We start from the raw sequence: 72,089 nt of genomic DNA, 5'->3' as shown, positions 1-72,089 counted from the left end.
CAACTGTGCACAAAAGACCAAAATGACACAGACATTAACAACTATAGGTCACCGTACGGCCTTCAACAATGAGCAAATCCCATACCACATAGTCAGCTATAAAAGGCCCCGATAAGATAATGTAAAGACGTTACGCGCGATGTTCGTACATGTAAGCGTAACACAACGTCGCGAATATTTCGTAACGTTCAAACCAAAACTTCGACTGAAACGTTGTTTTTAAGCATGTGCGACATTCTTGTAAGACTCCGCAAAATCGACGGTGCTTTTTAACTTCTTATTGAAAATTGATGTATTTTAGATTTTTGAAAAATTAAGAAAAATAACATTTTAAAAAATCGTATAATTCTACCATAATAAGAGCACTGATAAGCAAACAATTGACGTAAATTTGAGTTGAATTCGTTTTTACGTCAAAAAATGGCGGTGCGACAACCTTGTAAGCCTTTGCTCATAAATTACCATATATAATTTATCAGGATATTTGTCTTTAAATTCATAAAATTAAGCAAATCAACATTGATGTAGTAAATACAAATACTAAACTTTTTCCAGTTTAGATAAATGTTTTTGGATTCTCAAATCTGGAATCCCAATTTTTTTCACGGTGGGACAGATTTTCCCTTGTAGTATTTTTTTTCCTATGACGTCATCATAATGTCATAAAAAATGCATTAAAGACTAAAGGAACCTTTCTGTTGAATAATGGAAAAAAACGTTTTTCAAAATATTAAATAGTTTAGACGAAAATCATAGTTTAGTGGTTACAACAAATGAAATATGTTACGCGGGACAGCCAAAAAATAGCCGGTTTTTTTTAAAGATGAAGCTTGTCGCCTGCAGCATAAAACATAGTTTCAACAATTATTTATTTCGTTTTTATTTTAAAAAAAACATTATTTTTTAAAATACGTACAATAGCAATGAATTTGATATAACACAATTAGATATTTTTGACTTGCATCTTGCCAACCACACCGATTTTCTAATGAGGTACGAACATCGCGCGTAACGTCAAATCAAAACAATTCAAACGAGAAAACTAACGGCCTTATTTATAAAAAATGAACGAAAAACAAATATGTAACACATAAACAAACAACAACCACTGAATTACAGGCTCCTGACTTGGGAGAGGCACATACTTAAATAGTGTGGCGGGGTTAAACATGTTAGCGGAATCCCAATCCTCCCCCTAACCTGCGACAGTGGTATAACAGTACAACATAAGAACGAACTATACAAATCAGTTGAAAAAGGCCTAACTCATCAGATGGACAAAAATACAAGTGGACGTGGCCGGGTACTTGTACATCCCGACAAAAAAAAGACACTAGGAACAGATCTGAGAGTACTCGCAGTTATCTGACTGCTAGTTCAAAGCCACTAACAACTAATAAAACAAATCATGCATCTAAGACTAAACTATCAATCCGTACACATCCAACATCCAATAGATTTAGTGTAAAGACGTCATAAACAGCCAGTGAAAAAAATGATCTTGTGCAATGTCAAGTTACAGGTATCGACAGATTGTAGATCCATGAATGTGTACATGTATATAACATACTAGTAATATTTAGTTTGCTTTTAATTTACTGATAACAAAATCAATATTTATACCAATAAAAACAATATTCAATGATCTTATTACAGTGTTGAATTGGTAACCTTTTAGAATAAAAAATGGAAAACAACACGTTTAATAACTTACTGTAAATAAGTTTATTTAAAGGAGCGATAAGTTCACATGGATCATTTCGAAATTTCCGGGCACGGTTAACAACATTTCCGTAAAAATGAGGATGTGCTATCCCGTTTGAAATTAGTTTTCTACAAGTACAACCAAACTTTAAAACTAAATCTTTATATCTATGGAAAAATTTAGTAAAGGTTTTAAACTTTTGATTTTTCTACGCTATATACTACTATTCCCCATGCTCAGTTGAAAGATGGACTTCACCATCTCATAAAACAGAGCTTTTTCTATAAAAATGGGAATCGTAGATACAAATTTCTTGTTTTGGGTTACAATAATTCATATTTTGTGAAGAATCACACTGAATCTTCCAGAAAATATACTGAAGATGATATTATCAAAATGCTGGACTTTTTGATCGGCAATATATTTGTTGAGTTTGGAGGATTAATATTTCAACAGACAATCGGTATTCCAATGGGAACTAATTGTGCACCCCTGCTGGCTGATTTGTTTTTGTACTCGTATGAAGCAGAGTTCATTCAAAACCTTCTAAAAGACAAAAAGAAAAAACACCTTGCGAAATTCTTTAATTTTACTTTCCGATATATTGATGATGTTCTATCATTGAATAACCCATACTTCAGCCAATACTTACATCTCATTTATCCCAGTGAACTTGAAATTAAGGATACTACTGATACTAGAAGGACTGCTTCATACCTTGACCTTTTCCTCAATATTGACGTAGATGGACGACTTCACAAGAAAATCTATGACAAACGGGACGATTTCAACTTCCCAATTATCAATTTCCCATTTCTCAGCAGTAACATACCATCTGCCCCTTCCGTATGGTGTTTACATATCACAATTGATACGTTATTCACGTGCTTGTTCACACTATACGGACTTCATATACAGGAGTGTGCTACTTACGCAAAAACTTCTCCAACAAAGTTATGACGAGGACAGATTAAAATTGACACTCCGTAAATTTTATGGACACCATCACGAATTGGTGGATCCATACGATGTGTGTTTAACCAAACTAGCTAAGGACATTTTTACCACATGGTAGATTGTGGTTTGTCATTATGTCGTCTAATCTTTTAATTACCAAACGTGACTTATTCCCGATTGTGACTGTTTTGCTGAGTGTGAATTCGCATTACTATAAGACGTGTTACGGTACTTGTCTATCCCAAACTCATGTATTTAGTTTAAATGTTTAATGTTATATTTGTAATTCTCATCGGATTTTGTCAAATGTGTTGACGTCTTTTCTATTATATTTATGTGTTATGGAAACAAAAATTAATCACCGCCGTCATTTATTAGATTTAATTTTGGTCAACATAATCTGTACGATAATTTAAGTTTGAAGTTGGATTCATAACAAACTGCACATATACATATTTTAGTTAATTGCTATTAATAAGTATTGCAATATGCATTGTGTTTAAATGCAATATCAGTGTTTAGTTCTATTTTAATCTTTAATCAATCCTAATTCTATCTTACTTTTGAGATATAGTTTTTCATATGTGACGTAATTTTTCTGCTGTTTCAGAAATTTCATATGTTCAAATTTTTAATGCCTTTTCACCATCGTATGTGACGTAATTTTTAATGCCTTTTCATCGTCGTATGTGACGTCATTTTCATAATTTACTGCGTTGAGGCCTGGACTGAGTCGGGTGTGTCTATTCTGTGTTGGTCATTCATTATGTTTTCGTGTTTGTTTTATGTAATGAGTTAATACTTCAGTTTCATTATGTATATCTGTTATATTCATTTGATAAAATTTACTGTTTGCAATAGCATTAATTGTTCTAAATAGTTCGGATGTTCTTATCCCAAGCATATAAACTTAGCCGTATTTGACATAACCTTTTTCAACTTTTGATCTTCAGTGCTGTACAACTTTGTACTTTTTTTCGCTTTCGATCTTTTATATCTGGGCGTCACTGGTGAGTCTTGTGTGGACGAGGCGCGTTTTTGGCGTATTAAATTTTTAAACCTGATGCTTTTTGTTATTCATTAATCATATGTTTCTTTGTCTAATGCGTTTTCCTATTTGTTTGTATTGTAGTCCTGTAATATTGTGTTGTCATTTCTATGTTATATTTAACATTGCCATTAAAGTGCGAGGTTTGGCATGCAACAAAAACAAGGTTCAACCCACCATTTTTTCCTTTAAAAATGTCCTGTACCAAGTCAAGAATATGGCCATTGTTATAGTTCGTTTCTGTGTGTGTTACAATTTAACGTTGTGTCGTTTGTTTTCTCTTATTTTTGAGTGTAAATTGACATTGCGATAAGACGTGTCACGGTACTTGTCTATCCCAAATGTATTTGGTTTTGATGTTATATTTGTTGTTCTCGTGGGATTTTATCTGATGCTTGGTCCGTTTATGTGTGTGTTAGTTACATTGTGGTGTTGTGTCGTTGTTCTCCTCTTATATTTATGCGTTTCCGTCAGTTTTAGTTTGTTACCCCGATTTTGTTTTTTGTCCATGGATTTATGAGTTTGAACAACGGTATACTACTGTTGCCTTTATTTAAGTAATTTATGGTAACGATATCCCTGGTTTAATAATTTACCAGTAATACATAGATTACGTTCGTTAAAAAAAACATCAAAAACGTCACAACAGACACGGGCATAGCGAACGAGCTGTGAAATATAAACACCGTAAGATGGTGCCAAAGGAATGCATGTTTCTTGAATATAATATTGAGGTTTATACATGTAATTGATGCCCTTTTAATGCATAATTTGATAACGTTTACACATCATCTTTATTGTATTGAATAAACTTATCATTGATACCTGAATTGAAATTTTGTACGCCAGACACGTGTTTTGTCTATAAATGACACATCAGTTACGCTCGAATCAAGTAAGGAATACCAAAAAACCAAAGAAAGTTCATCCTTCAAAACCAGTTAGAAACAGGAGTAATTGCAAGGTTTGGCCAATTACAAACCAAAGACAATGTATTGTTATGACACATTTTTATGTAGGGGTCAGCTGAGGACCGCCTCCGGATGCAGTATTTTCTCGCTGCGTTGATGACCCATTGTTGGCCTTCGACTGTTATTTACTCTATGGTCGGGTTGTTGTCTCTTTGCAAACTTCCCCGTTTCCATTCTCAATTTTATGGTTGTTCTCGTTATAACTCGTAAATATACTTATGGTGAAAATCAACGATTTTGAATTTGTTTTCGACATTACAGGTACACATCCTAAGGTACTTTGTTGTCCCGAACAGAAACAAATTTCATCATCACTTCATAAACTATAAAAACACAAAACACAAAACATAGGAAAATATAAGCACTGAACATCACAATATCCAGTTACTTTATTCATTTTTAAGAGGAATTGGTGTTAATAGATTTAATCTCTATAGGAAAATCCACATCAGATATATATATATGGTGATTAGATTCCCGTAAACTTTTTCTAATATATTTTTTTTTGTGAGGTTGGGGGGAATCTTAGAACACTCATTTACAAAAGCGTTTATATGCAGCAAAATTCCGACCAAAGCGTTATTCAATTCATTTATTATTTCATTCAGACCAAAAAGTAAAGAATAAGTTAAACCAGAACTTTTAACATTAAGCTACTTAAAATGACATGAATGTACATGTAAAAATGGCGGCGAATTTAATACACAGAAAGCTTTTGGCTTAAAATTATTTCTACCTAAAGTCACTCTAGTGACTCTCCTAGTATGGCTGCCGATTAAACATAACTTCTCTCTTTGATGATGAAGTGTGATTACTCTTGAGTAATTGGATTGACCAAAGGAGTAAATTATCATCCAAACAGAACCTTATACACAGCAAAATTTAATGAACCAACAAAAGTTTTGTTCACTCGGGTCTCTGACAAGAATAGAAAATTTGGAATACATTTTTTACATATCTTCAAGAAAAAAGTATTTATGACTACATTCTCTAGTAAATTTATTATATATATTATACATGTGTCGTGGATAATTTCTATATTCTTACAAGTCACTTGGTTAAAGTGGCTTCTGTAAAAACAAAATGAGTACTGCTATATTACCCCGAGATTGACCTTCCTGAGATCTCTGTGAGGATTTTTTCTTTCTGTATTTTCCTTAAATCAACATTCCTAATGTCTCTGTAAAAACAAACATTTTTCTGTATTTCCCTTCAATTGACACTGCTTATGTCTCTGCGGGGAGTTTTTTCTTTCTGTATTTCCATTCCATTGACACTCCTTGTGTCTCTTTGAAGATTTGTTTCCTTTCTGTATTTCCCATCAATTGACTCTCCTTATGTTTCTGCGAGGATTTTTTCCTTTCTGTATTTCCCTTCAATTGACACTCCTTGTGTCTCTTTGAGGATTTGTTTTCTTTCTGTATTTCCCTTTAATTGACACTCCTTATGTTTCTACGGGGATTTTTTTCTTTCTGTATTTCCCTTCAATTGACACTCCTTATGTCTCTGCGAAGATTTTCTTTCTTTCTGTACTTCCCTTCAATTGACTCTCCTTATGTTTATGCGAGGAATTTTTTTTCTTTCTGTGTTTCCCTTCAATTGACACTCCTTTAAGGCTCTGCGAGGATTTTTCCTTTCTGTACTTCCCTTCAATTGGCACTCCTTATATTTCTGCGAGCATTTTTTTCTTTCTATATTTCCTTTCAATTGACACTCCTAATGTCTCTACGAGGATTTTTTTTCTTTCTGTATTTTCCTTCAATTGATACTCCTAATGTCTCTGCGGGGATTTTTCCTTGCTGTGTTTCCATTCAATTGGCACTCCTTATGTTTCTGTGGGGAATTTTTTTCTTTCTGTATTTCCCTTCAATTGACACTCCTACTGTCTCTATGAGGATTTTTTCTTTCTTTATTTCCCTTCAATTGACTTTCCTTATGTTTCTGTGGGGATTTTTTTCTTTCTATATTTCCATTCAATTAATACTCCTTATGTCTCCGCGAGGATTTTTTTTTCTTTCTGTATTTCCCTTTAATTGACTCTCCTTATATTTCTGCGAGGATTTTTTTTTTCTTTCTGTATTTCCCTTTAATTGACACTCCTTATATTTCTGCGGGGATTTTTTCCTTTCTGTATTTCCCTTTAATTGACACTCCTTATGTCTCTATGAGGATTTGTTTTCTTTCCGTATTTCCCTTCAATTGACATTCCTTATGTCTCTGCGAAGATTTTCTTTCTTTCTGTATTTGCCTTAAATTAACGTTCCTTAGGCCTCTGTGATGATCTGTTTTCTTTGTGTATTTCTCTTCAATCGACACTTCTTATGTCTCTGTGAAGACTTTTTTCTGTGTAAATTACCAGAGAAACATACATGTATCTTCAATATGACACCATATTGCCCAAAGCATGATTACAATTATGTCTTTTTTTATTTCTTGATCTGTTGTTGTCTGTTCTATGGTCGGGTTGTTGTCTCTTTGACACATTCCCCATTTTCATTTTCAATTTTATGTTTTAATGTGTCTTCGTTTACTTTGACGAATCTTTTGTAAAAAAAGAAACCCACGTTTTGGGTTACACGCAAAAGCCTACTTTATGCATTACTAACCAAAGATCTTTTTTTTTCCATTATATTAAACCTGTTCATCGACTCATCGACGTATCCCCATATTATTTTTTATTCTTATAGTAATATATTTAATGTATTCCAATTATTGCTAGGTTAACGTTTTACAAAAAAAAAAAGATGTCAGATTCTGAGTTAGGTTTCAGGACTAAAAGTTATCTTCCGTGTCATCTGACGACAATTGTTTTGCACTTTTATCAGTAACTTTCAATCTCTTTTTAATATAAATAGAAAGTGGGGAAGTTTTTATCAAGTGTTCTTTTTTCCTTTAAACAGGAAGTTGTTCTCTCTTTTTCTTTATATAAATTAAAGATACTGATATCCATTGCCATTAGTGATGTCCGATAGTAAAATCCAGCGTATTTCATTAAATATATTCATCAGTAGAATTAATCAGACAAAACAAAATATTCGTTCATGATCTCAGCGGAAATAAATCATCAAAACAAATCGGGTCCTCCTTTTTGAAAATTTACTATTGGTTGTTATTCCTTTTCTTTTGTGTATGGTGTTTGTTCTAATAAAGCCAATTATCAATCTAAGTCGGGTATGGATACGTAAAACAACGTCTATGTAGCTTTCAAAATCAGGTTTTTCAATTTGCTATGGCCTTCTCACATGCTTCTATAATTCTCCTATTTTATTTATATGCATTAAAATCTCTTTTGAAATAGATGATATTGGATCCTGATAATTACGTAGCCAATGTCAACTATATTATATGTGTTAGGCCAACTAAAATCAATTAGTAGATTTTCATCCAAATTTTTGAAAAACATGGGGCTGGTGGGAGGATTTTATTTTTTAAATTTTATTTCATATGAAACCCTTGTCACAAGTTCTTCATACCGCGGGGTATATGCTAGTGGAAAACAAGCTTGTATAATGTATATACATGTTGTATAAGGAATCTGACACTTTTTTTTAAACTCTTAAATAAAAATCCCTGATTGGCAACCACTGTTATACATGTATAATTGCCACTTTAGAAACCTATTTATAGTATATATCAAAGAGAAGAGAAATGCTCTCTTCAGTTGGACTAGACCTACACCAAATTTATTTAGCTTTCTAAGCAATGGTTTGTAGTCCACATAAAATCAATAAAATGTATTGGTACAATTGTATGCAACACAAGTATTATGAGTACAAAATAAAATGTAAACTCAGTGTGGAAAGTAATTATGTGATGTAAAACATGAACTTAACCAAAAAGTAATTATTTTTTAATGACTAAATTGAGGGTATTGGGACAGTTACAGAGGATGTTTGCTGTTTGTCTACAAAAACAATGTTCAGCCATGGGTAAATATAAGGGAATTAAAATGCGTGTTTGTCAACTTTCTTTCTCAATATACGGTCATAAATCAAACAAATTCGTGCTTGTGTCAATTTCTTTAATCCAGTCATGTTTTTTGTACCAATTTGTTCTACGATTCTTGTGCTTTGGATATCATTTACAGTCCAAATTTCCTGACACAAAGTCATCGTATAAATAAAGAAAACACATGGTTTTCGATTCACTTGTGACTACCGCAATTTGCGTTAAATGACAAGGCGTTTTACTCGTTACTCGAATATTTCATGCCCTTCTCGTTATCAATCTCTATTCTCGGTAGATGTTGTCATAATAGAGCAGCAGAATATGTCGACTCAATCATATCGTTATAGGTGGCACGGTAGTATTTGCATTCCAGAATTTAGGTTGCTCTTTTGTGTACCCTACTTAGGTATATGTATCTAAACAGTGTGATTGGACAAAAAATACAGTATCAACTGAACATACTTTCCCAAACTGAGGGATGAATCAGGTGTAGAAATATAAAGGCAACAGTAGTATACCGCTGTTCAAAACTCATAAATCCATGGACAAAAAACAAAATCGAGGTAACAAACTAAAACCGAGGGAAACGCATTAAATATAAGAGGAGAACAACGACAAAACATCGAAACGTAACACACACAGAAACGGACCAAGCATCAGACAAAACACCACGAGAATAACAAATATAACATGAAAACCAAATACATGAATTTGGGATAGACAAGTACCGTGCCACGTCTTATCTCAATTTCTCAAAAATAAGAGAAAACACAAACGACTCAACGTTAAAATGCAACACACACAGAAACGAACAATAATATAACAATGGCCATCTTCCTGACTTGGTACATGACACTTTTAAAGGGGAATAAAGGTGGTGGGTTGAACCTGGTTTTGTGGCATGCCAAACCTCGCACTTTAATGGCAAAGTTAAATATAACATTGAAATGACAACATAATATTACAGAACTACAATACAAATTAATAGAACATATTAGACAAAGAAAAACATGATTAATAGATAACAAAAAGCATCAGGTTTAAAATTCAATACGCCAAAAACGCGCCTTGTCCACACAAGACTTACAAGTGACAAGTAGAAAAATATGAAATAATTTTACATACAGATGAAAATGAATTTTTGAGAATTTTTGAGAATTTTGTATTCACTGCACCATAAAATACCTAAAAGTACTAGTGGCCTTAGGTTTTTAAAAATAGCAAAAAAAGTAAACGGTCATGATACATATTCAAATTCATTTCTAAATAGTAAAATGAAAGTACTTCAGTTAATTGTGAATGTAGAATTTTTTGCAGTGTTAGAAAGGGGTGAAAATTCTAAAAAGGCTATCATTATCCCTTATGGGCCAGGAAATACTACCGTGCCACCTATAAGAATACTCGGAGAAATACAAAAACGAAATTATCGATGGTTCCCGGTAACGGACATGATAAAATCCGGAAATTGTATTTTTGTTAAATAAAAAAAATCGGGACTGGACGATTTCAGAGGGCCGGGTGGGATGAAAATCTAGCAATTAATTTTAATTGGCCTTATCTCTAGAAAATATTTGTATACATTTATGTGAAGTAGTATCAATTACTTCTTATGTCATACCAAATTCAAGAACCGCGGGAGAACTAATGCAAAATAAATTATTGATAAGAAAGAGAGGGGGAATACACACTATCAATAATAAATTCACTGTATACAAAACTTTGAATTTTGAAATACTAAGGCCTGTATATCCAAGGAATAGATTACCGTAGGTGTATTTTGCTAACTTTTTAGGAATCTAAGGTAAGATGGATGTTTGAAATCTCTGAATGAAACTGAAAGTAAGCTATATTCTATTTTGAACTCCGCCGCTGTCTCTTAGAAAAATTACTGCAAGAACTAAACGGAAGGGAGAAATACATGTAACGGGGGGATTTTTCTTAACATAAAACATGACAAAAGCACTAATGAAACGTAATGTGATGCAAATGAAATATTTCCCTGGTTTGAATGCAAAAAAAACTTTATTTTCATAGAAGTACAAAAAAAAAAGATGTATGCATCAAAAGGACAAAGATTTATACATATTTGTCATAAAAGGTCCCCAAAGGTCCCCCTCTGTTTAAAACAGCATTAACAAAATACTGAACCGAAAGGTAAATTTAGAAGAGAAGGAAATTAAGATTGCCAAAATCAAACGCTGGACTATTTCAACCAACAAAAGGAAATATATCTACTGTAATATTCTACCTTTGTATAGGCTTTTTCCGTAGAAAGATTTTAAATTTAATCAATTTAATGAAATAGTGAGCAGCAAAGTTTCCATTTTGACGTAAATGTAATTTATTGTTTACAGCAACATAAGATATTTTTCATTGCTCTAAAGGGAACGGTGCCTAAATATTTATATCCCACTAATTAAGTTCTACCTATGAATTCAGTGAAATTGAATTGAATTATTTCTTTCAGTCACTGGAAACATTGAAAGGGTTTTGCAAAATGCCTGAAATTATGTTAAAGAATAAATTTTTCAAAAAAAAAACCGTAGTGAACAACAAAGCAGTTGTATTTATAATAACTACTGAATTTTGACGCTTGAATTTTTAAGAGTTTTAATAACTAGAAATAAATTCTACTGAGTATTTTAAATTTCCACAAGCACTGAACTTGACAACTATTGGCTGTTTTATAAACATTTATGTTATATCTTTGTCCTTATTGTATTGCAAATACTTATTTTGGTGAAATCAGACCATAACACATTTACTTTGGTCAATACTTTTTCTTATAAAAAAAAACAACCTGAAAATTCGAAAACATGGTGTTTTGCAATCAGCACATACATGCATATCTTCTTTTTACATATGTTCCAAAAAGATTCACAGTAACAATATCATTAACATGGTAACTGTGAATTACTTCTTTTTTTGTGGGTACCAATTTTCGTTGATTAAAAAAACTTGCATGTCGGTGGACGTTTAATGTTGTAGTTTTGTCAAAGTCTGTGTACAAGCCTATTACATATGTGTTGTTCGTTGAACATTTAATTTCGTGGTTGACCAGTATCCACGAAATCCACGAAAATTGGTATTTAACGAATATGAATCGACAGTATTTTATCTTTTGACTTATCAGAGCATTCTACATGATGCAGAAAAATGAATACATAGCAGGAGACGCTTACCCTGTCGGAACATACGGTCTCGTTTCTTATGGATTTCAGGCAGCGATTCCCTCAGGTTTTGGTCAGTTTGTCTTGGGGCTTTGTCAGACATTACCTTTTGTTGTAAATAAACTCATCATAGATACCAGGATTAAAATATCGACGCGCGTTTCGTCTACAAAAGACTCACCAGTGACGCTCGAATGAAAAAGTTAAAATAAAGTACGAAGATAAAAAGCATTAAGGAGCAAAACTTCCTAAAAGTTTTGCCAAATACACCTGAGGTAGAAAAGCCTTAGTATTTCCTAAATTCAAAGTTTTGTAAACAGGTCATTTATAATTATGACAATATCAATGATAATTCTTTATGACCCAGTGGTTGTAAATACACTCATCATAGATACCAGGGTCGAAAGTTTGTATGCATGTTAAAGAAGGGAACCTGTTGGACTATTTGGATAATGAATTCACAGTCTTTCTAATTCGGTACATTTAATCTGATGCCCCATACTAGGAAAGATTGAGGGGACAATTTTTCTATCTGCAAGCATAACCGGAAGATCATAAATTCACTGTCTGAAATACAGAGTGAGTGCATAGCGACAAACATAAACTCATAGTTATAGACAAACACACTTTTTCGAGCTGGTATTTTAAAAACAAACTTAGCTTTAATGAACCATTAGTTATTTTTTCAAATATGTTGTGTTTTGGTTATATGTATGTCACTGATGATATTCCTTTTCTACAAATTACCCTAACTGAACAGGCAATTCGTTGAATTTTGCTTAAAAATTTCAGTCAGATGTATCTCAATGATATCTTTTTTTTTACAAATTACCTGAAACTGTAGAGGAAATTTGTTGAATTTTGTTATTTTTAGTCATTTTATATAGTGACTAGCAAGATAAGGATATTTAGAAAATGCTTAAATCAGAAAAATGTTTGTAAAATATAAGTTGGATGCTCTAACCTTTAAAGGATGTACAATCGCTGCTAGAATTTACGTCATTTGGACTGTAGGAGATAATTGTAGAATTGGCAATCATACCAAATATCCTTAGTAATACCTTAAATGTTTTACATATTAATTAAGTAAAGCCAGGACTGCCTGTAGTATTCTTGAATATTAAATAATCAGTGCAAAATGTTGACAAACAAATTATCTACAGCCAGCTGACACATTTTCAAACGGATAGAAGTATATACGCGTATATTACCATTGAACATTTTTTACCTGTTATGTCTGTTTGTTTTGTACACACGTTTTTCTCGACTTTATAATGGAGTTTAACTGTCATACAAGCAAGAGGTTTAGCTAGCTATACAACCAGGTTTTAAACACCATTTTTTACACAAGGAAATGTCTGTACAAATCAGAAATTTGACAGATATTTTCCATTCGTTTGATGTGTATGAGCTTTTGCTGTTGTATAAGGAACTTTTCGTTTTCAGTTATTCTTTCAGTTCGATATTTTTGTATTTTAATTTTTAGTATCAAATTAATATATAATTCCCACAATTTAAGATAGACAATCCATCATACTTTAACTATTTCAAAAATAATGGATGACTTTGTTTAGTTACCATGACAATGCGTTTCTTTTACATTATATACAGTATAATTAAAACAGAAATATTTGTTTTTCTATTAGGAAGATTTTAAAGATTGATGGCAGCAGAACTGTTAGGAATATGCATTCATACGCCTTAGATCTGGAATTAAGATAAATACCACCCCTCTGATTACCTCTATATTGCTACAGTAGCAGCATGAACATACTTGCAGAACAAAAGTATTCGTGCATACAAAACGGGTCAAAACATTTAAACGAGTAATTGTACTCTCTTCGATATTACTGCAAACTTTCTCATGTAAACTATGGTGGAATATTTTATTTTATTACTGTCATGTATCGAGCATGTATATAATCAGACATCTTATGAATATAAACAAAACTTATAAATAAAAGAGCTGAACCTACAACGGATAAAAATTAACAGTTTACGATAACTATTTTGTTAAGTATTAAATATCACAACGATTGTACGAATTTATTACTTCATACGTGACTTATGATGGTCAAAGTGTTTATTGGTTATATGTTATACTTCCTTATTGTAACTATATAAATACATAGGAAGCTGAAAATACATCATATTGTATTGTTAATATGGCATCCATTGAAATGTATGAGGACATTAAACGTGAAGACCATACATACGACGTAATTAAGAAACAAATTGAAACAAAACATAAATTTAAACCATCTTTAAAGCAATGGTTATTTTTATTTCTTTTAATATTAACATTGCTAGTGTTGTCTGGTGTTGTAGTTTGGACGGTGACATATTTTACGGTTCGTGGTAAGTCAAAATAAATAGCATTTTCGTAAAAACTTGCATAAATTTATCTGTGGAAGTATTAATGTTACTTGAGCATTAATAATTTGTTCGACATTTATAACATTTACGGTACCAATTTTTCTGCACCAGATGCGCATTTCGACAAATAATGTCTCTTCAGTGATGATCGTGGCCAAAATATGTAAAATCCAAAGCTTATATAAAAGATGTAGAGCTATAATTCAAAAGTTCCAAAAAGTATAGCCAAATCCGTGAAAGGAATCAGAGCTTTGCATGAGGGAGATACATTCCTTAATTTATAATATTTTTTAACATTTTGTAACAGCAAGATGCAATTGAACGAGTACTTTTTAAAGCTTATAAAATTTCATAAAAAAGTGACATAGTTAAAATGGCTTCTATTTTCTTCACATAGAAGTTGAAATGTTTTACTTAATTTCATTCTGTTGAATATTTTAGTTTTTTATTTCGGTTTATATTTCACTTTTTATATCCAGGGACCTTGCTTTTTCGTAAAATTATCATGTGCTGTAATATTAAATATTGAATACGATTCCTTTTTCTCAGTCTGGAAATTAAGCGACATGTTTATACTATTGCTTAATTTGTATTTGATACATATCAGTTGTATTTTTATGTTGTTTTGACGAAATTTAACCGAACCGACTGCCAATAGTAAAATCTATAATACCAACATTACGAGGTTCAATTTGTCAGCCGTCATCACGTAAAAACGATGAATCAAAGAATTCAATTTTATATATAACTAATATAGTACAATGGTGTTGATTAAAAATTACACCACTCTACTGTAGGCCCGTTTGTTTTCCACGTAATTAATATTGCCAATAATTAAGAAGTTCTGGATCGAGTCCGACACCGATACCAATAGTATATTCACCTGTTACCTATTACCTTATCTGTACGTTCCGCATCTGACAGGCGCACCACCAAACAGTGTATTTAGAATTTTGCTGTATACTGTTGAGTAAAAAATACTCCATTCCAGGCCCTTTTGTTTTCCAAATTATTAATATTAACAATAATTGATAGGTTCCAGGTCGACGGGTTCAAACAGAAAGACTTTGATAGCAGAGAAAACTGTTCACCTTATACATGTTATAATCGGCATGACTTTATCAGATGACAATACCAATACTAAAATAAGGCATACGCATAGTTAAATATCAGTCACGGACCCGCGATATCACGGATGTGTTCTAGTACTATTTTATAAATCTTGGCAACAAAAAAATCGATTTTTTATTTCTTTTATAAAACTCGTATTTTATTTCCCTTTTAAATAGATGATTGGGTTTATTACTTAAGAGTAAAATACAAGACTTCTAAGAATCTGATGCCATTTAACTATACCTAAAAGAAAATCTTTATCTAAATGAAAAAGAAACAACATTCTGTATGGCAATTTATGATGTCATTAAAAACCAAGATAGCCAAGTAATCAATTAAAGCTGTAATTGAATTAAGTTATCTCGCCGCATCAAGTGGTTTCATTTTCTCAAATGTAATACTCATATCTTCAAGCAATGGTATTATATGAGTATGTTTAATTATGATTACTATTTATAATTGAAACCACCCTTATCAGGTTCATTGGAAGCTCCGGTTTTTTCATCCAAGTTTTCTGATCAAAAGTGAATTTTGACTTTGGTGGAAAGAACACTTGGTATTTGATAATGTCATTTGACATTTTAATATTTTTCTGATTATTATTGATATTTTTTTCAGCCCTTTTCTTGCGCACTTTTTTGCTTTGCAAGATCGCACTTTTTTGCTTTGCAAGATGTCGCTCGGATATTTCCAATCGAACAGTTTATACGTTTTTCAATCTAGCACTGTTTTCGGAACACTATTCTTTTGAAGAGCTTCTTCCCCGACGTTTATTTTTTCTTGTAATCACTTTTCTTTCGCAACAGTATAAGATATTGACAAAACTCTCCTCCATGATTGTCCATGACATCGTCTGGATGTCATGAATAATTTTGACGAAGCAATTATTTATTTTTAACATTAGAAAATGAAGTCAAGGTCACAGTCAATGCCATGTGTTCTATTTTTGTAATTTGTTAATGGCTATCGTTTTGGAACTCGGTATAGATATGAACAAAACGTTTAAACAGAATTGTTAGGTTGAAGGAGAACATTTAGGTCTAAAGGTTACAGTGTCATTTCGGAAACAAAACAACGCGCGTCTGGTGTATAAATTTTAATTCTGGTATCTCCGACGAGTCTATTTAAAGAAAGAAGAAAAAATACAAAGAGACGTATACACTAATAAGTCAAAAATAAACTGACAACGCCATGGCGAAATAAGGAAAAGGACAATCAGACAAACAACAGTATACAGAACAGAACGTCAAAAACAAAATGAGCAACACGAACCCCACCAAAAAATGGGGGTGATCTCTGGTGTTTCAGAAAGGTAAGCAGTTCATGCTTCACATGTGGCAATCGTCGTGTTGCTCATCGAAGTTTCTGTAGGATGTTATCCTCGAATAATTAAGTTATTGAAAGGGGACTTGTCCACTTTGAAAGTCTTAAATGTGATGTATGATGTTATACACCAGACACCTAGTGTCCTTGGATTTAAGTTTCTTGGTTTAGAACCTTATACGTTAGGCCAAGGTCAAGGATAAAATTTATTGTACTAGAATTTTACCTTAGTTGAAGCTTCATTTTAGTATATGATAAAGTTTTTGGATCTTTCACATTAAGTTGGAATGCATATGACCTTGAAAGGTCTAACAAAGGTGCTCTTATGTAAACCGAACGTAGCGATTCTATGAAAAACCTAGAACCATATAATTTTGGAATCGATGTGCAGTAAACTACCGTTTGTAACCAGAAACGGTATTTTGTAAACTGATGGTTGCAAGTTATCTCCCTTATTCATCATTAGTACACATGAATCATTTATATATGTATTCAATGTTGAGTAAACTGTTGATTGACACCGGACATTATGTTGACAAAATTGGAAGTGGTTTATTATCACTCATTATTACAAAAAAAGGATAACAAAAGTACCGAACTCAAAGGCATATTCAAAAAGGGGACGTTCAAAGTAAATTTGATTTGGGTCGAGACTTTAAATTATTCTCTGAACATATTTTTTTTTTTTTTTTTTTTTTTTTTGTGGTTCTTTTTTCCCCTACTTTTACATTGTGTTTTGTAAGATTTCAATTGGTAATGTTTTATCGAATATTGTATCGCTTTTCCAACCAGTCTCCCTTGCAAGACTTAACGCATTTTTTCTTGTGATCACTACTCCTTCGCAACCAAAATTCTGTGTAATGCATTTTGGATATATTGGAAGTAAGATTAAGATGTGAACAAAGCCTTAAACATAATGAGACAGTTTGTTGCAAGATGTAAAATCTTTTTTAAGGTTCATACCTATATTCCAAAAAAAAAACGCTGACTCATACCTAAATTCAAAATACGTTACGATGATGAACAACGTCAGTAACTAGAATCTAAACTTCAAAACCAAATGCGTATTAATATTCAAAATTTTCAAGAAAAATTAAAAAATGTTTGCTTGATTATATGATATGGTTTGGTTTTTTTAATCTTTGTTAACCAAAATTCCGTTATTTAAGAAATGAGTAATTTCCCGTTATTGTATGTGCTTCTTTTTTTCTTTTTTTTTTTTTGGTTATCGACAGTATTTTCGCCACGATACAGCCTTTCTGTGTTAAGAAACTAATCAATCAGTTATGAATTTTTGACAAAAAACCGTCACACCTAAATAATTACTTACTACTCAACCTCATTTAAATTCTTCTGATTTTATTTGATCTTATGATGATGAAATGTAAATGTTAAAAACATCGACATTTTAACAAAGATTTTCATGCCATTTTTCATCACGAATTCTTTTCGACAGGTACAATTGAAAACATCTCTGAGGACTCCAGAAATACAGCCAGAGTTGCCGCTGATATTAAGAATATGCTGAACGGTTCGTTTGTTTCTTTTTTATTATTAAAACAATGTAGGAAAGTGTAACCACGCCACATTCTTTATGTGCCTGTCCTAAGTCAGGATCCTGTAATTCAGTAGTTGTCTTTAGTCCTTGTTTGTTGTTTTTGTTTTTAGTAAAATGTGTTGTTATATTTTTGTATAGCGAATGTCAAAAAAACTATGAGAAGATTGCAAAGAGATGCAGCACTAAAATTGTGCACACATTTACAAATATAGTCACGTTTAAATTTAATTGCTTTAGTGAAATTTGAATTCCATATAGTATAGTGTATTCTTTAATTCTTTTTGTTTATTATTGATTATCTTTTACTAAAAAAAAACACCAAATTAATCTTTTTCTGATACTTTTCTACTTGTTTTGCTAGTATCAAATCGGAGTTTAACATTGTCTCATAGAAAATGCTTGCAGACTAAAAAATCATTTTACTTATCTTCATTCTGATTTTGCACCTTAAAATATTGAACATACGGGTAAACGGCAATTTGTATTTCATCTCATTCGGTTCTTATTTGTTTTACTCTAATTAATTAACATTGATTGAATTCTTTAGAAACGGATTCGACCAAAGAAAAACTTGACAAAATACTGAGTAGTGTTAGTGATTTGAAACGTAAGTAGATAGTTTAGCTTACGTAAAAATGGAGAACGTTTCATAATAAATAGGACACGTGCTTCCTGAAAGGAATCTTGATCTACTCGTAAAATAATATGTTGTTGAATTAAAGAATTTTAATCACAAAATTCAAAGTATTCAATCATTTTAAAAATGCCAATGAATTGTTTTAAGTTCCAGATGGAAAACAAATTATGGTATGTTTTGAAAAGTTAAATCCATAGGAATAGGTTAATAGTAATTAAAATTCTGGTGAAAATGTTACACATAGAGATTGAATCTGTGAGAGCTAGTTCAAAGGTATAAAAAATATTTCTTTATTATAATAAGACGGGCTTCTGCCACAAGAATGCAAAGATATCACAAACAAAGAAGTTGGATTACAAACAATTTATCCTGACGGTAACAAAAGACTGTTTATGCAATGTGAGGAAGGAGGATGGACTGTAAGTATATTAGAAATTATGATGCAATTAGTTTGTATCAATGGTTCTGATTGGATGACAGTAAGCGTAAAATTCTCTATCTCCTTGTCTGTAACTAAGGAAGCCTACATTTTGAAGTGCGGACGGAATGTATTGATATAAAATTGCTGCAATAATAATAAAAAAAAAACTCACATGTTGCACCTAACAATTTTCTTTTCGTCAAATTTAGTGACATTCCAGAAAACGCCCGGTGCTTACGTTTGAAGGCCGAATGCGTACCTAGATTAGGTTCAAACGAAGATAACATTTTTTCGCGGAATTTGTTCCGCAACACGTCGCCAGGTTTACTAAATTTGCGACAGTATAACTATTGATGAACGTCCGCAAAGCTTCAAATACAATACAGTTGTCTCTTGATTGTTCCTTTGTGTAAAGAATAAACAAGAACAAACTTCTTTGATATCCATGTTTCAGCTTTTTAATTTTTTTATTCATTGCTGTAATTAAAAGTAGTAGTACATTTGCGGAAATTATATGTAAAATGCCAATGAGACAGCTGAAAACACATAAAAACAGGCTGATCGAGTTAAGCCTATTTATATTGTAATGCTACACGTCTGTTTCAGGTCAGTGATCGGTGGTGGTTCATAAGTGTTTCTCGTTTTTTAAATAGATTGGTTTTATGTTTGAAGTTTTTTACACTCGTCATTTTGAGATTCTTCATAGCTCGATTATCGATGTAAGTCAAAGTTCCGTGTTAAAAGTCGTACTTTGACCTATAACTATTTCCTTTTTGCATCTTGGACGGATAGTTACATCTTATTGGCACTCATTTTACATCGTCTTATTTACCATATAGCGGGTTATTTTCGCGGGGTGTAAATTTTAGTGGATAGAACAAAATCGCCTGACCTCAAGGCTATCGACTTGTTATTATAACCACATTGTCGATTTCACTGCTTCTTTTTAAGAAAGTTCATTCCAATTCATACGCTAGATTTTAGAAATACAATATGTATATAGGACAGTTGTTTTCCATTCGTTTCATGTGTTTCATATTTTGCCATTTGATTAAGGACTTTCCGATTTGAGTTTTCCTCTGAGTTTATTATTTTTGTGGTTTTACTTTTGACAACAACAGCGATAAGAATTATTCATATGTGTAATTCACTTTATTTCTATTTTAATGTGTTAGCTTATACAAAAGCGGTATGATGGTAGTGTTGAATTCCACAGAAATTGGAAGGATTATGAAAATGGATTTGGAGACATACATGGGGAGTTCTGGTTAGGTAAGATAAATATGATCTTATAGAAATTTCAAAGATTTTTTTTCTCTCAGTGTAATAAGGTTATTTTTTGTAATATAACTTTTTACCAGTAAGTGTACATCTTGTTTAAATACCTTGCTAGCAAATCATAAGATTTTAATTCAGGCTTTAAAAAAGCCCACACCTCATCATATTTTGAAAATATTATGTGTATCAAATATTTTTGCTCATGCATTTCATCAACTTGTGGATAACAAAGTTTTAATTAAAATATTTGTGTTCTGTTTTGTTATAGTCATTGATATACAGACATATATTTCAGGCAACAAGAATATAGCGCAACTAACATTAGAGGGAAATCATGAACTTAAGATAGATGTGGAGGACTGGAACGGAAACAAGCGTTATGCATTTTATGGAAACTTCTCAATAGGCGACGCATCTACAAAATACCAATTGATCATTAGCAATTACTCAGGAAACGCAGGTAAATAAAATAAATTGTGATGCTAAAAAGGTATAGATCTGTCTTCTTTCCAAGACAAGATTGAAATAACCCTAGCCCTATTTAACACTACCTTTTGGAATTTTGGGTTTTCATGCAATGCTCTCCAACTTTGTACTTGTTCGGCATTTTAACTATTTTGATCTGAGCGTCACGGATGAGTCTTATGTAGACGAAACGCGCGTCTGGCGTATTAAGTTATAAGCCTGGTACATTTGATAACTATTTACACCACTGAGTCGATGACAATGCTGGTGAACGTTTCGTCCCCGGGGTATCACCAGCCCAATAGTCTGCACTTCGGTGTTTAAATGAACATCAATTATTTTGGTCATTTTTATTAATTTACTGTTTGCAAACGTATGAGTTATTCGAAATACTAAGGTTGGTCTTATCGCAGGAATAGATAACCTTAGCCGTATTTGGCACAACGATTTGGGAATTTGGGTTCTCAATGCTCTTGAACTTTGAACTTGTTTGACTTTTTAACAATTTTTATTTGAGCGTAACTGATGAGTTTTAAGTAGACGAAAGGCGCGTCTGACGTCTTAAATTATAAGCCTGGTACCTTTGATAACTATTTACACCACCAGGTCGATGCCACTGCTGGTGGACGTTTCGTCCCCGGGGCAATCGCCCAGTAGTCAGCACTTCAGTGTTCACATCAATATCAATTATATGGTCATTTTTATATATTCACTGTTTGCAAAAGTATGAATTATTCGAAATACTAAAATTTTTCTTTTCGCACGAATAGATTACTTTAGCCCTATTTGGCACAACTTTTTGGAATTTCAGGTCTGCAATGCCCTTCAACTTCGTACTTGTTTGGCTTTTTAACTATTTTGATCTGAGCGTCACTGATGAGTGTATGTAGATGATAAAACGCGCGTCTGGCGTATTAAATTATAAGCCTTGTATCTTTGATAACTACTGACATTTTGACGTTTGCGTTAATGTTTATGGAATGATTTTTCACATGCAGAATCTGCCTTTTTGTGATACTTACTTAATAGACATGCCCTATCAACATATTTTTACACAGTTTTAACGATTTTTTCATAGAGATGGTCATGTTCATAAATCATTCGAATTTAAAGTTTTAAAGCTGTATGTGTGCGTTCAGTTCTTTATCATTGCTTTTATTATAAATGTTAGAGATGAGTCCTTAAATTAACTTTAGGTACAGAGTGGTAAAAAGTAAAATCACAAAAATACTAAACTTAGAGGAAATCAATTGGGAAAGTCCATAATCACATGGCAAAATCAAATAACAAAACACATCAAAAACGAATGGACAAGAACTGTCATATTCCTGACTTGCTACAGGCATTTTCACATGTAGAAAAGGGTTGTTTCATTTTATAAGAATTATTGCCTCCGTGTTATTTTCAAAACAAAACATTGCATATTTGTTCAGTCCCCATCAAAATTGAGATAAAATTGATAATAAATTAATAATAAGACCAAATTTGGTCAATCTTGCTATCAAAATTTGTTGGGTACGATATCTAAATAAACTTATCATAGATACTTAATGAGGCTTATGAAGTATTTTGGCAGATATTTCACGTTTTCGTTTAAACGAAAATGTGAAATATCTGCCAATGAAAAACGCATGAATTCTGGCAAACTATATACTTTGCTTTTTAACATCTAAAAAGGTTTGGATATTTATGAAATATTGTGATTTCTAGTGCAAAAGTACAAAAAGTGTCCGTACTTCATTTCCTCGTAAGAATAATCTAATAAAATTGAGAGAAAAAATTAACGCGTTTTTACAATACCTAGAGAAAAACACTAAATTATTTAAAAGGGCACTTGAGTTTACTGTACTATAACATAATTTGATATTGGTTTGTGTCCTCCTTTTATGCCGAAGAATTCAATTAAAAAAAAAAATCTACAGAAAATGCGGAGTTGAATACACTTTGATGTGTAAGGCACGAAGAGCTGAAACCGGTCTTTTAACGCTTCTCATGACTAATCAAATTCAACAGACTTCTTCTATCTGATTTTACTAATAATAACGAAATTAAGAATAATCCAATTAAATTCGTGTCTATCGATACAAAATTGAGAGGCGAAATATACCAAAGGGATATACAAACTCATTAGTCGAAAACATATTGACTAGCAAAAATAACACCAAAACGGCCAAAAGACAAACAACAGAACCCAGAACTGCAGAACATAGAAAATTAAAGACTGAGCAACACGACAAAGTATATGTACTGTTTATATCTAGCAGAAAAATAACATGTCGTGGTTAATATTGCGTCCATTGAAATCTCGTCTCACACATTTCATCAGTGTTCAATTGTTTATTTCTTTACTCGTGATGATCCAGCTTTCGTTGACATAATACCGTCTTATATATATATTCTCAATGCTCTTCAATTTTGTACTTGTTTGGCTTTATACATATTTTGATATGAGCGTCACTGAAGAGTGTTATGTAGACGAAACGCGCGTCTAGCGTACTAAATTATAATCCTGGCACATTTGATAACTATGTATAGATAAAGAGTATTCTTATGATTACATTCAAGAAGAGAGGGACGACAGATACCAGAGAGAAAGTCAAACTCATAGATTTTAGATTTAAACTGACCACGCCATGGCTAAAAATAAATCTTCGTAGATTTGTACAGATTATGTAGACCGTGCTAGGAAAATAGTGTTCGTTCGTTGTAAAACGTTGTTAAGACTGATACCTAAAGCGGGAACGAAGTTTCATTCTTTTTCTTTTCAGGTGACGGAATGAGCTATTACAATGGGATGAAGTTCACAACATATGATCAAGATAACGACAAATATCCATTTAACTGTGCTGATGATTCCACCTTAAAAGGTGGATGGTGGTACAATGCATGTTGGACAGGAAAGGAGGCCATGCTAAATGGGCATTACACCCATAGAAATAATGGCCAGCAGGGTATTATTTATAAATCATTTAAAATAACCTCTCTGAAAAAATCCACCATGAAGATTCGGAGGTTGTAATTGCGAGTCTTACTATCAATAAATGCAAGCAAAATAGTGTGTTTTAGTGTGGTTTTTTTTTTCTCTACATAAAATACGTTTGGTATAATTATATTGATGGAATTATAATTTTATAAAAATAGGGGTGAAAAATATCAGAGGGACAGTTAAACTCATAAATCTAAAATAAACTGACAACGCCATGGCTAAACTAGAAAATGACAGACAAACAAAAGTTCACAAAATACAACATAAAAATAAGAGACTAAGCAACTCGAACCACACCAAAAAATGGGGTTCATCTCAAGGGAACTGGAGAGTAGTCTTTAAATTCTTATTTGATGTAGGGCATTCATTGCGGCTAGTGTTTTCTTTTTTTTTTAACAAATATTTATGCATATGATTTGACCTTTCAAATACAGTACTTTTTAATTCTCATTTCTAAACCTTCTGAACGAACAAAAATACAGAAAAATAGATTTATTGTGTTTACTTGTTTGCTTTCTATTAGTAGTGGTCCCCTCAACATATATTTAGTGTGGAGGATGATGTGCTGTTAGGTATGGCTAAGTGAATTTTGGATCCGCAATGCTCTTTAACTTTGCACTTGTTTGGCTTTATAAATATTTTGATATGAGCATCACTGGTGAGTCTTATGTAGACGAAACGCGCGTCTGGCGTACTAAATTATAGATGGTAGGCAACATGTATTTGCATTCCTATGGGAACGAACTGTGCGCCTCTCCTTGCCGACCTCTTCTTATTTTCATATGAATCGGAGTTCCTTCAGACACTTGTCAAAAACAAGAAGATCAAAGAAGCCAGGTTATTTAATTTCACTTTCAGATATATTGATGATGTTCTTTCCATTAACAATCCGAGCTTTTCTGATTGGATTCCATTAATATACCCACCAGAGCTAGAAATTAGAGAGACCACAGACACGGCTTCCTCTGCCTCATTTTTAGACTTATACCTCGAATTTGACATACACAGTCATCTCAGTACCAGAATCTATGACAAACGAGACGATTTTAATTTTGAAATTATCAATTTCCCCCACCTTAGTAGTAATATACCAACTTCACCTGCATATGGAATATACATTTCCCAACTTATTAGGTATTCAAGAGCTTGCAGCTCCTATTCAGACTTTGTAAAACGTCACCAGTGTCTGAGCAGAAAATTGATGAACCAGGGGTATGTCAAAGAACGGTAAACGGACAGAAAGTCACAGGACAAAAAGTCACAGGACATAAAGTCACAAATTTGGTAGGACAAAAAGTCACAGGACAAAAAGTCACAAATAATTTGTCGACAATTGTTTGAATATATAAGAGAAATATCTTGAAATATTTACTTTTTAATACATATATTCATATTAAAGTTTAGGAAATGTGTCATTATACTTGAAAAATCAAGATTTATTTAATTCTAATCATGCAAAAGATATATTTCTTGGCACCATGAAGCCATTTAAGTGCCAAGCCATTTTGACACTTTGTTTTTTTAACAATTATTTGATCATCTTTGATATTTTTTGGATAAATTTTGTTAACAAAGTTGGTTTATATACAATAGTTCAAGAAAAAGACAAAAATATTTTTCTAGAAATAAGCAGTTTTTATTCAAAGAAAATAATCAGAAAAAATGAATTGTGACTTTTTGTCCTGTGACTTTTTGTCCGTGACTTTTTGTCTGTGACTTTTTGTCCTGTGACTTTCTGTCCTACATTCCAAAGAACGTCTCGTCCTTTTTCTAAAAAAGTTCATCGGAAGATACCCAGAACTTGTTGATAAATATTTCGTATCAACTTCACAAATAATACAAGATGGTCTTGAAGTATAGATTTTGCGTACTGACGTTTGTTATCATCTTAATTACGTATTATAGTATTCTTTTATATGTCTTTTTTAGATATTCATTTGAAGTGACTCTGTGGTTACGTAAAACCACATACTTTGAACGGCAAAATTATTTCATTTATTGATATTACTTTTACTTAAGGATCTTGACATACTATGAATGACTAAACTATTTTATTCAATAAGACTACTTTTTCTGTTTAGTCTGTTTTTTATGATATACATTTGACGTGAAACTGTACTTATGTATCCCGTCATACTTTGAACCACACCATTATTTTATTTATTATTATTACTTTTACTGTTAAATCTGGTTTTTGTTATATCTACTTTACGTGAGTCTGCATTTATGTATGCCGTCATACGACAAAATTATTTTTATGTCTACCTGTGCGAATTTCAAACGCGCAATTTTACACCAGTAATGAAAACCTTCTATCATTTATGGGTAGACTTTACATAGATAAATTCAGCCGTATTTGACGTGAAACTGTACTTATGTGTCCCGTCATACTTTGAACCACACCATTATTTTATTTATTATTTTACTGTAAGTCTGTTTTTTGTTATATCTACTTTACGTGAGTCTGCATTTATGTATGCCGTCATACGACAAAATTATTTTTATGTCTACCTGTGCGAATTTCAAACGCGCAATTTTACACCAGTAATGAAAACCTTCTTTCATTTATGGGTAGACTTTACATAGATAAATTCAGCCGTATAAGAAAAGCAAAATGAGAATGTTAAATTTGATGTATGCCTTTTTGTGCTACTTTGTTACATTTGTTGTTTATGTAGTGATATTAAGATGATAACACAATATTGACTGTTGTACCCCTATTTTTGACATTTTTACTCTTTAAGTATGTTTGTTTTGTTCATGCATCGTTGACAATGTAATGGAATTTGATGCGACTGTCATACAAGTGAGAGGTTTAGCTAGCTATAAAACCAGGTTCAATCCACCATTTTCTACATTAGAAAATGCCTGTACCAAGTCAGGAATATGACAGTTGTTATCCATTCGTTTGATGTGTTTGGACTTTTGATTTTGCCTTTTGATTTTTGATTTTCCTTTTTGAATTTTCCTCGGAGTTCAGTATTTTTATGTTTTTACTTTTTATAATTCTGGTACCTTTGATCACTATTTTAAAAGAGAACAACAAAATTTTAGGAGTACTCGACCCTTTAAAATTTTGAAGTGGTTTTTTTTTTAGGGGGGGGGGTCGAAATATGAGTTGTTTCAGCATTTGATTTGTGTTTCCTCTCAACATTTCATTAGAGTTTCCCCTTAACTTTTGATGTTTTTAGTAAAATAAATAGATACTAGTGATAAAGTGAAATATTTTTTAGAGAGCAACTTATATTCAATGAGTTAAAAATTTGTGAAGCACAAGAAATAAAATAATAAACATTATATAATCTGAGCTAAATATGTACAAAAATGTTTGTTAAATCTAAATACAAGAAAACACAAACATGTGGTATTTATAATGAACCGAGATAGATATATCTTTTTTCTTTCAATTTTCTCGTTCTTCCCGTTTACGATATATATTTCTGTCTCTCGCATACCCAGTCCCTTTTCTTCGTTCTTTCATCATCCTTTCCTCTGAAAATTTCACTTGTTTCTATCCATTTCTTTCTTTTCATCCCCTTGTCTCCAAGCTCCAAAGTTTCATCTCATTGCAGATCCTTCTTTTTATAAATAAAGAAAATATAAGTCAATCTGAACAAAACGAGATATGTGATATCTTTAAAAAAGACATCAACCCAAAGACAAAAAAGGAAGTCAATCCTTTATGTTCAATAATAAATAAGTGTCATTTAAATTACACTATTTCAAATTCTAAGTCGTTTTAAGAAGTACTACAGTAGTTAAAAAAAATAGGTTTTGGACTATTTAAGACATGTCATCAATTCTGCATTCTCCAGTCACACATACAAAACATTTGGATAAGACAAATGATAATCACTAATGGTGGTAATGGGGAGTAATTCGATAAACGGATTTTGATAGCATAAACAAAATATGAAATACAATAATTTGTGTCTGCATAAAAAAGGGTAAAAACAATTTCATTAAAATTAATTTTCATGGTCACAACATATAAAAATATCCCATAAAATCACTATTTATAAACAATGCCATTTCAAAGCCTACAGTATCATTATTGCTTGTAAGGAAGAACTGGAGCAGGTGGATCAAATCCCAATGGTGGTAGAGAAGCTGATACTATTTGTCGTTGGAAAAACATCCACATCAAACTTGTCATTGAAGCTCCCATAAACTGCATTTTAGTTGTTGTTGCTGGTGTTTGGAGTATGGTTATTAGTTCCCAGCCTTGATTTCCCATATTTCCAATGACATTGTCCCAGTTCGTATCTATCACCATGGTAGACGTGCCTATCCCAGCTGATACTGACCCAGGAGCTTGGTATTCAACCATGGTTCCTTCATACATTGGTGTGTGGTCATTCAAACGAGACTGGGATTTCTCAAATATAAAGATGATGTTTAAAACGGATGTGGTTGAACTTGAACCAAAACCAGTCATACCCGAGGAGGTATCAGATGACATATCGTTAAACACTTCTATTAGACGCCATCCTGTTCCCAGATATTGATTCATTACTCCTTGCCAGTCTAATTGTAACCCCCAATTCTGATTTGGTGTACCAAATCCCATGCTAACATTTAACTGCGCCGTAAATTTCAGTGGGACAGCTTGGTACTGGTACAATTCTGGTGAAGGGTGTTGTGGTATTTCAAAGAATAAATCGACGCCATAAACTAAAAAAAAACAGCACATTAGAAAATATGTAAAATTGTAATATCGTTATCGGAACTCCTACAACAGTTTACTACACACCCTGTTATGTGAACCATAAAAGTATTAAATAAGAAAATTTATATCGTTAACTTTAATAAACACAATATCTAATTCTTGTTCAGTTCCGTTGAAGAATATCCTCAATTTGATCATTTGTTAACTTTATGACAGCCTTTTTTATATTTAAAGTTGTTCCACATTTAGAAAACTTGTTTGTCACTTAATATAGGTGTTGCTGTTTCAGGATTTTGCGACAGACAGGCAGACATGCTCTATCTGATAGTAAAACAGATCATGTGTACCCAAGCTTCGCTAACAAGCACAGCTTAGACACATATTGTTCAGTTTTTGTACCCCCACTGGGTTGGATAGTGTAGTAGTCAATCTTTAGTTTTCTATGTTGTGTTTTGTCTGTTGGTGTGTGTCTGTTTGGCAGAAAGACAGACAGACAGACACATGCTCAATCCGATAGAAACACAGATCATGTGTACCCAAGCTTCGCTAACAAGCACAGCTTAGACAAATATTGTTGTACCCCCACTGGTTTGGTTTTTGTAGTAGTCAATCTTTAGTTTCCTATTTTGAGTTTTGTGTGTTGTTGTGTGTCTTTGCTGCTTTTTTTCCTTTTTTAGATAAGGCGTTGTCAGCTTTTTTTTTAACTTGTGAGTTTGAATGTCCGTTTGGTATCTTTCGCCTCTCTTTTGTAAGCAGTAAATTGTACAAACTCGTCTGACCTCTAGTTCGAATAAGCATAAAAGTGAAAAGGTCAAACTCGTGTTTTTTGCCAGTATGATTTCAGGATATTAAGTTAATTGTACTCACTTCTGCTCCTCGAATGCAAGTGACCCTGTCCATATGCCATACCACTTCCTACTCCCATAGTCTGAGGACCGTACATATTCAGATCTTGGGGAGGTCTGTAACATCCGGTGATCTCTATACAGCGCAGACGACACCCTCGACATGCGTAGTCATTTATCATTTGATACAAATGCTGAGTTTGCGACTGTGTTTGTGACGATGTATGGGACATAGAATGAACTCCAGTAAGAAATGTTCCAGATTCAATCGACGATTTTATTACTTGCAACGAAAACCTTTCGTCTGGTTGGAATTTCGGTTCATTCTTTCGGAATATTGCCTGTGCACGAAGTGTTGTCGTAGACGTCATGGACATAAATCCGGATGATTGAATAGATCCCGGTGTTAGCTGGAAGGACAAAAGCCGGTACCCAAGGTCATACATCTGTGTTAGATGCGGTACATATGCATTTGGATCTGATGTAGCCATTTGCATATTAGGGTTGCTTAGAAATGATAAGTTCATTTGAATAGTAAAAGGAATGTCAATTCTAAGGAATTGGTAATCACATGGAATACCATTGTAGGGAGGTTGCGTCGGCTGGACAGGCTGTTGTTGTAAAACTTCCCCCTTATTGGAGTGTCCTTTTTTGCTTGAAGTAGCACCCATTCTGAAAACAAACAAAAAATAAATTATGCCCGATGAAATTCCAAATCTATGACAAATTATGCACTTTTTCACCAAAAAAGTATAAAACATTTTCGTCTTTTTTTTCCTTGAATGTTAATGTAGCATAACCTAAACTAACTAAATACATACACCATGGAACTTCTATTGAGATCATCAAACTGAAGTTACATGCGTGATATTTTTTTTCATTAGAATTCGAATGTTGTTCGCAAGATAAATGAAAAAGGACAAATAAAGAAAATAAAACAACAAGTTTGGTACTCTGACGGTAACTAACACGGATTTACTTTTAAAAGTAATTAAGAATATTACTATATCAGGGTAACTTGTTCGTTAATGTTGTCATAGGCGGATTTAGGGGGGGGCCTAGGGGGCCCGGACCCCCCCTTTTTGGGAAAAATTTGGTTGCTTATATAGGGAATCACTGAAGCGTGACTGGAGCGGGCCCCCTCTAAGGTCAGTCAGTGGGCCCCCACTTATGAAAATTTCTGGATCCGCCACTGGTTGTATCATTCAGTAAGGTATTGTAACAGTTTTAGACTAAAGATTAATTATCACTGGAAAAAACGAACCTTCAATTCCCTTAATGCATTAGTTGCTTTAGTCACACAATTACATGTAATATATCGGTGGAAAGCTACGTTGTGGGGGTAGTTTTTACGTTTTTAACGTCCTACACAATAACTTAAATCAATGCTGTAAGTCTGACAAGCGACAAAACGGAGCTACATATACAAGTACATCCGTATATTTGATCCCCGTTAACAACATAACTGAATAAAGCATATAATATACGATGTCAAAGCTTCACTGACATGTAAAATTAAACCAATAAAAATGTAATGTAATTACAGCTTTTGCAGGAAGCGGGAATTAAGAATCTAGTCGAATGCTTTTGGTCTGAGTACATTCTTTGGTACGCAATTCTAACTACAACGACAACTTTAAACTATTTAAAAAAGTGTAAAATACATGTTTCTATCGTTATCGATCAATAAAGACAAGAAATTATTGCCGAAACAAATAACAAGGATTTAAAAAGAAGGACTACTTAAATAATTGTAGTGACAATATGAATACAGATAAAATTAAACAAATGCGATATTTTAATGGTTGATTCATATACTTATATACTTTGACCTTTAATGGTTTACTTTTGCAAATTCAAACTTGGATGGAGAGTTGTCTCAATGGCAATCGTACCACATCTTCTTATATCTATTTACTCATAACTATTACAGTTACGAACGAGGTGATGCACCTTTTCAGTTTTATGAAAATTAAATAAGTTATAATACATTGAGCCCATCTGAACAGGATCATAACCATTTAAACCCAATGTAACCAAGCTTACTCAGGTATCGTCTCGTTACATATTAATCTAATACACAAAGAATTTACTGATCATCATATGTGATAAAGGTAACTTACCTGACAAGACTGTTTTGGATCGATGACTTACATATCAACACGTGAAGCAGTAGAAAAATAATGTATTATCATAGGTTAGACGCAGTTCACAGGTGTATCGGGTATTTTATACACAAATAACATCACCACATACATGTACATGTATGTCTTCGAAAGAAAATGAAGACTCCTATATGATAAGTACTACATTTTTATTCTAAATATAATTTCAATAAGATTTTTTTCTTACTTCATTGCAATAATGTGACGTATACATAAAATATATGCCACTGGACGTTAAGGCAGACAACAATCAATCTCTGTTGAAATCCTCCAATCTAATTAAAATATAGATCTCTGATTTCGTTATACTACATTATAGTAGATTGGAAATCCTCTTAATTTTAAAGTTCTCTGAAACAATCTTTTATGAAAACAAAATCAAGAGAAGCTTGTCGTTGTGATGCTCGAACTTCGTCGATAAGTACTCCAATATTTTCACATGTTGTCGTACATAATGCCAGGGTAAAGGCCTAGATATATATCTCTGATAATGGCTATTTCAAAATAATGACACTTCATAATTAATTGTATACATGCGCGTATTGATAAATGTATATACACACTGTTAACAAAATGCTATATAATCTTAATAAGTTCATACTTACATCCGTTATCCTCTAGTTCCGCAGCATAAACTGGCAAGTGAGGTTACTTTATGTTTAGGAGCCGTTAAAAAAAGTCGTATATAAATATAACCACGTGACATAAATATGTAAAATCTAAAAATAGCGCTTTAATAAAGTAAACAATAACATACACTACAGGTAAAATCTTCATAACAGACAATCTAATTGAAATATAGATCCTGTGTCCACGCTTTGCTGGCAAATATTTCGATCAGATTTACCTAAGGGAGCTACCATTTGATTTTTATGGGGGGCTAGGATGAAAATTGTGTCCTGCATTTTTTTTAGTTGTAATCTCTGTCCTGCCTTTTTATTTTTCACTCTATTCCGTCCTGCCTTTTTTTTTTATTAGTTTATCCTGACTTTTTTTACATAAATTGTCATCCTGCATTTTTTTTTTTTTTTTGCCAAGTTGCTCATCCTGCCAAATGGTAGCTCCTTAACAAACTTAACCAATTTTAAAAGCGTTGATAACATCACATGCGCTTAGAGAATAGATCCCTCCTTTTTAGCTCACCTGGCTGTATTTATATCAGGAGTAAAGAATACATTTTGGGGTGGTCACTACGCCATTCAATATCCAAACTTGTGTTTGTTCTATTGTATTTAGAAAGTAAAGTCGAATGTTGAAGTGTACATAATTCCATGTACTCAACATGTACACATATGTTGAAAATAGATGGAGCATTTTAGCACATTATTGTAATACTAACATAACGTCCTTTCTCTCATTCATTCTAGACTTTTTTCATTCCCATCTTTTCTTACTTTCTATCTTTTCTTTACCCAGGTCTCCGAACAATTAAGTTGTCCGTTTCACTATAGTTCTCTCTAAATATGAATTAAGAAAATATAAGTCGATATGAACAAAATAATTTATTGATTAATTGATTGGTGTTTGATGCCACTTTCAGCACTTATGGCTATTGGCGGAGGAAGCCGGAGTGCCCGTAGAGAACCACCGACCTTCGGCAGGAAAACTGACATCCTAAAATGCGATGTGGGATATTTTCAATGAGACACAACCCAAAAAAGAAAAAGCAGGAGAAATTAAAAGTCAACGCATTGCGTTCAAACATTTAAATAGAGACTATTAAGATTATCAATTCCGCATGACCTACACGACAAATACATTTATATAAATCTATGAAACAACCACTAACGGGGGTTGACTTTGAAAAAAGAATATTGATAGCATAAACGAATATCAAATACGATACTTTGTGTCTATATATAAGATCATATAAATAAGATGTAAATAAAGCAGTAATACCATTGTCATTTAAAACAACATTAATTTCCATGACATAAAAATATTCCCCAATATAATTAAATAATGCAATATCAAAGCCTTCGTTGTCGTCATTGCTTTTCAGGAAACATCGGAGAAGGAGGATCAAATTCCAACGGTGGTAGAGAAGCTGATACTATTTGCCGTTGGAAAAACATCCACATCAAACTTGTCATTGAAACTCCCATAAACTGCAGTTTAGTTGTTGTCGCTGGTGTTTGGAGTATGGTTATTAATTCCCATCCTTGAATTCCCATATTTGCAATAACATTGTCCCAGTTAGTATTTATCACCATAGTAGACATGCTAATCCCAGCTGATACTGACCCAGGAGCTTCGTATTCAACCATGGTACCGTCATACATTGGTGTGTTGTCATTCAAACGAGACTGGGATTTCTCAAATATAAAGATTATGTTTAAATTTGATGTAGTTGATCTTGAACCAAAACCAGTCATACCCGTTGAGGTATCAGATGACATGTCGTTAAACACTTCTATTAGACGCCATCCTGTTCCCAGATAATGATTCATTACTCCTTGCCAGTCTAATTGTAACCCCCAGGTATGATTTGGCCCACCGAATCCCATGCTAACATTTAACTGCGCGGTTAATTTCAGCGGGACAGCTTGGTACTGGTACAATTCTGGTGAAGGGTGTTGTGGTATTTCAAAGAATAAATCGACGCCATAAACTGAAAATAGCAACAAGAATAATCTCATTAGAAAATATGCCAAATTGAAATAACGTTATCGAAACTCCTACAGCAGTTTACTCCACACTCCACTATAAACTGTTATCTGAATTACCAAAGCATTAAATAAGAATATATATTTCGTAAACTTAACACAATATCCTGTTCAGTTTCATTGAAGTTTATCCTCAGATTGTTATCTTTATATCCTAATGACAGCCTCTTTTTTATTTTCAAAATAAGTTATGCCACAGTGATTTCAGCAAACTGTTGTTTGTCTCTTAATAATGTTGTTGCAAGAATTTCCAGTATGCTTGTAGTTTTACATAACGAATTCAAAAATACCGATACCATTGTATTATATGTATACTTAATTAATTAAGTGTATTGTATGATTGCAGATCAACAGTGTGATTGTACTTTTCGCCTCTGTTCCTACGATGAAATTGATCGATATTAATTGATTGACAATTGTTCTGTCGAGCTCGATTTCCAATGGTTCAATTGCACCTCTATTTAAGGTAGCACTACAGTCTAACAATGATTTTTTGAAGATATTTTTTTTATCACATAATTTTTAAGTAAATATCATTCTGCACAGTTTGTAAAAATCACAAAGTCATTATCATATCACAACAGGGAGTAAATTGATAATTAACTTATGTAAATAAAAGCACATGGTAATTAATCTAAATATATGATCATTTGGGAGGAGCTTGTATGTCAATCATCTGTTGATACCAGTGTCCAGCTGTTAATCCCTGACCACAAGATAAATAGTTTGATCTTATCTAATTTATTGCAACAAAAGTAATTTATATAATATGGAAGTAAATGGAGAAAAGGAAAAAAATATGAAAAGGAAAAAAAATAAAAGGAAAAAATCTTCCAAAAAGAAAAAAACTATGGATATGAGTGTAAAAGTGTCTTTAAAATCCTCTGACAAAGGTTCTTACTACAACCAAGAAAATTATGCTTCTGAATCTGACACCACCAAGTCTTTATTCCAGAGAAAATAATCTAAATAGTAGTGTTTCTTTTCTGAAACTTACATCACCTTTTGAGCAGTCATTTGAAGTCGAAGACATTGCTGCTGCTGCTTCTGTTGCTGCTGCTGCTGATACATGTGATAATGATGATGATTATAATGATGATGAGAGTGACAAAGAAATGAACATAACATGGGAAGTGAATTCCAACAATGAAAACATTTCTGACTCTGACATGTCTAGTGACGAGCAAGAGGATGTAAGTGTAACTGGTCGTGCATTAATACAGTTGGAGGTTTTGCAGAAAAAAATTAACCAGGCTGCTATTTGTAGTACTTGTAAAACTGGTGAATTAAATGTTATTGATGCGAGTGAAATCAACAAAAGTGGACTTTGCTTGAAATTAGCATTTAGATGTAATAAGTGTCATTCAAATACAGTGTTTGATACTGATGAAAAGGGAAACTTTGAATTTAGTAAAATACACAATGTGAACCGTCTTTCAGTTTTAGCAATGCGCATGATGGGAAAATCTAGAAATGCACTTCTAAAATTTTGTTCCATACTTGATCTACCAAGTCCAGTAAATTATGGACCCTACAAAAAGCATACGGAGACATGGAAAGAAATTGCTACTGAAATAATAGAGGAAAATCTGTCTGAAGCAGCGGAGGAAATTCAGCAATTGAAAAGAAATTCTGGTTGGGATGGAGAGGGAGCATGCAAATGTTCCGTTTCTGTCGATGGATCATGGGCACATGTAGGATATAGTTCTAGATTCGGCTTTGTAAGTGTTATATCTGTTGACACAGGAAAGGTGTTAGATTATGTGACATTATCAAATGAATGCAAGGCTTGTAAGAAATGGGAAAGAGAAGGAAAAACTCATACTAGGGATTTTTTGCAATGGTTTGTCGAACATGAGAAAGATTGCACATTGAATCATGATGGGTCAGCTAAGACAATGGAGGCACAAGGTGCTGTAATACTTTTCCGTCGCTCAGAAGAAAAGCACAGTCTTCAATATACAACATATGTCGGTGATGGTGACAGTTCAGCCTATGGAAATGTAGTAGATTCTAGACCGTATGGCCCTAACATAATCATTGCAAAAGAGGACTGTGTTGGACATATACAAGGGCGAATGGGCAAACACCTCAGGCGCCTTGTTGATCAGTATAAAGTTACGGTACAGTACATTGTATTACCCTCCCCCTTTTTAATCATCAAAATCTAAAGTTGCAAGTATATGATTTCAGTTTGACAAATTATAAAGAGATAAACTATCTTGTATATCACAGTAGGGAACTGTATGAACATCTATGCTAATTAAGCCCTTATCATCATGAACAAACAAAACCTAACTGACCAGATAATTGATAACTGATAACGAATCATAAATGCAAGTATCATATTGTCAACCTATTTCATTCATTTTTTGGTTTAAATGATTGCTATATTGTGCAAAGGAAAAGTATACACTAATATACTTTTGTAGCCATCATTGTGCACATTTTATTTTTGTTTTTTGCATATTTTGATAGACTTATAAATTGCTCTTGTTCTGAATAAATATAATTAACTAAAGTTTTGAATATTATATTCATTCAATTTTTAGTCAATTCATTGCATTATGGATTAAATTTAAATATGTACTGTACATTTCAATTGTTAATATGCAACATGTTTAGATCAAGAAGTCACAGACTCATACATTTTCCTAAAATCATTTATTTAGTAATGACAATTTATTCAAATTTTAATGTTTCAGGAAGAAAACTTGAAGATGGAAAGCAACTTACAGGCAAAGGTCGACTTACAAACAAATTAATGAACAGTTTCCAAACCTTTTACGGGATGGCAATCAGAAACAACAAGGGTAATGTCAATGCAATGAGACAAAATGTAAAGGCCATATTATTTCATTATGCCAGCACAGCAGAAAAGCCTATGCATCACTTTTGTCCTGAAGGGAATACTTCTTGGTGTAAATGGCAAGTTGACAAAGACTGTGGATCATCAACCTACCGACCCCTAAAAAATCCATTATCTGAAGTTGTAGTCCAAATACTAAAACCAGTTTTCGAAAAACTGTCTGATGAAAAACTGCTTACCGGCGCTGAGAAATGTTTGACTCAAAATCAAAACGAATCACTTCATCATGTTACATGGAGCTATTTGCCAAAAGGAGAATATCATAGTGCAGGAGAAATTCAGCTTGGTACAGCACTAGCCGTGGGACATTTCAACAGTGGTATGGCAAATTTTAACACTAAACTTTTTGAAAAGGCAAATATCAGTGTAGGTGACAATAATAAGCGGTTGTGGACTAACATTGATTCTACCAGAATTCGACATTCTTTGTACAAAACAAGTGAGAAGGGAAAGAAACGGAGAAAACAATTGAAAGCTATGGAAGCACAACACCAAGATACACTCCAATATGATGACAGCTATGCTAAAGACAAGTATTATAAATCTAGTACTTCAGACAATCCAAGTGAAAAGGGGAAGAGACAACCTAAATGTAAAACATGTGGAAAACCCATGAAAGGCCACAAAAAACAAACTTGTCAAATAAATCAAATTCAATAATGTAAAGATTTTCAAATATGATAAGAAATATGTCTTTCCCTTTGCAAACATGAATAAGTAACACTTGTGTTATTTTGTATCAATATCAATTTATTTTAATAACTGAATATTTCTTCTCAGCCACTATACTACAGAAGATTTCCATTGTCACAGGAAATGCATCCTACAAAAAAAAAATAATAATTACTTTTTAACCAAATAAATTTGTTCATTCATTTGTTAATCTTTTATTTTTAACTTTGAACAACTTTAAAAATGTGATTGCATTCATCAAAATGTTCATAACAAATTTGAAAAGAGGTGGGGGGGGGGGGGGGGTCATTTTTAAATTATAATCACAAATGTTGTACATATTTTTGTTAACATATTAGATTTACTCTGATATAAATGATAAATGTCAATGTCAGCTGTGGATAGGGTAAACATGTCTTAATTTCCAACTAATAATATTTTGATAGTATGTAGAGAGGATTGTATCCATTCATGATCTACATTTTTGTCACTTATCAGTTTATCATCTCACCTTTTTTATCTCTCCTTTGATGTCTATTGGTGCTAGAGAACGAAGATAGTTCAGCACCTCCTTTGGCCATGCATACTGTGCATCGTCTGGTCCAATTTCAGAATCCTGTTGTATAACAAACATATTATATGAATTAATTGAAATGTTACATAAGATCGAAGAAACAAAATAGTATGCAAGTAAACAAATAAACAACACAAGCCAGGAATACGCAAAGAAGGAATAAAACAATTAGCAAAACGAAGCACAATAATATTTAATTTACTTAGTCCAAGGGACATACAAACAACATGACCTCCCCTCCTCCCCCTTCCCTTCTTTTCCAATAATGATTTAACTGCTCTTGGCATTACAATTCTAACAATGCTGAATAGCCAAAGAAAGACTTTAGATAGACGGATCAGACAAACTTCTCATTCTGTAAATTACTTGATAATTTTTTTTTACGTAACAGTATCTTACCTTCAAAGCATAAGCCCAATGACAGTATGTAACCCATCTTAACTTTCTGTCTCCCCTGTTTCTTCTCCTTTGAGAGTGAACTTCCTCTTGAAGCAGTGTCGCAAACATTTCCCCATCATATCTAAGAAACATATTTATAAACATTTTTATTTAGTTACTTTTTATTTTATATCAAAATCAATTTAAATTAATCAACAATAAATGAAAATTATTATTACTACCATCATTACAATTTTGGCTCACATGTCTTGCATGTAATTTAAACTATTTTACTTATTAATAATTTTTTTTAACCAAAAAATAAATAAATTATGATTAAAGTAACTTACCCAACATTTCTTACTGCCTGCATAAATTGTTCTCTCTGCTCTTCTAAATTTAAATGATGAGCATGTCTTCTGTTTGGAGTTTTAGGCATATTCATAAATTTTAAGTTTTAATATGAGAACTTTTTCAATTCCTTAAAACTAAAAAAATCATGTGAGACAGTCTATTTTCAGGAAGGGGATGGTCTTGATCTTTTTATGAACATGTCTTTTATTGCATAATTATAATGTTCTAGCTAATTTCATAGTATATTTCTTTTTGAAATACACATGAAAATTATTCTTTATAGCTAGAATAATGATGGTAAATAATGATTATATGCAGCTGGTCAATCCTGTTATTCCCTTATCTTAGACTATCTGGTTAGAGGCGGAGCTTTGTCTATATTTAATTACTACATTACAGATGTTGATCAAATCTGTGACGTCAAACTCCCGCCAAATGCTAAGTTAGTGTTAGACAATGCACTAATAATGCAAAATTTACAGTATAAAAGCATCAAAGACACAAACTGTGTGGTTCTATTGATGTAATAATGGTGTCAGAACACTCCTGTGGTGTTTCCTGTGGAATTTTTGTATTAATGTTGCATTTGTAGGGGTTCAAAGGGGGAAATTCAGTTTTTAGGTGATTTCTCAGAACAATTTTTCATGAGAATTGTTAGCAAAAAATGAAAGTAGAAACTTCATTGGTACCCCCTTTGGCTTGACCTTGATATATGTGATTAAAGGGAGTATTTTCTACAATACCGTGTCCTAGTTTTTGAATAATTTGTTTCTAAATGAATTTATGGGTCTTGTAAGATGAAAGGTGAAATGAGGGTTGGCACCCAGCAGTAAAATCAATATATCTTCTTACTGGAGGCATGTATCAAAAATCTGAGACACGGTTTTGTTTATTGTGAATGGTTGATTAAAGGGATGAAATCAATTTTTTACTACCATTTGACCTGAATGTGTCATTTTCATCCAAGTTTGATGACCACTTTTTTGTCAATTAATTAGCCATATTTTGAGATTAATTATACAAAAAATTAATTTAGCTATAGATTAAGAAAGAGTAATATTTCAGCTTTAAAATGAGTTAATGATTTTTAAAATCCATTGAGTAGTTTTTGAGTAATTAATCTTTAAAGACTGTTGGTTGGAGTCAGAAAATTCTGACTGTAGTGCTACCTTAAATCAAATCGCCGTTTTATAATATAAAGGATTGTGGATAAATTCATTGTTAGTACACCAAAATAAAAACAAGAGTGCACACTCTAAAAGGTCTCGCCTACTTTACTGACAATTGATATTATGTTGAAAGTCTTTACGATAAAAGTTCAGTTACTACGAGTATGACATAAACTTAACATTAAACCATCACAATGAGGTCAAGGACAGATTAATCCTGTCAAACAGTGATGTACATCTTACAATAAATAAAAAGGGCCTATCTATTCATTGCTTTTGGTAATTGAAAAACAAACCAAAAAATAAAAATTTAACATGACCAATTAACCATGAAAATGGAGTTACGGTCATATTATACCTGCCAGACAAACATGTACACCTCACAAATTGTCAATCATTCCTTAGACCAAATATAGTTGACCTATTGCTAGTAGTACTTAAAAAACAGACCAACACACAAAAAGTTGACACTGACCAATGAATCATGAAAATGAAGTCAAGGTTAGATGAAAACTGACATGTTCCCTTTACAATTATTCCAAATATAGTTAATCAATAAAAGCGACTAAAACGTAGTCTCCTATGGTGTGCAGTATTATTTACTAATTAATTCAAAGTAACTGAACCATGACCTACGGATACAGGGAGTCGATATAGTCGTCAAACTGATATGTACTTATAGTAATGCAACTTTATAGATCATTGAAACAACTTAACATTGAAAATTGCAAATCAACTGAGAGTCACTGGACCATTATCTAGGGGGGGGGGGGGGGGCAGTGCCTTACAATAGTGATATGTACTGATATTATTGAAACTTCATACAAAATAGCATTGATCTATCACAAGTAGCTCTTATTAAACTAACTTAAGCAGAAATCTTAACAATTGTTGACACCAAAGACTACGACGACGTCGTCAACGGAAAAGCAATACCTATGTCTCGCCTTCCGTGACTTTCGTCACAGGCGAGACAAAAAGTCGAAAAGAAACAATTAACAATGCATGGACTCGCTATAATGTATTAGCATTTCGTGTATATTTAAGATTATATTCCATCAACTTAACCGTCGAGATGATCTCCGAAGAATTCCGATGGTTAAATGACCCGATATAAACATAAATACTCAGAAAAGCGCGTACAATCCTATAGGTTGCACTTTGTAAATACAGCTGTTTCACAAACAACGCCTCTTTTGGGGAGATATATAATATTAATAGATAATTAATTTTGTTTACGTACTGGTTCCCAGATAGGATCTCTATGTTTCATCTCGTAGAGACATAACTTGGGAATGTTACCAGTAAATATACATATGCATAGCGGTCAAATTGAAATCTGTGGAAAACCTAAAGTCAAGGTAGGGGTAGTACAAAATTTTAGTGTAAGTTTAAATTCCTAGAAGTTCGGGGCATATAAACGTTGAAAATATGCCGCACAGCCCTATATTTTGACCTTTGAAAAAAATAGTAGTGCATATGAACTTTTCATTCTAGGATATAATTTTTTTCAAAACTTCATAGTAAAAGTGGTACAGTTTTAGCCGTAAAAGGGTTCCTAAGGGAAATTGCATTGTCGATATTTACAGAAATGCAACCTATAATGATGATTTTTCTAGCATATGCAACTATTCCAGTCATAATTATGTCAAGGTAACTCTGCATGTTACTGGTTTAATTAGGATTATGTATAATTAACTGGTTACCCGCGTGATAATAAATTATATACAAAAATGAAGGTGGAATAAGTAAATTCTCAAAAAAAATAAGACACACTTAAAATGTTTTTAATATAATTTAAAAATTGATAACTAAATGAATACATAGTCCCGTTCTGTCGTTGTTTACTCCCTCCCCACAGCGGCCACCATTTTTAAAATATTGCAATCGAATGCCAAAATGTGAAGGAGTAATACTACCATTGATTTTCCCCTATTAGTCTTTGTTAAATTGGCACTTTTCAAAAAATGTCCAGAATTTATCTTTGTTTCAAATAAAGAAATACTTGGCATGAGTAAAGTTTTATTCTGCACAGTACTACATTGAAAATTTAACATAACATTTCATTGCATATAAGATAATAATCATCACCGGAAGTAAACCAATCAATGTTTCTCCCCTTTTTTCCTCGACACAATCTTTAGTAAAAGAGGAGCGAAAGATACCAGAGAGACATTCAAACTCATATGTCGAAAATAAACAGACAATACCATGGTTAAAAAAGAAAAAGACCAATAGACAAACAGTAGTACAAAAAAACACAACATAGAAAACTAAAGACTGAGTAACACGAACACTACCAAAAACTGGGGGTGATCTCAGATGATCCGGAAGGGTAAGCATATCCTGCTCCACATGTGTCACCCGTCGTGTTGCTCATGTTATTACAAACCCAGTAATAGTCTTATTCGGTAGGACACATTCGGGAAAAGGGTAAGGGATTGTAGTTACGATATTAGGAACATATCCGTTATCATCTGTGAAACGAATTTTCCATAACGGTCGACAACTCGTGATGGCGTCCGTAAAACTTACGAAGGGATGATTTCAGATTCACCACATGGAATTCTTGGTTTATTAAAACGTATGTGATGACATCCCCCCTTGACCTTTTAGGTAAGGTCTATGTAATAGTTAATAAAGTCCTGAATCAAACCATGTATGGTTTCTAGGTACTTTTTTTTATCAAAAAAGGGTAGTTGCTAAGCACTTTAGGTTCCTTGTAAGCAGCAACCCTCTATCAAGGTAATCATGATAGGAAATACAAGCCCTGGAATATCGTATCAACTAGGAGATATATACTCCGCTGCTGGAATGTTGCTACATAGAAATAGAAAGTTCACAATTGGGAAGCTGAAATCATCTCTTTTGTCGTAAAGTTTTGTTTTCAACTGACCCTCATTGTCAATTTCTAGATGTAAGTCAAGATATGAGGCAGACTTAACTGTATTGTATCCTTTATCTCAAGTTCGATGGGATAGATTCGTTCAACATAGTCACTAACTTTTGAATTATTAAGTGTAAGAACATCATCTATAAAGCGGAAAGTAAAGTAAACGGATACTGTTAACTTCTTTTCTTTCTTCCTAAGAAGTTCCTGTATGAAGTCAGCCTTATATGAATGAAGGAACAAGTCGGCAAGAAGAGGGGTACAGTTTGTTCCCATGGGAATGCCGATTGTTTGTTGAAAAACACGTCCTCCAAACGTAACAAAAATATTTTCAATCAAGAAATCAAGTATCTTGATAATGTCAGTTTCAGAAAATTTGTTGTTAGAATCAGAGTGATTTTTTTACAAAGTAAGATTCCCCTCCTTAAGACAAGATACTTTTGGCCATTCTTTTTTATGAAACAAAGCAGGACCAACTCTTTCAATTTGTTTTTTAGTTTGGATTGTCGAATACTTGTGTAAACATGGTAAAGTGTAGAAAATTCAAATGTTTTAATACTATTGCAAGATGAAAGAGACTTAGATTGTATGTACTCTAAAAGATCTTTTGAATATTTTAGTATCCACATATGATTTACGCCACCTCTAGAATATGTAGGAAAACATTTAGTGTTATCATACATATTTATTATCTAATTCTCCCGGGCGCCTTTTCTTTTCCCCGGGCGCTGTTTTTTCTTCCCCGGGCGTTTTTTCTTTTCTCCGGGCGCTTTTTCTTCACCCGCTTTTTAATAGGACCGCTTTTTCGTATGAAACCGGATATGACGTACTATGATTTGGTGTTATTACACCTGAACTTTTCAATCAAATTTTGAAGCAAAAAAGTCTGTAACTTAAACTGATTTGGTTTTCGATTTCTTTAAATTAAATGTATTGTCGACTTTTTAAGGGGTTTAGGTATTCTTTATACATTAAAAAAGTTGAGAAAATTGATTCTATAAGAAGGTCCCTTTGCAATTCTATCGAGTGTTAACGAAAAAGATAACGAAAGCTGTGTAATGGCACCTCGATTTTCAAACTTAATTTGAAGCAAGGAATCATATTTCAAAACTGAAATTTAGAACATATTTAGTTGTAAATAACAAAATCTTTATAACGCGGAGGAAGGAAAAATACACAATCACAATATAAAAAAGTTATGATCGTTTAATCAGTTTGATTTGGAAGAAAGGCCGATATAGTTCGATAGTGCAGTTAGTTGCACAATTACTAACACAATTCTATATCGATATTCTTGTAATTGTTATAAAATACATCAAATAACATAATTACACACCTAATCTCGATTTATATTCAATTTTTAGAAATTTAGCCGTGACGTCACTTTTTGTGGCGTTGATACTTCGTGTGACACAGAGTTCGTAAATCTATTATGCTGTGTTTGTGTACTGTCCTAAATTTATTTTAGGTATTCGTTGTTATTCTGTGGTTAACATGTCTAAATGTATTATTATATTATTTACTTATGTATTTTTCTGTCCTGAGTATTCTTGCATTTATTTGTATTGTATTTTTGTCATGTAATGTCATTTTAGCGGCATATTTAACACTGCCATAAAGCGCGAGGTTTGTTAGCCACAAAACCAGGTTCAACCCACCATTTTTTCTTAAAATGTCCTGTACCAAGTCTAGAATATGACAGTTGTTATCTTATAGTTCGTTTCTATGTATGTTGCATTGTCGTATGTTTTTGTTGCACTTCAGCGTTTCTGTTGTTTCGTTATTTTCCTCTTATAGTCGATGCGTTTCCTTCGGTTTTAGTTTGTAACCCGGATTTGTTTTCTCTCAATCGATTTATGACTTTTGAACAGCGGTATACTACTGTTGCCTTCATCTATGTAGTCAGTTCATTTTCATTGATAAAACGATCGGCCATTAATCATAAACAACTGAATCGTTAAATTAAAGTCACGTGATGACCGCGATAGTTGGATATGATCTGTTTGATTTCATGTAATAGATCTAAAAAAAAATATATAAATAATCGTTTTATCTTTGTAAGAAATATTTTTTGTGGGTCAAATTATTTTATTATTATATATTATAAATATTATTATAAGTATGCATATTGGTATATACGTATTACATTGGATAAACTCGTCTGACCTTTACTTCGAATAGGCATTCAAGTGAAAAGGACAACTGGTGTAATTGGCCCGTATGATTACAGGATATTCAATAAGTTAATTGTACTCACTCCTGCTCTTCGAATTCAAGTGACCCTGTCCGTATGCCATACCACTTCCTACTCCCATAGTCTGAGGACCGTACATATTCAGATCTTGTGGAGGTCTGTAACATCCAGTGATCTCTATACAGCGCAGACGACACCCTTTATATGCGTAGTCGTTTATCATTTTATACAAATGCTGAGTTTGCGTCTGTGTTTGTGACGATGCTTGGGAAATAGAATGAACTCCAGTAAGAAATGTTCCAGATTCAATCGATGATTTGATTATTTGCAGCGAAAATCTTTCATCTGGTTGGAATTTTGGTTCATTCTTTCGGAATATTGCCTGCGCACGACGTGTTGTTGTAGATGTCATGGACATAAATCCGGATGATTTAATAGATCCCGGCGATAGCTTGAAGGACAAAAGCCGATACCCAAGGTCATACATCTGTATAAGATGCGGTATATATGCATTTGGATCTGATGTAGCCATTTGCATATTAGGGTTACTAAGGAATGATAAGTTCATTTGAATAGTAAAAGGAATGTCTATTCTAAGGAATTCGTAATCACATGGAATACCATTGTAGGGAGGTTGCGTCGGCTGGACAGGTTTTTGTCCTTTTTTGCTTGTAGTAACACCCATTCTGAAAACAAGAAAATAAAATTATGCGCGATGAAATGCTAAATCTATGCAAGATGATGCACTAATTCAGCAAAAAAAAATTGAAACATAGTCGTCTTAGACTTATTAAATGTGAGATAAGACTACATTACTATAACAGTCGTAGTGATTTTACGATAATTTTATGAATGAACGAAAGTTTTGTGAATGAACAAGAGCAAATTGACCTCTTGCAAAAAGAAACGCGATAAAATAACATTAAACCGTAAAAGGGATAATTCAGTCAAATTTTCAATATTAAAACTGACATGACTCAATAGTTTTTTTAAACGTCTCAAGAACGAAATCGCAAGTATAAAAATGCACTTTTCACTAGGACTTCAACGTTCTTTGATAGTCAAACGGTTGTCCCCTTAAATACAAAAATACATCTACAAGAACATAATGTATTTCATTATAGACAACATACGAAGGAATTTTAGAATGACAGACGAGGAATCAGTTTTATCTCCTCAAAAATTTGGCTTGATCTGGGTCACAAAGATGGCTACACGCCATAGCATGAAAGCAATTGCTTTGAAAACGTGCATACAGGACTTGTGTTTGTTTATGCGTTACATATTTGTTTTTCGTTCATTTTTTTACATAAATAAGGCCGTTATTTTTCTCGTTTGAATTGTTTTACAGTGTCTTATCGGGGCCTTTTATAGCTGACTATGCGGTATGGGCTTTGCTCATTGTTGAAGGCCGTACGGTGACCTATAGTTGTTAATGTCTGTGTCATTTTGGTCTTTTGTGAATAGTTGTTTCATTGGCATATCACATCTTCTTTTTTATATTAGTTTAATATATATGCATGTGATGGTTCAATAAGTTCGGACGATAACATTAAAATTACAAGAAACTCGTTTCATATGACTTTAAGAATACTAGTAGTACTATATCAGGGTTACTTGTTCGTGAATGCTGTATCACTAAGGTAATTGTAACAGTATTCGAATAATAAATTAAGTATCATTGTCAACAAGAAAAGCAGAACCTTTAATTGCCTGTGCTTCTGTATAATTATTTTTTTGTTCCTTGTTGTTGGACTCCTAAAATAAAAGTTTAAGGATCGACATATTTCTCCTTGTTTTCATATACAAGTAATCGGAACCATGTGTGGTCTTGTGCCGCTAGTTACCTCCATTGCGGAAGATCGTTAGTTCGATTGCCGTCCGGGTAAAACCTTAGACTTAAAATTGGTATTTGCTGCTTCTCCGCTAAGCACGTGTCTTTTAGAATTGAGTCTGCTCATAGTCTGAATAATGTTTCCATGTAGGGTGGTACGTCTTCCTGTGCACTGTTAGTTTGCCAACTAGCCCGTTACAAATCCAGTTCAGTGTCACGGTCGGTCTAGTATAAAGCAGCTTTCGTGTAATATGTAGCATTTACATGTTCACGTCCTAATATATGCATGTGATATTTGCCTCTAAACGTGAAACACCCATTCATCCACACCGATATTATCATATAACTTCGGAACGCCATTCAACCCCCCATTCAATCCGGCCATACCCATAAATACAGTGTGTCCACTGCTCAACTGGTTCCATCATCAGGTGGATCCCCTCTCCTCGACTGTTTCGATGCTGTCCACGACATATCCAGGGGGACGCCGACTTAGTTGATCACAAGCTTCCTCTGCCTGTCTCTCAACTTTTCCAACCAAGCTTCTTCTTACTGGTCCAGTTAGTCATAGGGACCCCAAGGCTCTCCAGAAAGTTTGCGCCATGTATTCTTTCAGTACTGTCTTGCAAGACTTGTTCTAGATTTTCTGGCTACCGTACAACTTACAACTAGTGTCTTCAATCATTTTCACATTGTAAGGTCTGTGGGTGTTGGTAGTCCTTTACTGGTCTAAGTAGGAAGCTTATATTCTGCCCGTCCATTCTCCACATCTCATGCCAACTGATCTTTCTTGGTCCTGCCATCTCCCATTTCATATATTGCCCTTGTTGTTTCGTACTGACGGCTCTTACTTGGCCACCTATTTCCGTCCTGTCCTGACATCAACATTTGCTTCACTCACCTTGTCATCTTTACTGTCTCTTTAACATCATAACTTGTCTAGTTTTTTGTGACTTTAAACTCCTCTGTAATAGAAGACAGTGGTAGTTGAAGTTTTAAACTGGTTCTGTACAAACCAATGCTGCTAAAACTCTTTGGAACCGCAATCCATTTGCGTAAGTGTCTGTTGAAAACCATCCTCTCTAGACTTTCAACTTTGGTCAGAAGTACTTCGTACATCAACAGAGGCCATGTGATTCTTGGTAATATTACATGCAGATAGCACCATGCCTTGTACTTCCCACGTAAACCAGACTTGTCAATAATGTCCATCCACTTTCCTGCCTGTGATACTTATATGACCCATTGGTGGCTCTGGTCACACACTTACATGTAATATATATCGGAGGAAACCTACGTTATGTGTGTAGTTTTTGGCCTTTAACGGCCTACACAACAACTTAATGATCTAAGTCCGACGGAGCTACATATAAAAGTACATCCGTATATTTGAACGATTAACAACATAACTGAATTAACCATATAATATACGATGTAAAAGCTTCACTGACATGCAAAATTTAACCAATAAAATGTAACGTAATTCAAGGATTTGTATAGTATGATCACTATATAAATCCTTGAGTAGGACTACAGAAATAATTGTAGAGATCATATGAACATAGACAAAATTAAACAATTCCGATATTTTAATCCTTGATCTGTTGGGTCGTATATGCGTTACCACAAGACTCCAAAGTATTACAGCTACCAAAGAGGTGAACCTACTTTTCAGTTTAATGAAGAAAAAACAAGTTATACATTGAGCCCATCTGAACAGGATCATAACCATTTAAACCCAATGTAACCAAGCTCACTCGGGTCTAGTCTCGTTGTAATAATCTTATACACAAGGAATCTATAATCATTCTATGGGATAAAGGTAACTATTTACTGACGCAATTGTTTTGGATGGATGACTAAGTCAACACTTAGAGCAATAGAAAAATTATTGATTTTCATAAGTTAGTCGCAGTTAACAGTTAACCGGTGTATCGGGTATTTTATACACAAATAACATCACCTCGTAAATGTACATGTGTGTCTCTGAAAGAAAATGAAGACTCCTATATTATACTACATTATTATTCTAAATATAATATAATATAAAAATATAATTTCTCTGCTCTTATCTCTTCCTCCATATCCAACTAGAAACTTCCTCTGCTTGTCACCCAACTTTTCTAACCAAGCTTCTTCTTACTGGTCCAGTTAGTCCTCGGGACCCTAGGGTCTCCAGAAAGTTTGTGAAACAAAGTCTCTACAGCCTACCTCCACTGAAAAATATCATGTCCTCCAATTCTTGTCTTGGATGTCTGTTACCAATTTCTGGTACTTCGCATGCTTTCTCTCATGAGCTTTTTCCAGTCTTGTTTTCCATGCACTGTTAGCTCTACAAGAATAACCTGTCTGCTGGTTTTTTACCACAGCACGATGTCTGGTCGGAGGGTTGTCGTTAAAACCTCTCTTAGGAAGGTGGTCTTATCTCCGACGTCGGCTTGCATCTCCCAGTCATTTGCTGTTGCTAGGATACCACTGGCTTTGATATTTTTGTTTATGGATGACTCTCCACCTCCTTTGATGAAGTTGATGAACTTTGGCCACTTCTCTATTTTAGTCTTCTTCCTCCTCTGTGTGTCCAAGACTGCTGCTATCTCTCGAAGGACTTGGTCATGGCGCCATGTATATTTTTCATCCTTCAGAGCTGTCCTGTAAGACGACAAACCATGTTCTAGATTTGCTGACTTACCGCACAACTTACAACTAGGGTCTTCAATCAGTTTCCACATTGTAAGGTTTGTGGGTGTTGGTAGTACGTCGTTTACTGATCTAAATAGGAAGCTTATCTTTTGCCCGTCAATTCTCCACATCTCATGCCAACTGATCTTTCTTGGTCTTGTCATCGCCCATTTCATATATTGCCCTATAGTTGTTTCATACTGACGGCTCTTACTTGGTGATCTTCCTCTTCCCCATGACGAACTTCTTGCTGAACAAGTTGCCTTCTATGTCTTGTATCTGCTGACTGCCATAATGGTTGTTGAATGTTGCCAAAACCAAGTCCTCCTGATGTTACCATTCCCACTATGTCTCTATGTCTTAATCGACTCTCTGCATCTTCAACAGCACTCTTGGCCATCTATTTTCGTCCTGTCCTGACATCAACATTTGCTTCAATCACCTTGTCATCTTTATTGTCTCTTTAACATCATAACTTGTCTGGTTTTGGTGACTTTAAACTCCTCTGTAATAGAAGACAGTGGTAGTTGAAGTTTTAAACTGTTTCTGTACAAGCCAATGCTGCTAAAACTCTTTGGAACCGCAATCCATTTGCGTAAGTTTCTGTTGAAAACCATCCTCTCTAGACTTTCAACTTTGGTCAGAAGTACTTCATACATCAACAGAGGTCATGTGATTCTTGGTAATATTCCATACTGATAGCACCATTTCTTGTACGTAAACTAGACTTGTCAATAATGTCTATCCACTTTCCTGCCTGTGAAACTTATGTCACCCATTAGTGGCTCTGGTCACACAATTACATGTAATATATATCGGAGAAAACCTACGTTATGGGGGTAGTTTTTGGCCTTTAACGTCCTACACAACAACTTAATGATCTAAGTCCGACGGAGCTACATATAAAAGTACATCCGTATATTCGAACGATTAACAACATAACTGAATTAACTATATAATATACGATATCAAAGCTTCACTGACGTGCAAAATTTAACCAATAAAATGTAACGTAATTCAAGGATTTGTATAGTATGATCACTATATAAATCCTTGAGTAGGACTACAAAAATAATTGTAGAGAGCATATAAAGATAGACAAAATTAAACAATAGCGATATTTTAATCGTTGATCTGTTGGATCATACCTATATGCGTTACCACAAGACTCCAAAGTATTACAGCTACCAAAGAGGTGAGGTTCCTTTTCAGTTTAATGAAAATTAAATAAGTTATACATTGAGTCCATCTGAACAGGATCATAACCATTTAAACCCAATGTAACCAAGCTCACTCGGGTATCGTCTCGTTGTAATAATCTAATGCACAAGGAATCTATAATCATTCTATGGAATAAAGGTAACTATTTACTGACACGACTGTTTTGGATCGATGACTAAGTCAACACTTAGAGCAATAGAAAAACTATGGCTGATCATAAGTTAACGGGTGTATCGGGTATTTTTTACACAAATAACATCACCACGTACATGTACATATATGTCTGAAAAAGAAAATGAAGAATTCCTATATGATCCTACATTTTAATTCTAAATATAATTCCAATAAGATTTTTATCTGACTTCAATGCACTAATACGTATAAAATATTTGCAACTGGACGTTAAGGCAGACAAGAATCAATCTCTGCCAGTGCTGGGACTTAATATATTATTAGTATACTATTCCCAGGCCAGTGTACCCTTGGATTTGGTCCCTGTTAAAATCCTCTAAATTTTAACAGTCTCTGAAACAATCTTTTATGAAAAAAAATCAAGAGTAGCTCGCAGTTGTGATTCTCGAACTTCGTCGATATGTATTCCAATATTTTCACACATGTTGTTTGTGATGCAAGGATAAGGCCTGGAAATAACTCTGGTAATGGCTATTTCAAAATAATTACAAAAAAATTAACTTTATAATCAATTGTATACATGCGTGTATTGATCTATAGAGGGACTATACACACTGGTAACAAAATGCTATCTAATCTTAAGTTCATACTTACTTTTTACTTTTTACATCCGATTCCACTGGTTCCGCAGCAGGAACTGGCCAGTGAAGTTACTTTACTTAGGAGTGTAAAAAAGTCGTATATAAATATAATCACGTGACATAAATTTGTAAAAACTAAAAATAGCGCTTTTATTAAAATAAATATTCTTTATTGCAAAACATACAAAATTAAGCGTTGTAAATTAACATCACATGCCCGTGGGAAATGGTTCTCCTTTTTAGCTCACCTGGCTCAAGAGGCGACTAAACAATTGGCTCCGTTGTCGTTAACTTTTACAAAAATCTTCTCCTCTGAAACTATTAGGCCAAATGTAACCAAACTTTGCCACAATCATATCTAGAAAACCGCTACAAATAGACTAAATCCGACGAAACCATTAATGTTCAGAATATATTGTGACTTCACATAAAATCTGTCAGATGACTTCTTATAGTTATCAAAGGTACCAGGATTATAATTTGATACGCCAGACGAGCGTTTCGTCTACATAAGACTCATCAGTGACGCTTAGAAAGCTAAACAAGTATAAAGTTGAATAGCATTGGGGACCCAAAATTCCTAAAAGTTGGGCCAAATACGGCTTAGGTAATCTATGCCTGGGATAAGAAAACCCTTAGTATTTCGAATAATTCATAATTTTGCAAACAGTTAATTTATTAAAAAAAAAATACCATATAATTGATATTCATGTCAACACCGAAGTGCTGACTACTGGGCTGGTGATATCCTCGGGTACGAAACGTCCACCAGCAGTTGCGTCGACCCAGTGGTGTAAATAGTTATCAAAGGTACCAGGCTTATAATTTGATACGCCAGACGCGCCTTTTGTCTACATAAGACTCGCCAGTGACGCTCAGATCGAAATAGTTAAAAAGCCAAACAAGTATAAAGTTGAAGAGCATTGAGGACCCAAAATTCCAAAAAGTTGTGCGAAATACGACTAAGGTAATCAGATGATTACCATTTATTTCAATTTTGCCTATTACACATGTATCTTGAAAATTATTATAGTTAGGGAGAAATTTTAGATAGCAAAACTAATCAGCAAGACAAGATCTACAAACTTAATAGTTTGCATTGCCGAAATCGTCAAACGACTCCTTCCTTTAATAACGATTTTTATCATTTTTATTTTGTTGCGTTTTTGCCTAATATCTGAATAAGTACAATAGTTGGGTAGTAACTTAAATAGCAAAAGTGAACAGCAAGACTAGATCTACAAACCAGTCAACATAGCTGAAATTGTCTGTCGACTCCTTTTTAGAGTTTTTCCTCTTTATTGACGATTTTTACCAATATTTTACGTGTTTGCCTATCATCTTTTAAACTATACAAGATAGATTAGCGAAAATGAACAGCAAGACAAGATCTACAAATAAGTCAAATATTGCCGAAATCGTTAGTAGACTCTTTATAGGAGTAATTGCCCTTAGCTGACAATTGTTTTACCCATTTTAGTGTGTTTTGGGCAAAAAGTAAAGACGATAGAAACTTTAAACAGTAAAAATTATTAGCAATACAAGATCAACAAACAGAGATTTTTGTCATGAATGTTTTAGTCCACAATATTGGGTAGTGTCCATTGCTGAAGATGCACATAGACCTAGATGAGCGACACAGGCTCTTTGGAACCTCTAGTTTTAAAAATATATTATTTATTTAAAATGATAGCTGACAATTTTGATACTTTATTAGGATCGTTAAATATCCCTCCAGAAAAACTCCAAATATTCGTACCCAGATGCCTTTTTACCAAATTAAGCGAGAACTTATAATACTTAGAATATGTTTGCCGATTTTAATGCATTGCAAAGTCAAATGTGCTAAGTAATTTCATTGTACATGATGAAGAACTTTGTTGCATCTTGAATATAGACAGCCATAATGATATAGGTAACTTTGTGTACGATTTTCAAAAATTGTCAGATTATTTTTTCACATTAGACCTAGTAGTCTCAGACCATAGGTACTTGGGGACAGGACAATATTTTTTATTTTTTTTAATGGCCCTCCCCCATTTTTCAAAAATCCATTATTTTTATCGTTTTCTATTAATTTCACTTATTTTCGTGTTTTTCTGTATTATAAGAACATAAATATACTACTATGGAACGTGGGAACCACATAAATAGATAATCACAGTTTTTCGGGGATAATGATAGTTTATCGGTCGCTCATTATAGGTAGTCGGCGTAAGGTATTCTTTACGGTCGATCATCATAGATGATCTAATTAATGTGACTCGCGCGCAGATAATGATAGTTACTTCTTTGATAATGCACTAACGGTCGATAAGGTGAATTGTTTCGAGAATGATAGTTAACCTCGACCAAGTGAATTAAAACCGGAAATGCTTGCCGACTGTAAAATCGATTTTGATTGGCGGTCAACTTTCTTCTACTCTCGCTTTTGCGAATTGACGAAAACGACAACACTTCAAGAGGGTGGAAGCATGTTCAACAGGTGGTTTGAAAAATTAAATTTCGGACTTCACAAATTGGAACATCCTTGTATTAAGTATGAAGGTGAAGTTCCTCGGACTATTCATGCAACAGAATGGACACAAGAGGAACATATATATATATAGACGAGGAAAGGTAACACACATATATACAAGTCTAAATTGAAAACTACGTTCAAACCTATGATTGCGTTGGATAAAAACCGCAATTTTTATACGTGTGCATGTAAAACAAATTTCGTTGTAGAAGGGTCTAAATACAGCACAAACAACATTTTCCAAAAGACTAAAAAAGTGAAAAAGTATATTTTAACAAAACGCATTTGACTAACAGGTCGAACAACTGATGTTCTTTACCCTGCTGACTTCCATTGGCGATTGCCAAATAAAATTGATCACGTGATGTAACAAAATGGATCTTAATTTAAATTTAATACTAAACAGAAAAATATAAACTTGTGGCCAAGATGTTATGCCACAAATATAAGGTGTCAATATCTTTTTTGTACACCAGATCCGGATTTCGACAATAAATGTCTCTTCAGTGATGTTAGGGATCGAAACGGTATTTGGAAGGCCATATAATTTACCCTCAATTTTAGATAGACTCTTGAATTTTAAGAGTCAATATAGGATGAACGGATCATATAAACCGGAGGGAAAATATGATACAAGCCCAAACGAAAAAATATCAACAAGTCTAAATCGAAAACTACGTTCAAACCTATGATTGCGTTGGATAAAAACCGCAATTTTTATACGTGTGCATGTAAAATAAATTTCGTTGTAAAAGGGTCTAAATACAGCACAAACAACATTTTCCAAAAAAAAAAAAAAAAGTGAAAAAGTATATTTAAACAAAACGCAATTTGACTAACAGGTCGAACAACTGATGTTCTTTAACCCTGCTGATTGCCAAATAAAATTGATCTCAAGATGTAACAAAATGGATCTTAATTTAAATTTAATACTAAACAGAAAAATATAAACATGTGGCCAAGATGTTATGCCATAAACATAAGGTGTCAATATCTTTTTTTGTACACCAGATCCGGATTTCGACAATAAATGTCTCTATAGTGATGTTAGGGATCGAAACGGTATTTGGAAGGCCATATAATTTACCCTCAATTTTAGATAGACTCTTGAATTTTAAGAGTCAATATAGGATGAACGGATCATATAAACCGGAGGGAAAATATATATAATAATAAAAACTATAACACAAATTCCCATACGTTTCGGCCATTACGGCCTTCTTCATTGGGATAAATTACAACATTGAAACAGCAATTACATCGTTTGGATACATTACGTTACAATAACTACTATGACATTCATTTGCCGCGTTTTTTTCTTTTTTTATATAAATATTTTCATTATTGTTCATACATTGTGTTGAGTCCATCAGGCTCTAAATTTAAAGTTTTTAATTTTTTTTATCCAAAAGGCTTCTTTAGTTTTTCTGTAAATTTTTGTTCCAAATACTCTTTCTACGGCGGTAACTTTTAAATTTTTCATCGAATGATTATGCTGAATGAAGTGGTTGGCTACCGGATCTTCTGTTTTCTTTGTTCGTATTTTTGAAAAGTTCAATAACATTCGTTTGTATATAGTGTATCACCCGTTTGTCCTACATATAAAGTTTTTCGCATTTTGTACAATTAATTGCATATACTACGCCTACGGTTTTACAATTTATTTGTCCCTGAATGGTATATTCTTTCCCGGTGTTGTCACAAAATACCTTGGTTTAGTTTATGTGTGAGCATAATGCACAATGTTCAGAGACTTTATATATAATTATACAATCATTCAGAGACTTTATATATATAAGCGTTACCTGTTATATTGCTAACACAATAGGTGTCAGAACTGCCCCCAATAAATGTTGACATAACCGGGAAAAGTAAGCAAAGTTTTTCTTGAAGACTGTGTTCAAAACAATAAATTAAATCCTGACTGTTCAACAGCAAGATAAACCAGATGCTCCGCAGGGCGTAGCTTTATACGACCCCAGAGGTTGAACCCTGAACGGTTGGGGCAAGTATGGACACAACATTCAAGCTGGATTCAGCTCTAAATTTGGATTGTGCTTAAATAGTTGACACAGCATAGGTTTCTGACACAGAATGAATGTGTTCTAATGAACTTAAAATTTTTGTTTTCTCTTAGAGCAATTCACTATGCTGTTGAATATTAATCCTCTCAAAACAAGAATGTGTCCTCAGTACACGAATGCCCCACTCGCACTATCATTTTCCATGTTCAGTGGACCGTGAAATTGGGGTAAAAACTCTAATTTGGCATTAAAATTAGAAAGATCATATCATAGGGGACATGTGTACTAAGTTTGAAGTCGATTGGACTTAAACTTCATCAAAAACTACCTTGACCAAAAACTTTAACCTGAAGCGGGACAGACGGACGGACGGACGGACGGACGCACAGACCAGAAAACATAATGCCCCTCTACTATCGTAGGTGGGGCATAAAAATGTTTGAAGAAATTTTCTTTTTTATTTATGAAATTTCAAATGAGAAAAATTGAACCCAATTTTTTTAATCACATCCCCCTTTCCCTTATTCCAAAACTAATCTCAATTAAAATTTCTAATGGAGTTTGCAACAATAACTACTCATTTAAATACATCATAAAATATTAAGATGTAAAAAAAAACTGCTTATCACTGAATGTTATTTATTATAATTTATCAGTTGGTAGTAAAAAGTGAATATACATTGTATATTGTATATAACAAAGATTTAAGTTGATTCTGGACAAAGAAAGATAACTCCAATTAAAAAAAAATCTTGCTATTGCACAATATTTTGCAATTAGATATTTCTTGCTTACTATTCTGGACAAAAAAAGATAACTCTAATTAAAAAAAAATTGCTATTTCACAATATTGTGCAATTAGATATTTCTTGCCATTGCGCAATACTGTGCAATTGAAAAGACTTGCTATTGCACAATACTTAATATAATAATTTTAGATCCTGATTTGGACCAACTTGAAAACTGGGCCCATAATAAAAAATCTAAGTACATTTTTGGATTCAGCATATCAAAGAACCCCAAGATTTCAATTTTTGTTGAAATCAGACTAAGTTTAATTTTGGACCCTTTGGACTTTAGTGTAGACCAATTTGAAAACAGGACCAAAAATGAAGAATCTACATACACAGTTAGATTTGGTATATCAAAGAACCCCATTTATTCAATTTTTGATGAAATCAAACAAAGTTTAATTTTGGACCCCGATTTGGACCAACTTGAAAACTGGGCCAATAATCAAGAATCTAAGTACATTTTTAGATTCAGCATATCAAAGAACCTAACTGATTCATTTTTTGTCAAAATCAAACTAAGTTTAATTTTGGACCCTTTGGATCTTAATGTAGACCAATTTGAAAACGGGACCAAAAGTTAAGAATCTACATACACAGTCATGACAGTTAGATTCGGCATATCAAAGAACCCCAATTATTCAATTTTGATGAAATCAAACAAAGTTTAATTTTGGACCCTTTGGGACCAAAACTCCCAAAATCAATACCAACCTTCCTTTTATGGTCATAAACCTTGTGTTTAAATTTCATAGATTTCTATTTACTTATACTAACGTTATGGTGCGAAAACCAAGAAAAATGCTTATTTGGGTCCCTTTTTGGCCCCTAATTCCTAAACTGTTGGGACCTAAACTCCCAAAATCAATACCAACCTTCCTTTTGTAGTCATTAACATTGTGTTTAAATTTCATTGATTTCTATTTACTTAAACTAAAGTTATTGTGCGAAAACCAAGAATAATGCTTATTAGGGCCCTTTTTTGGCCCCTAATTCCTAAACTGTTGAAACCTAAACTCCCAAAATCAATCCCAACCGTTCTTTTGTGGTCATAAACCTTGTGTCAAAATTTCATAGATTTTTATTAACTTAAACTAAAGTTATAGTGCGAAAACCAAGAAAATGCTTATTTGGGCCCTTTTTGGCCCCTAATTCCTAAAATGTTGGGACCAAAACTCCCAAAATCAATACCAACCTTCCTTTTGTGGTCATAAACCTTGTGTTAAAATTTCATAGATTTCCATTCACTTTTACTAAAGTTAGAGTGCGAAAACTAAAAGTATTCGGACGCCGGACGACGACGCAGACGACGACGACGACGACGACGAAGACGCCAACGTGATAGCAATATACGACGAAAAAAATTTCAAATTTTGCGGTCGTATAAAAATCTTCAACATTCATGAACAAGATATTTTTAAAGATTTATACTCTTATGGTTGCTGTTTTATCGTTTTCTCTAATCTTTTATTCTGATAATCACTTATGACATAAAATCACAATTCAGTGTTGAGAAAACTTTTTCTTTGATTAGATCGAAGAAAAGACTTATCTTTTTTTAACAATTATTTGGGATTTTTCATATTTCTATTAATTTTTCTGTATTATAAGAACATAAATATACTACAAATAACTTGTATTTGCTATCAATTCCAAGTTTACTATCCCCTTCTATATAAAAATATATCAGACGAGTGACTACTGTGGATAGTAAACTTGGAATTGATAGTAAATAGCAAATACAAGTTATTTGTAGTATATTTATGTTCTTATAATACAGAAAAACGCGAAAATAATTGAAATTTATAGAAAACAAAAAAATAACGGATTTTGGAAAAAAGGGGGAGGGCAAAAAAAAAATTATCCTGCCCCCCTCAGACTAGACAGAGCTATGAAGATAAAGCTGGTTGTAATAACTATGGTTATAAACTGTTAAATTTCTGCAAAAATGATAGTTTGTTTATTGCGAACGGCAAAATTGGTACAGATACTGAAATAGGTAAAGTCACAAGCAACAAAAATAGTTTGAAATATTTTTGTGTAGTAGCAGAGACATACAATACATACTGGTGGAAGCAAAGTAAATTGTTTCCCTTTGTGAAGGAATTTGAAGTGAAAGATTTCTGATGTATAACTTACGATTCAACAATGCCTAAAAATGATAAAAATAACAAATACAATCCACTACAGTGTGACTGAAAACTAGTTCGGTTGGTTGATTAAAAGAAAATTGATTTGTAGACGGTATTGTAAAAAAAAATGTTAGTTGATGATTTGACAAACAAGCTGAGTGATCATGAGACGAATAGCGATGATCATTTGAATATTTTTGTTGAAAATTTTAATAATCTGTATACTGATACAGCTGCAGGGGTATTTGGTTCAAAGCCTGTACGCACAAGTATATAGAAAAAACTTAGCAGCATGGTTTAAATGTAAGTATCATGAAATTAAAATTAGAGAAAAATAAGCCCCAAAAAAATAAAGAATAGAGAATAATGGGGTGTTTAAATATAAAGAATTGAGAATAATTGGCAAAAAAGACAAAGAATAAAGAACTAGAGGCTCTCAAGAGCCTGTGTCACTCACCTGAATCTACTGTGCTTTTGGAAATCATGTAAAATAAGGTTTAAATCATAATAAATAGGATTGAAGCCATGTTTGATTTAATTTGGCCCAGTAGTTAAATTAAAAGCAGGTCATCCCACTAGTAACTAGTCTTACAATAGTTACTGAAGACCCCTTATCATTATTTAAATTAGTTTTCAAGTTGTGACCACTTGAAATTGGTTTTTTTTTACAATTTTTCCTTAGACTTCTATAATAGTAAATCATAGGCTATGTTCTATTTTTAGCCATGGCGGCCATGTTGGTTGGATGGCAGGGTCATTGGATATATTTTTCAATCAAGATACCCTATTGAAAATTGTGGCTTAGTTTAATTCTATTTGGCCCAGTAGATTAAGTGGAGAAGATTTTTTTTAAAGATTACAAAAATTTACGAAAAAAATTGTTAAAAATTTACTATAAAGGGCAATAACTCCTTAAGGGGTCAATTGACCATTTTGGTCACATTGACTTATTTGTAGATCATACTTTGCTGAACATTATTGCTGTTTACAGTTTATTTCTATCTATAATAATATTTAAGATAACTAAAAACTGCAAAATTTCCTTAAAATTACAAATTCAGGGGCAGCAACCCAACAACGGGTTGTCTGATTTGTCTGAAAATTTCAGAACAGATATATCTAAACCCTAATAAATGTTTTTACCCCCCACCCTATAATATAAACCAAAAAACTGGATTTTACCCCTATGTTCTATTTTTAGCCATGTTGGATGGCAGGCGGGGTCATCGGACACATTTTTTAAAATAGATACCCTAATAATGATTGTGGCCAAGTTTGGTTAAATTTGTTCCAGTAGTTTCAGAGTAGAAGATTTTTGTAAAAGATTACAAAAATTTACGAAAAATTGTTAAAAATTGACTATAAAGTGCAATAACTCCTTAAGGGGTCAATTGACAATTTTGGTCATGTTTGACATATTTGTAGATCTTACTTTGCTGAACATTATTGCTGTTTACAGTTTATCTCTATCTGTAATAATATTTAAGATAATAATCAACAAGAGGCTGTTGAGTGACAGCAAACAGGATTTTCCTGCAGAGGTCGAACCCAGAACAGTTGAGCAAGTATGGACACAACTTTTAATTTAAACAGCTTGTATTTGGATTGTGATTGAATATTTGACACAGCATAGGTTTGTGACACAAAATGACTGTAGTCAAATAACTGAAAAATTTAAATTGGACATTTACCTATTATGGTCCAGTATCCAAAATATAAATACATTGTTTGAATCATCATATCAAAGAACCCCAAGAATTCAATTTTTGATTTAATAAAATGTTATTTATCATTAATACAATATCTCTTAAAATTCTTTAAAACTTATCTGTAATTATCTTCAAAATGTCTTATAATGAACAGTAAATTTCAAACTTTATTTATACAGTCCTACAGATCTGATCAGGAAACAGAAAATTTTCAAATAAATCTGTCACTCCAATTGTAATCATATGATAAGATATTTCCCAGATCTTATTAATAATGAAAATGATATTTGCAAATCTGAAGGGTTATTTCCCTTTGAACAAAAATATGGTTTAACATAGTACTCTTATAACATTAGATATGATGTAACACAATGTATATATCTATTTTCAAATTATAGTCAAATATAATTAATATAAATATAAATATTTTTTCTTTCGTTTGTCACAAACTAATAGACAGATCTGCAACTTATCTATCAATGTAACAACTTTAAATGTAATGAAATATATCCTATAATAAAATTAGATTATTATCTAATTAAAGGAGTTCACTTCATAAAAAAAATTATATTCAAAAAATTAGTTTATACAGAACAAAATTAGTTTATACAGAATAAAATTAGTTTATACAGAATAAGATTAGTTTATACAGAATAAGAGTAGTTTATACAGAATAACAAACAAACCTACCACAAAATTCTTCACACAATTTACCAAAGAAAAGGGAAAAAATAAAAAATGTCATTTATCATTAATACAATGTCTTTTAAAAATCTTTAAAATAAAAAAAATTGAGTTATTTCCTTTTGTACAGAAATAGATTAATTCATCAAAAACTGAATTAAGGAAAGTGCTATAACTGTATGAGAAAAGCTAAAATCGTGAAAATTGAACGTGACCTTCATTTAGGGACGACATCAAAAGATCAATGTAAGATAAAAAAACTTAATTCAAATAGTTTGGGGGTGGGGGGGGGGGGGGGGGGGGGGGGTTGAACGGCTGCAAGATTTGGTTATCCGACATTGATTTTTACATATATCCATATGGGTCAATCAATTTTTCCCAAATTAAGTTAAGAGGGGGGTGGGGGGGGGTCAGTGAAAAAACTATGTGAATTAAGTTTTTTATCCTTCATTGAACTTTTGATGTCGTCCCTTATTCACAGGAAACAACATATCCAAATTGGACAAAAATTCTTCAAAACGTTATCATGTAAATGAACGGACACTGTTTGGCAGCCGCCCGCCTACCGTCTAAAATTTATGAAAATCAATAGGGAGATTACATCAATAGCTATAAATAATTCACCAAAGTTTCATGAGAACTGCTGAAAGCATTTTTGAGTTATTGTCCAAAAACTGGAAAATCCCCCTTTTTTAATGAATAAAACCCCATAACTCAGAAATGAAAAATCTAAAATTTATAAAATTATAAAGGGAGCTTACATCAACAGATATAAATAAAGGCAACAGTGGTATACCGCTGTTCAAAACTCATAAATCCATGGACAAAAAACAAAATCGGGGTAACAAACTAAAACCGAGGAAAACGCATTAAATATAAGAGGAGAACAACGACATAACACTAAAATGTAACACACAGAGACAAAATCCCACGAGAATAACAAATATAACATATATATATAACATCAAAACCAATTACATGAATTTGGGATAGACAAGTACCGTGACACGTCTTATCGCAATGTGAATTTACAACTCAAAAATAAGAGAAAACAAACGACATAACGTTATAATGTAATACACACAGAAACGAACTATAATATAACAATGGCCATATTCCTGACTTGGTACAGGGCATTTTTAAAGGAAAAAATGGTGGATTGAACCTGGTTTTGTGGCATGCCAAACCTCGCACTTTTATGACCATGTGAAATATAACATCAAAATGACAACACAGGACTACAATATAAATAAATTGGAGAACACAATTGACAAAGAATCACACGAACAACAGCCAACAAAAGGCAACAAGTTCAAAATTTTAATACGCCAGAAGTTTATTTTGTCCACACAAGACCTACGTGTGACGCCCAGATACAAAAGTTTGAAAGCCGAAACGAGTACAAAGTTGAACAGCATCGAGGACCAAAAGATCAAAAAAGTTGTGCCAAAAACGGCAAGGGTTTTCTGTTAGTTACCTGAAAATCCCTATAATTTAGAATAATTTATACTTTTGCAAACAGTAAATTTTATAAAATGAATATTCAAAAGATGTACATGATAAAACTGAAGTATTAACTAATTACAGGAAACAACTGAAATACATTTACGTAACCAGACATTTGAAACACAAAAGTAGACACATCCGAATAAGTTTAAACCTCTATGCCAAGTGACGTCCTATTTGAAACTGAAAAATGACGAAAAAATGACGTCATTTGAATTTGTAAAACAGATCATCAAAAAATGAAAAATGACGTCACATAAGAATGAATAAGATAGAATTAGAATTGATTTAAGATTATATATTTGAACTAAATACTGATATTGCATTTAATAACAAAGCACATTTTAATACTTATTAATATCAAACTAAGGTAGCAATTAACTATATTATAAAACTATGTCAAAAAAACAATTCATCAAAGTTTCATGAGAACTGCTGAAAGTATTTTTTAGTTATTGTCCGAAAACTGGAAAATCTCCTTTTTAATGAATAAAACCCCAAAACTTGAAAACGGTAAATCTTAAATTTATAAAAAAAACAAAACGAAAGGGAGCTCACGTCAATAGATATAAACAATTCACCACAATTTCTTGCAAGTTGGTGAAAGCATTCTTGAGTTATTGTCGGAAAACTGGAAAATCCCCCCTTTATTAATGAATAAAACCCCAAAAGTCGGAAATTAAGGAAAGGGCTATAACTTAACGAGAAAAGCTAAAATCGTGAAAATTGAACGTGACCTTCATTTAGTCACAGGAAACAACATATCTAAATTGGAAAAAAATTCTTCAAAATGTTATCATGTAAATGAACGGACATTGTTTGGCAGCCGCCCGCCTGCCGTACATCCCCAAATCAATAACTGATTTTTACTTCGAAAATCCGGTTAAAAACTGCAAAATTTTCTTAAAACTACCAATTCAGGGGCAGCAACCTAACAACGGGTTGTCTGATTCGTCTAAAAATTTCAGGGCAGTTAGGTCTTAACCTGATAAACATTTTTCCTCCGTCAGATTTGCTCTAAATGCTTGAGTTTTAGAGATATAAACCAAAAACAAAAACTTTGTTTTAAAAGATTACAATATACAATGTGTTACATCAAAAATTTACGAAAAATATATTGTTAAAAATTAAATATATAAAGCGCAATAACTCCTTAAGTGATCAATTGACAATTTTCGTTAGGTCGACTTATTTGTAGATCTTACTTTGCTGAACATTATTGCTGTTTACAGTTTATCTCTATCTATAATAATATTCAAGATAATATCCAATAAATTGCTTCACTGAGCGCAGCTGGATATGACCGCAGAGGTCCAACCCTGAACAGTTGGGGCAAAAATGGACACAATATTCGCGCTTGATACATGTCTGAATTTGGATTGTAATTAAATATTTGACACATAATAGGTTTCTGACACAGAATACCTGTAGTCAAGGAACTTATAATTGGTTATATAATTTTGAATTTATATACAATTTTATGCTTTTGTGCAATACACTTTGCTGTTGCGAATTGACCCACCCTCCAAAAAAAAATTTACCCACTTTTTTTTTTTTTGCTTTTGTGCAATACACTATGCTGTTGCGTATTGAACCCCCATCCCGGCCCTTTTTTTAAAAAAAAAATATTTAAAGAAATTTTCTTTTTAATTTCTGAAATCTGAAATGAGAAAAAATTGTCCCCTCCCACAATTTCTTATATAACCCCCTTCCACTCTTTCCCTTTTTTTCCCTCAAGATATGGTCATAATCTCAATTCAAATTTATAATGGAGTTTGCAACCAAATTATCCATTTAAATACATCATAAAAGTCTTAAAATAGAAAATGACATACATAACCAAAGCTAAAATTGATATTAATTAATAGTAACTTCTAAAGATAAATTGACAGCTAATCACCTAGAAACAATACATTATTTCTTTATACATAATTTACAAGCAGTGTAAGGGAGGTTATCTAAAACATACACAACATTATTCTTTAAATGTATTTGGATTACCTCCCTTACACTGCTTTAAAATTGTATTAATTGTCCATTAACCAGGAAACCCTTGTTTTTCCCTTTTTTTTTGCCCCTAATTCCTAAATGGTTTGAGCCATAACCCCCGAAAGTAAATCCTAACCATTCCTTTGTGGTATGGAAACTTGTGGTATAATTTCAGAGAGATTCATACACTAAAACACAAGTTATTGTCTGGAAACTACAAAAATACTTATTTGGGCCCCTTATTCCTAAACTGTTGGGACCATAACCCCAAAATCAATCCCAACCTTCCTTTTGTGGTTATAAACCTTGTATTAAAATTTCGTGGATTTCTATTCACTTATACTAAAGTTATTGTCCGGAAACCAACTGTCTTCGGACGACGAAAACGACGATGTGATACCAATATACGGCTGCAAAATTTTTTTGTGGTTGTATAAAAACTGCAAAATTTTCCTTAAAATTACCACTTCAGGGGCAGCAACCCAACAACAGTTTGTCTGATTCATCTAAAAATTTCAGGGCAGATAGATCTTTACCTTATGAACATTTTCACCTTGTCAGATTTTCTCTAATTGATTTAGTTTCAGAGATATAAGCCAAAAACTGCATTTTACCCCTTTGTTCTATTGTTGGCCATGTTGGTTTGCAGGTGGGGTCATCAGACACATTTTTTAAAAAAGATATTCTAATGATGATTGTGGCCAAGTTTGGTTAAATTTGGCCCAGTAGTTTCGATGAGAAGATTTTTGTAAAAGTTAACAGACAACGGACGCCAAGTGATGAGAAAAGCTCACTTGGCCCATTAGGCTATGTGAGCTAAAAATGATCTAAATAAACTGCTACACTGAGCGCAGCTGGATACGCCCCTAGAGGTCATAACCTGAATTTTGATTGTAATTAAATATTTGACATATTATAGGTTTCTGAATAAATGTAGTCAAAGAACTTGAAATTGGTTATATTCACTTAAAGATTTCTTGCAGTTGCGCAAAACAATGTGCTGTTGCGCAATGCTTAGTAAATCTGTTGTCAGACTATAAACAAATAAAGTTCAATTTCTTCTCAATGTCATATCTGAAATTTAAGAAAATCAATAGGGAGATTACATCAATAGCTATAAATAATTCACCAAAGTTTCATGAGAACTGCTGAAAGCATTTTTGAGTTATTGTCCAAAAACTGGTAAATCCCCCCTTTTTTTAATGAATAAAACCCCATAACTCAGAAATGCAAAATCTAAAATTTATAAAAGGAGCTTACATCAACAGATATAAACAATTCATCAAAGTTTCATGAGAACTGCTGAAAGCATTTTTTAGTTATTGTCCGAAAACTGGAAAATCTCCTTTTTTTATGAATAAAACCCTGTAACTTGGAAACGTAAAATCCAAAATTTATAAAAATTGAAAGGGAGCTCATGTCAATATAGATATAAATAATTCACCAAAATTTCTTGCAAGTTGATAAAAGCATCCTTGAGTTATTGTTGGAAAACTGGAAAATCCCCCCTTTATTTATGAATTATATATTTGGATCCTCAATGCTCTTCAAGTTTGTAATTGTTTGGCTTTATAAGTATTTTGATATGAGCGTCACTGATGAGTCTTATGTAGACGAAACGCGCGTCTGGCGTACTAAATTATAATCCTGGTACCTTTGATAACTATTTACACCACTGGGTCGATGCCACTGCTGGTGGACGTTTCGTCCCCGAGGGTATCACCAGCCCAGTAGTCAACACTTCGGTGTTGACATGAATATCAATAATGTGGTCATTTTTTTTTATAAATTTCCTGTTAACAAAAGTTTAAATTTTTCGAAAAACTAAGGATTTTCTTATTCCAGGCATAGATTTCCTTAGCCGTAATTGGCACAACTTTTTGGAATTTTGGATCCTCAATGCTCTTCAACTTTGTAATTGTTTGGCTTTATAAATATTTTGATATGAGCGTCACTGATGAGTCTTATGTAGACGAAACGCGCATCTGGCGTACTAAATTATAATCCTGGTACCTTTGATAACTATAGCCTAAAACTCAGAAACGGTAAATCTGAAATTTATAAAAAAACAAAGGGAGCTCACATCAATAGATATAAACAATTCACCAAAGTTTCATGCATATTGGTTAAAGCGTTTTTGAGTTAATGTCCGACATCTTGACGACGGACGGCCGGCCGGACAGACGGTCAACAGTATACCATAATACGTCCCGTAAACAGGCGTATAAAAATTAAAGAACAAAGAAATGAAGGACCCCCCTCCATACCCTCATACCCTCTAAGGGGATTTGTTGTCTTAACATATCAACTGGTGAATATGTAAAAGTGATTCCTTTTTAATGATTATCTTCTTAAAACAAACAAATCATTTTTTACATTCTTGAAAAAAAAAAACTATAATTCAGGATATTATGAAATCGATTGACAATTTTGATGCAAATTTTTCATATGAAGAAAATAAGATATTTTTCAATAAATGCAAGAGAAACATTTAAACTGATGAAATTATAGTGGAAAAAATTTGTAAGGGGTTCAGCAGAACCCTGTGTCTCACCTGCGACGGCTGCTGTCAGTGTAAAAGTGTAATGTTGACTTAAAAGGTGAGTCTATTTATCAGTAAAGTACAGAATTAAAAAAAAAAAAAAATCAAACTTTTTCTTTAAATGCTATTTCTTGATCTTGAAAATTAGTTTCTGTCCAAGTTTCAGAACAATCCATGAAGGTTAACAAATGTCAAATAATAATTTAATACCAGACTGTCTGTAAAGGTTTACTGTAAAAAAAAAACTAAGTCCATCGATCAGAAAAATTCTGAAAACGAAAAAAACAAGAATGTGTCCAAAGTACACGGATGCCCCACTCGCACTATCATTTTCGTTGTTCAATGGACCGTGAAAATGGGTAAAAAATATAATAAGGCATTAAAATTAGAAAGATCATATCATAGGGAACATGTGTACTAAGTTTCAAGTTGATTGGACTTCAGCTTCATCAAAAACTACCTTGACCAAAAACTTTAACCTGAAACTGGCACTTTCTTTTTCTATGTTCAGTGGACCGTGAAATTGGGGTCAAAAGTTTAATTTGCTTAAAATTAGAAAGATCATAATCATAAGTAACATGTGTACTAAGTTTCAAGTTGATTGGACTTCAGCTTCATCAAAAACTACCTTGACCAAAAACTTTAACCTGAAGCGGGACAGACGGACGGACGGACGCACAGACGAATGGACGCACAGACCAGAAAACATAATGCCCCTCTACTATCGTAGGTGGGGCATAAAAAATATTTTCAAGTTTGCTTCAAACATTATCTCTTAATCATATAAAAGCTTCTGCCAAAGTTTTATAAAATTCTATGGAGGTTTGACAAAGTAATTAATGTGTAACAAACTTTGACCTAAGACTGTATCTATTTGTTAACTGTTAAAAATAAAAGTCCATTCATAAGTAAAATACAGAAAAATGAAAACAAATATTTTCAAAATTTTGCTCTGTATACTGCATTTTGGTCATTAACAAGCTTCTGTCCAAATTTCATACAATTCTGTGAAGTTTTGACAAAGTTATTCATGACTGAAAAACTTTAACCAGACTTTAAATGTTGATGCCGCCGACGACAGAATCTAGGATCGCTTTTGCGACATAAATGTAGCAGACTCAACAAAAATGTACAATACACTCCCAACTCAGTCCTAAGAGCCTGAATGCTCACCCGAGCTAGTGTGCCATTTGAAAAAAAAAATTCACCTTTTTCACAATGAATGTTTTCCCCCAGAAAAAAAAAAGCTACTTACTTTCTTCATACTAGTAGTGTGATCAAGTTACAATCAAGACAAATATTAATTTTGTTTCCCTCAGTTCCAGTCATCTAGGTAAAAGTAAGGATAAATAACATTATAATTTTGACTTTTAAACTAATGTATGCCATGTTCCTTTTCTTTGATTTTTCCCCAATTATTCCTGACGTTTTGCACATTATTCTCTGTTCATTAAACCCCATCCAGACCCTCATGTTCAAGTTAGCAATTTTGTGTTTCCAAAAAATTTATGCTTTTTCGATGATGAGGACCTCAGGGAAGATTAATTATAAAACTAAAAGGGTAACCCTCTTGAGAAATAAAATATTATTTGTTGGTGGTGGTGATGATTTCTGTATGCCCCCAAAATTTGGTTCTCAAGGGGGTATAAAATTATCAAACTGATTTGTTGGGCCTTGTGCAAAAAAAACAAAATGAAAGTTAAAACTGCTATGAATTTTATGTTAAATTGTATAATATTGCTGTATCACAAATCAACATGCACAAAATTACATATATGCAACATAATGGAAAGGTTTTGTCCACACATCCTGTGATGAAAGCAAATGTAGTGACTATTATGCAGAATCTTTCGTCATTCAATCACGAGTGCTCCAGATGCATAACTGACTGATGAGTCTCTCATAGATTTACACTGACTGGATTGTGCATATTTAACAAACTTAAATGACATTTTATGTCCATTTCCATTTTTTGTAATAGTATGCACTGCCTGGAAAATAAAAATAAAATAATCAATGAAAAATATGTATAAGTAAAGCACTTGATACAAGTGAAGTGAAACATGTATTTAATGAACTATACAGTTGCCTAAAATTGCTTACATTACTTTATTTGAACTTTGGTGGATAGTTGTTTTATTAACAATCATACCAATCTCCTTATTTTTATTTTGGTTTGTCAAACTTGCACATAAAATGGAACCATGAAATCACTACAAACAAGGTTTCAGTTTAAAATCACTCTTGGTGGTGATTTTATACAGTGAATGTAGGTGATTCATTGTGAAAATCTCTATATATATACTATTTGTAAGACATGACAGTGTCATTTCGTCGAAACAACCCTTTTCACATTGATTCAACTGCACAAGTGATTTTTCACTGAATAACTATAGCTAGCATATAAATGAGTAGAGGTTATCTCCCTTGATATCAGGGTAACCTTTTTACCTAGAATGCAAATGTTCCTTACACAGCTGTGTTGTCTGATAAAAGAATATACACATCGATTCCACAGAAATTCTTTATTTCATGGAAAATTTCCTCCTGTTATCTTAGTAGGTGAACTGAACATAGAAAACATGCTTAAATTGTGGTAGAATGATAGCCAGCAATTTATAAGTTTAAGTTAATATATATAATTACTGATTTTAAAGTGAAATTTTGTTTAGATCCGCAAAAATAATCAGTTTCCATTGAACAATTTAGTGGAGGGTTCCAGGGGTTGACACCCCCCTATTTTTGGATGATCAATGCATTTGAATGGGGACATGTATATGGTAGGAACATATCCTCTACCCCTTTTATCCTGCAAACTACATTTTGTACCTTACAAAGATTATATATTTATTGAGAACTAACAAATCATATGATACTCACATTTAATAAAACACCTATTGGATATCTTCCACAAATTGTGTTGTGATATTGCTTTAGGTAATCAGTAAACTGTGCTGGGTTCAAAGATTCTATTATATCCATTCCCTGAAAAAGAATTGTTGTACTACAAACTACAATGTACTAATTTTGAAAAACTTTGTCAACATTTTTTTTCAGGACTATTCCATTAAAATGAATGTGGAAGGGCAGAAAGGGAATTTTAATTTTATGACATGGGTTGTGGTTTGATACTGGTTGAATTTCCAATTGATACAGTTGTATACAAATTACTCCTGATTTCTGAAAAAAAATAAAATCGCTTTTGAATCAAAATTCTTATGTAAAATCAGTAAATATACAATTCACAGTAATTTGTTTTAACAGGAGATAAAAATTTAATAACTTCCAATAAAATATCCATACAATATGGATATTTGGCTCTTTTTTTACGAAATCATTATCAAAAGATATTTTTCTTTACGGACTATACAAAATAGCAGAAATATTTTCATCTTGTGTCCCTAATTGGAATCTATGCTTTCAGCACAATAAAAAGCTTTTTCAACATTTTTTAACATGCATATGTAGCCAGCTGCATGTCAAAATTTCATACTCTATCAAACAATTGCTACGGCGGGGGCATAATAAAAATTCATGACTTTCCACTCAATTTTGCATCAGCTGACCTAACAATGTTTACAAGATAATCTCTTTGTCTGCAATGTCACTTGTTTTTCTGTTGTGTTAAAAATAACATGAAAACTTATATTTCTGTAAATCCCAGACACTATAAATTGGTGTATAGACAGAAAAAAACCTACCATTTTATCTAATGCTTCTATGGACTGCCATATCTGACCACATGATTGATCATGGTAAGTATAATGGAATCTCTGTCCTAAAATTATTTAAACACATGATTAATTTAACCATCAATATCACTTTTATGAAATAATGTTGAGGTTTATGAGTGTTCTATTCTGAATATATTTTCATTCATTATGTTTAAGATTCTAAATATGTAGGATGTATAACTATAGTTCCCAAATATTGTGTATGTAATCAATAATGGTATGTTGATTTTTGCTAAAAAAATAAAAAAACAACTTAAAAATTTGGGTGTTAATGTGTTACATGTGCATAAATTTACATTTCTATTTCTTACTGAATTACACATTTTTTTAAGTAAAATAACAACTTCATCATCATATTTAGCCAATTGCACCTTTAAATTTGACTCAAATAAAAAAATACTTAAATAATCTTAGCACTTTAAAAATACTTGAAAATAGACGGAGGTATCGCAAATGCTAAATATTCATATCATATCGTAGGTGGGGCATAAAAATTGTATAAGGAAAAATATTGAATAATAATTTCCTGTCAATATACATAGTATGTCC

General features: G+C 32.9%; 6 protein-coding genes across 7 annotated transcripts in view; 2 read left to right on the top strand and 4 right to left on the bottom strand.

Annotated features, from left to right (window-relative positions):
• Window positions 1-13,951: 13,951 nt before the first annotated feature.
• LOC139516180 (fibrinogen-like protein A) lies at window positions 13,952-24,030 on the top strand. Its single transcript, XM_071306090.1, has 7 exons — window positions 13,952-14,157; window positions 18,068-18,142; window positions 18,717-18,776; window positions 19,110-19,225; window positions 20,403-20,499; window positions 20,801-20,965; window positions 23,739-24,030. The coding sequence occupies exons 1-7, from the start codon at window positions 13,965-13,967 to the stop codon at window positions 23,987-23,989; spliced, it is 957 nt and encodes a 318-aa protein (XP_071162191.1). The 5' UTR covers window positions 13,952-13,964; the 3' UTR covers window positions 23,990-24,030.
• Window positions 24,031-27,236: 3,206 nt separating this feature from the next.
• On the bottom strand, window positions 27,237-32,349 carry LOC139516179 (uncharacterized). Of its 2 annotated transcripts, none has more exons than XM_071306087.1 (3): window positions 32,241-32,349; window positions 29,493-30,142; window positions 27,237-28,630 (listed from the first exon to the last, which is right to left on the bottom strand). In XM_071306087.1, the coding sequence occupies exons 2-3, from the start codon at window positions 30,139-30,141 to the stop codon at window positions 28,008-28,010; spliced, it is 1,272 nt and encodes a 423-aa protein (XP_071162188.1). In that variant the 5' UTR covers window position 30,142; window positions 32,241-32,349; the 3' UTR covers window positions 27,237-28,007. The 2 variants fall into 2 exon arrangements, with proteins under 2 accessions (XP_071162188.1, XP_071162189.1); XM_071306088.1 differs by lacking the exon at window positions 32,241-32,349 and adding an exon at window positions 31,594-31,732.
• A 1,124-nt stretch (window positions 32,350-33,473) lies between these two features.
• On the bottom strand, window positions 33,474-46,086 carry LOC139515146 (uncharacterized). The gene is made up of 2 exons (XM_071304708.1): window positions 45,465-46,086; window positions 33,474-34,246 (listed from the first exon to the last, which is right to left on the bottom strand). The coding sequence occupies exons 1-2, from the start codon at window positions 46,084-46,086 to the stop codon at window positions 33,624-33,626; spliced, it is 1,245 nt and encodes a 414-aa protein (XP_071160809.1). The 3' UTR covers window positions 33,474-33,623.
• On the top strand, window positions 35,219-37,940 carry LOC139518147 (uncharacterized). The gene is made up of 2 exons (XM_071309841.1): window positions 35,219-36,429; window positions 36,927-37,940. The coding sequence occupies exons 1-2, from the start codon at window positions 35,219-35,221 to the stop codon at window positions 37,828-37,830; spliced, it is 2,115 nt and encodes a 704-aa protein (XP_071165942.1). The 3' UTR covers window positions 37,831-37,940.
• LOC139516178 (uncharacterized) lies at window positions 37,805-39,550 on the bottom strand. The gene is made up of 4 exons (XM_071306086.1): window positions 39,145-39,550; window positions 38,816-38,936; window positions 38,354-38,458; window positions 37,805-37,993 (listed from the first exon to the last, which is right to left on the bottom strand). The coding sequence occupies exons 1-4, from the start codon at window positions 39,237-39,239 to the stop codon at window positions 37,916-37,918; spliced, it is 399 nt and encodes a 132-aa protein (XP_071162187.1). The 5' UTR covers window positions 39,240-39,550; the 3' UTR covers window positions 37,805-37,915.
• Window positions 46,087-69,505: 23,419 nt separating the features above from the next.
• LOC139516158 (protein MEMO1-like) overlaps window positions 69,506-72,089 on the bottom strand; it is a 13,212-nt gene continuing 10,628 nt past the window's right edge. The window contains exons 7-9 of the mRNA XM_071306055.1: window positions 71,508-71,584; window positions 70,687-70,791; window positions 69,506-69,797 (exon numbers count right to left, since the gene is read on the bottom strand). Coding sequence (XP_071162156.1) covers window positions 69,660-69,797; window positions 70,687-70,791; window positions 71,508-71,584 — 320 coding nt within the window. The 3' untranslated portion in view covers window positions 69,506-69,659. The remainder of the gene's footprint in view (window positions 69,798-70,686; window positions 70,792-71,507; window positions 71,585-72,089) is intronic.

This window comes from Mytilus edulis, chromosome 3 (genome assembly GCF_963676685.1).
Source record: "Mytilus edulis chromosome 3, xbMytEdul2.2, whole genome shotgun sequence".
In the NCBI taxonomy this organism is placed as follows: Eukaryota; Metazoa; Mollusca; class Bivalvia; order Mytilida; family Mytilidae; genus Mytilus; species Mytilus edulis.
This window is presented reverse-complemented; position numbering and strand designations above follow the sequence as displayed.

Bases quoted from the DNA above. Each gene is read 5' to 3' on its own strand.
- LOC139516180 (XM_071306090.1), top strand. From the start codon at position 13,965: ATGGCATCCATTGAAATGTATGAGGACATTAAACGTGAAGACCATACA. The intron at 19,226-20,402 runs GTAAGTATATTA...TTAATGTGTTAG, and splicing joins GTGAGGAAGGAGGATGGACT to CTTATACAAAAGCGGTATGA. The intron at 20,500-20,800 runs GTAAGATAAATA...CATATATTTCAG, and splicing joins ACATGGGGAGTTCTGGTTAG to GCAACAAGAATATAGCGCAA.
- LOC139516179 (XM_071306087.1), bottom strand. From the start codon at position 30,141: ATGGGTGCTACTTCAAGCAAAAAAGGACACTCCAATAAGGGGGAAGTT. The intron at 28,631-29,492 runs GTGAGTACAATT...GTTTTTTTTTAG, and splicing joins CTTGCATTCGAGGAGCAGAA to TTTATGGCGTCGATTTATTC.
- LOC139518147 (XM_071309841.1), top strand. From the start codon at position 35,219: ATGCTTCTGAATCTGACACCACCAAGTCTTTATTCCAGAGAAAATAAT. The intron at 36,430-36,926 runs GTACATTGTATT...CAACATGTTTAG, and splicing joins CAGTATAAAGTTACGGTACA to ATCAAGAAGTCACAGACTCA.
- LOC139516178 (XM_071306086.1), bottom strand. From the start codon at position 39,239: ATGAATATGCCTAAAACTCCAAACAGAAGACATGCTCATCATTTAAAT. The intron at 38,937-39,144 runs GTAAGTTACTTT...TATGTTTCTTAG, and splicing joins CAGGCAGTAAGAAATGTTGG to ATATGATGGGGAAATGTTTG. The intron at 38,459-38,815 runs GTAAGATACTGT...GTTATACAACAG, and splicing joins ATTGGGCTTATGCTTTGAAG to GATTCTGAAATTGGACCAGA.
- LOC139515146 (XM_071304708.1), bottom strand. From the start codon at position 46,086: ATGGGTGTTACTACAAGCAAAAAAGGACAAAAACCTGTCCAGCCGACG. The intron at 34,247-45,464 runs GTGAGTACAATT...TGCTATTTTCAG, and splicing joins CTTGAATTCGAAGAGCAGGA to TTTATGGCGTCGATTTATTC.